Genomic DNA, 72,089 nt, shown 5'->3' with positions numbered 1-72,089 from the left:
AAAATAAATAAAATGGTTACTTTAAGGGTAGAAATTTCAATTTAATATATCATGGGGGAAAACTACCACTTTTAAAATAATTGAGAGGGCTAATGTGCTTACTGTTGGTGATAATGAACCACAATCGATTTAATATCCCAAAAATAATATTTATATACACACACAAGTATATAAAATATTATTGGATATTTATCCGAAGTATATATATACACACAAATATATATAAAACGGACCTAAAGGTTATATATACATGTATATCTACAAAAAAGATATACCAATATATATCAACCACGAATATATCAAAAGATGGAGAACGGATTTTTGCTTACAAGCATAATCCAAACAAGAAAGAAGAAGAAGGAAGAGAGAAATGTACGAGTTAGGCGAGTGTCTTTCTTTCCTTAAAACCTTATTTGCCACCTCCCAAAAGTGCTAGGAGCGTTGTTGCCTAGGTCTCCCAGGATAAAACGTACAACGGTTCGACGTTTGAGCACCCAAACGAACGAACCGGGCGAACAAGAGCACGGGCAAAACACAGCTTCAAGAATGGAGTAGAAGCAGAAGTATTTTGAGGCTTGGAAAAATTATTTTTCTTGTGTGTTGAAAATGCTACTGCTCAACTCCTTCTTATATACGGAGTGAGGAGTGAATAGCCTTTATTATGACATTTAGGGACATCCCTACAACTCCTGTAACATCCACCATTAACATGGGTGTTAATTCAAAAATTAAAATTGCAATTAATCCCATAACAGCTGGAATTAAATCCCAACAGTCACAAACAAAAGCGGTAGGAAAACTGTGCTTGGCCAGCACAATTTCGGCCAAAGCCGAAACTGGTTTTGGCCGAAACTTTGCAATTTACAAAGTTTCGGCCATTTGGCCGAAACCTTTGCAATTGCAAAGTTTGGGCCATTTGGCCCAAACAAAGTTTCGGCCACTTGGCCATTTGCAAGTTTCGGCCAAGTGGTCGAAACTTGCACACTAACCCCCACGAAAACATCACAAAGTTTCGTGTTCTCCAGTGGCTGTGTCGAAAAATGAATACCGAAGTTTTGGCATAAATTATGCCCGCAAGGCCGGACGATATTTCGTCCCCGTAAGCTATTTTTCCAACAATCCCCCACATGAATGAAAATTGATTTTCAGGGTATTTTAAAATTGGAAACAAACTGTGTTTAACGGTCGATCCGTGCATAGGATAGGTAGGGATCACTATACCCTTTGAACCTTCCATTGTGAAGACATGTTTGCTCTACTGGCTGTACGGTAGAACGCGATGTCTTTGAACTGGCTGCCGTTTGTGTAGACGATGACATATCTCACACAGGAACCTCCCAACCATGCTCTGTTCTCATGAGTGTGCCCATTTTGGTCGTGGGTCACCGTCCTGGTTCTGCAAGAGTTTGTGAAGAATTGTGCCCATCAATTCTCCTTTGAAGCGACCCTCACTTCTCTCTCACATAGGTGATTCTTTTCCGAGTATCCCGTATACTCACACATGTCAACCGAAATTCGAATCATTAAAGCATTAACATGCTAACCTTGCGCGGGAGTCACTGTTCTAACGAGGAGTGGTGGGGAGTCCGAGACCCCCACAGTGACACGCTTCGTTCCATAATTTAGTTGTCCCATTGAACCTAGGTACCAGCTAGGTTGGGTGTCCACTATAGAACTTTTAGTCTAAGGGCTTTAGACCCATTCCTCGTTCCAATTTCTCCTCAACCATTTGCTTACCCTCGGGTTAGCGAGTTAGCGGCCGCTACGTTATCTTTTGACATCACGTAGTCAATCGAGATAACCCCCGTTGTGAGAAATTGTTTAATGGTATTATATCTACGACTTATAAGTCTAGACTTACCATTCCATACCTAACTCTGTACTTAACCAATTTTGGCTTGACTATCGCAATGCACACAAATTGGAAGTACGAGTTTACCACGAGAAACATTCTCGAAATAATGGCATAGCCATTCGGCCTACTCGCTCGCGACACGAGTGTAAGGCTCTCAGCTTTGATCCCGTCGGATCTTAGCTATCACAAATTCATTTCGAGAATTTCCGTTTAACCGACTGCACTGGCCTACGTAAGGACGTAGCCTTTGATGGACTTAGCGTCCTTTGATATCCGTGCTATACTATCCAAGTACAGCTAGATATCCCATGTAGTGCAGTCTAAAGTCACGAGCATACCTTAAGTACCTCATAACTTTCACTATTGCCTTCTAGTGCGTAACACTAGGGTTACTCGTATATCTACCGAGTTCTTTAACCGCAAAGGCAATGTTCGGCCTAGTACAACCCATTTGATACAATTAAACTACCAATAATCTGAATGTATTCTCCCTGAGAAGTACAATCTTCGTGATTATTGGCTAGTTGTCCGTTAGTATCTAACTATGTCCAAGCCATTTGATTATCATCCTTCACAAGGATTCAATCAACACAATGAGATTGGCTTACCACGAGACCATACGGTCTTCTCTCAATTTTTAATCCCGATGATTAAATCTGCCAACCCCATATCCTTCATGTCAAACTCAAATTTAACATGTTCTTGGCAGAATTTATCCGGTGATCATTACTACCCACATTAAGTTTATCGTGTATAGACAAATAGTGATAACCTCATCTATTGTACGCATTACGTAGACATTTATCACATTTGTTTATACTAAACTCGTGACACATCATTGTATGATCAAAACCTACATGCCAAATACTAAGGTAATTGTTTCAAACCATACAATGATCTCACCAATTACGCACTTTCTTTCCATAGCGCGGAACCACAAAACCATCGTGTTGTTCCATGTCTATTAAGAAAGCGATACATCCATTTCGATAAACTTCCAAGTCTCGCTAAAACAGCTCTTGGGAAGTATCATCCTAATGGATTTCATTCTCATCACAAGAGAATATATATTGAAGTAATTGTGGCACTTGTGTCGCATGTAATCTAAAATTACAAGCCCGGCCATTTTACTTCAATATAACCAACCGATTTTATATTCCGACTAGTGATCCACTTAGGATCCCGAGGTTTTACAACCTGGAGGAAGAACGACCAGTTCCAAGTATGATTCTCTAAGATAGAATCTACTTCACTCTCAATAGCCTCTCTCGGGTTGGTTCATCTATAGAAGTCACCACTTTTACATATGTTCGAGGCTCGTTTTCTAACAACCTTGTCAGAAAATCCAAGTTATTTTCTAGTAAACAAGTTAGAATATGCGTGTCACATTCTAGCATGTACGTCCGAAAATCTGGACCAAGGGATTTTCCAATCCTAGCTCTCTTGCTACGTCTAGCTTTGAGCCCGGGTTCTCTTTCATACCCTTCAACCATAGCTACGTCGAAAGTTTCTTTCAACGTGATAGGTCCTTTATTGAACTTTCACAGAAATACATCTTCAAAGAACGATGAATTTCTTGATTCAATTTACCGTGTTCTTATGTACGTCCAGAACGTAGGACTCATGTACTAAGAACCAATACACAACTTTGGCAAGACACCCCCACATTTCAAGCATTAGTAGGAAACTTCCTACGTACCCACAATTCGTAAGAATTTCATGCGGGTAACCTTATTTAAAAGGTACTTACTTGTCCAAAGAAATGTCTCGCCCCACATACTATGAGGTAGACCCGAACTTATCAACGCCTTGATATTTATGTTCGGTAACAATGTTCGATTGAGGTGAATACCGTGTGGTACTCTCGAGAACAATACCCACGTTTGCGCCGAATCACCAATAGGTGTTCCATATTCACTACAACGATCGTTCGTAACCACATTAATCCACGATTAATTTGGTTATTCTCTTTTATTCTTATAACGAATAAACATGTGTTACACGTTAACACTTCTCATAGAAGCTAACAGATTAGCCTTTACAAATCCATTCGGTTTTTGACCGAAGGACAAAAACCCGAATCATTGCTTCCAAAATTGAAGCACGAATCAGTGCTTAGTAATGAAGCACAAAACATGCTATACCAAGCACGAATCATTGCTGTCAAACTAATGCACCGGTTCCAAAGCAATCTCTATTGCTTTAAATTATAAACTCACAGTAATATTTGGTTGCTTAATTTATAATTTCAGTGCTACTTAGCACAAGAATTATAAGTTAATTACACAATTAACCAAACATCCTTTCGTGTTAATCACATAGCACTTTTACAATGCTAAATTTAATTAGCCACATACGAAAGGTTTAAACTAAATAGATTAGCATTAAGACCAATCATAATCTAGCACCTTTATTGCTATTACCAAAGCACCAAATGCTTAAGTTTCCAACACCTAAAGGTGCAGCCACCAAGTTGCCGAAAGTGCCTAATTAGGCACTCTACCTAGTGCTTAATAGCACTGTTGTAGTGTTTTAATTTGCACTTGCCAAATTAAATTGCACTATCCATTAGTGCTACAAAATCACTATTCACCAAGACACAATTTGTCTCAAAATAAATATACTAGTATAATTTGGAATTTTTTTGATCAAGTCAATTATAACATAATTAACAAGAACAAATCAATCAAATTTTCCACTAGTTGAATCAAACTCATATAATCGTTCTTAGAATATTATATAAAATATTCAACACTTGAGCTGTGACGCTCACAATTATATAGTTATACCAATTTTTGACAAATTGATCTTTGAAATCCTTATCGTTCTACATGAACCTGAACCGAAGTTCTTTACGGGATTTCAAACATGTAACACACTTGTTACATTTCGTTCCGGCCGTTAAGCCATTTTAGCATTTTCCACATAATGCTCCGTGATGCACCACGCACCCATATTGAACCTTTTATATATTAAAAATATTATACAAGAATATTTCAAAATATACAAAGTTCAATACCCACAAATGGAACAATTCATTTTATTCAACAATAAAATGTATCACAAGGATACTACAACATTTATTCAAAATAAATAAATAGGAAAATTACATTGGAAACACATTTCCTTATTCCTATCTCGTAGTGATCCTTCAACCCGTGTGCCTTGTTCCATTTTCCAATCGTCCACTTCACGAAGGGTGGTCCATAGCGCACATCGGGGGTACCTCGGTTGTGACCTCACTCGTCCAACCATCCACATGTTTTGAACATAGCGAAATTGTCCTCAACCTTTTCACCAGGATGACGATTCCCTTCATAGTGGCATTTCTCCTTCTTCTCGTAATCTTCTTGAAAGCTAAGCTTCCGCTTGAGTTTCCTTCGATTACGGTTGAAGTCATTTGTAACACTACCAAAGTCCTCAGACCATGTAGTCATTACACCATCATAGGATCCTTCATGGCTTTTAGCCGATCCACTAGACAACACAATAGGTACCAATTGTGTGTCACCAGCCACAGGTCTACCAGATCGTGAACCAAAGTTCTCCAGAGCACCATCGTGTGTTTTTGTAACTCCCATGAAAATATTATTTCCAACGTTGTCGCCATCAACCGGCATCACGGAATGTGAAACATCGTTGCCGTTCCTACCATTTGAATGTGCACACCCCGCAGCATTCACGGATCCAACACTTTTGGAATCCATCGACTTGTTCATTATCAAAATAAATAAGGTTTTAAGATTGTTGGTGATAATGAACCACAATCGATTTAATATCCCAAAAATAATATTTATATATACACACACAAGTATATAAAATATTATTGGATATTTATCTGAAGTATATATAATATATATACACAAAAATATATATAAACGGACCTAAAGGTTATATATACATGTATATCTACGAAAAAAGATATACCAATATATATCAACCACGAATATATCAAAAGATGGAGAACGGATTTTTGCTTACAAGCATAATCCAAACAAGAAAGAAGAAGAAGGAAGAGAGAAATGTACGAGTTAGGCGCGTGCCTTTCTTTCCTTTAAACCTTATTTGCCACCTCCCAAAAGTGCTAGGAGCGTTGTGGCCTAGGTCTCCCAGGATAAAACGTACAACGGTTAGACGTTTGAGCACCCAAACGAACGAACTCGGCGAACAAGAGCACGGGCAAAACACAGCTTCAAGAATGGAGTAGAAGCAGAAGTATTTTGAGGCTTGGAAAAATTATTTTTCTTGTGTGTTGAAAATGCTACTGCTCAACTCCTTCTTATATAGGGAGTGAGGAGTGAATAACCTTTATTATGACATTTAGGGGCATCCCTACAACTCCTGTAACATCCACCATTAACATGGGTGTTAATTCAAAAATTAAAATTGCAATTAATCCCATAACAGCTGGAATTAAATCCCAACAGTCACAAACAGAAGCTGTACGAAAACTGTGTTTGGCCAGCACAATTTCAGCCATAGCCGAAACTTTGCAATTTACAAAGTTTCGGCCATTTGGCCAAAACCTTTGCAATTGAAAAGTTTGGGCCATTTGGCCCAAACAAAGTTTCGGCCACTTGGCCATTTGCAAGTTTCGGCCAAGTGGCCGAAACTTGCACACTAACCCCCACGAAAACATCACAAAGTTTCGTGTTCTTCAGGTTTGAATCGGCTTGGATGTTGGAAGTTGGATGCACGCGGGTAATCGATGAGGCATGGCGCATGTCTACCGGATTGCCATTCCAAGATCGGCTTGCTGTGTGCGGTGAACGATTGTGGAAGTGGGGTGGCGAACATCACCGGATGTTTGGGGCCCGAAATAACCAACTCAAACGCACTTTGGATAATTTGAAGGAGGATCGCTCGCCAAATGCTGTGCGAATTTTTTTGGAAGCCGAGAAGGATCTGGATGCGGTCCTACAAGCCTAGGAGATATTTTGGAAACAGCGGTCTAAGCAACTTTGGCTAAGGCACGGGGATGCAAACACTAGATATTTCCACAAAATGGCAACGGCACGTCGCAAACAGAATCATCTATCCCAACTCAGAAATCAAAATGGCGAGTGGGTGGAGGGTACGGCAATGAATCTGGAAATAATCAGGTACTATGAACATATTTTTTGTTCCGGCACTTGCGGTGCCAATTTTTTTGACCGGGTTCGGGGGAGAGTGACGGCTGAGATGGTAAATGTGTTGTCCAGTCCGTTCACTATAGATGTCGTTAAGATGGCACTGTGTGCCATGCAACCCGAAAAAGCACCTGGGCCAGATGGCTTATCCCCGACTTTTTTCCAACATTTTTGGCCAGTGATTGGGTATGATTTATCTGTGTTCATCATAAAATGTGTTGAACATAGACAATTCCCCCCGGGTTTGAACGACTCTAATATCGTTCTTATCCCCAAAAAGTCGGTCCCTGAAAAAGTAGCGGACTTACGGCCAATTGCATTGTGTGAAGTCGTTTATAAAATTCTAGCCAAAATGTTGGCTGATAGGCTGAAAACGTGTCTTGATCACGTTGTATCCATGTCACAAAGTGCTTTCGTTCCCGAACGATTGCTTACTGACAATGTTATTGTGGCCGGCGAAGTTAGACATTTCCTCCGTAGGAAAACGGGGGGGGGGGGGGGGGGGATCAGGGGTGGGCGGCGCTGAAGCTGGATATGGCTAAGGCGTACGAAAGGATGGAATGGCCGTTCTTGAAGGGTATGTTGGAAGCGTTGGGGTTTCCAAGGGATTGGGTGGAGATGTTGATGTTATGCGTTTCTTCGGTGAATTACTCTATATTAGTAAATGGCGAGGTGGCGGGACAGGTTCGACCCACCCGGGGTACCCGGCAAGGGGATCCATTGTCGCCCTATCTCTTTATAATCTGTTCTGAAGGTCTGTCCATTCTTCTACAACAGGCTGAGGCTAGAGGTGACATTCATGGTGTACGGGTGGCCAGGGGTGCGCCGGCTATCACGCACCTGTTTTTTGCTGACGACAGCTTATTATTTTTCAGGGCTGAGAAACGTGAAGCTGCAAAAATTAAGGAGTGTCTGGAGTTGTATAGTCTGGCCTCGGGGCAATTGATCAACTATGAAAAATCAACGGCAGTGTTTAGCAACAATACATCATCAATAGTCTGGGACCGAGTTGCGAGTCTGATTGGAGTCCCAGAAGCAGCTGATTTAGGACGCTATCTGGGTCTTCCGTCGGCCTTGGGACGCAACAAGTCGGAAGTCTTTAAATATATCGAAGGCAATATTCGGGGAAGAATTGGGGCCTGGCAGAACAAGCTTTTATCCCGAGCAGGTAAAGAAGTCCTTCTAAAGAGCATTGCGCAATCAATGCCTATTTTCACTATGTCGGTTTTCTTATTACCCCTGAGAATCTGTGACTCCCTAGAAAAAATGCTCAATCGCTTCTGGTGGGGTGGTGGGGGGGGGGGGGGGAGGTAGCCGAGGGATTCATTGACTTTGTTGGGATCGTATGTGTATGTCAAAGGCAAATGGTGGGCTTGGTTTTAAAAAATTACATGATTTTAATATCGCCCTTTTGGCTAAACAAGGGTGGCGTCTGTTGATCCACCCGAATTCTTTGGTTGGCCAAATTATGAAAGCCAAGTATTATCCCAGGACAGATTTCATGGAAGCGCAGTTGGGAGGGAATCCGAGCTACATCTGGCGGAGTATCCTAGCCGGCTGAGAGGTGTTAAAGCTGGGGCTCGCTAGACGCATTGGGGATGGGAACGATACGACAATATGGAGCTGGAATTAGATTGCTGCTGCTTCCAATGTCCGGTTAGCCACCCCGTGTGTGGAGCATCTCCAGGCAGCGACGGTACGTGGGCTGATGGATGAACACGGTCGGTGGGACGAGGATCTCATCCGTGACATTTTTCTCCCTGAAGATGTGCCGAAAATTCTGGCCACTCCAGTAAATGCACAGTTCCGTGATTGTTGGAGATGGGTAGGTGACATCCGAGGTTGTTATACAGTCAAGCAGGGCTACCATTTGCTCATACAGAATGCATTGTGGAATAGGAACGCAGGTACTTTTCAGGCATGGACAAAGCTTTGGGCGTTACCAATACCCCCGAAGGTGAAGAATTTGTTATGGCGGTGCGCGCGAGAAGTTTTGCCAATCCGTGAGAATCTACACTCTAGAAGGGTTTGGGTCGGAGGAGGCTGTCCGATTTGTGGATATCATGCAGAGACAACTGAGCACTTGTTCTGTGATTGCAGTTTTGCACAAAGCCTTTGGGGACATGCGGATGTGCGCCAAGGACGTGAGTTGCCACGTTTCCTGGCGGATTGGTTCAGTCGGTCGGACGGCGATGATGTGGTCAAGCTAGCTGCCATTTTCTGGATCATTTAGGTTGCCCGTAACGATGCAGTGTGGCGAAATAAATACCCTTCTACCGTGTGAGCGTGTGATCATCTTGGCCGTTTGCAACTGGATTGGAAAGAGGCTTATTCGGGCAGACATCATTCGAATGGAACCGGTTCTACCCCTGTCGAGTGGACTCCACCGCCGAGAGATGTGCTTAAATGTAATGTAGATGTTTCTGTCTCTAGAAGTGGTGCCGGCTTTGGTGCTGTGCTACGTGATCGTGCAGGAACTTTTGTTGCGGCAAGGTGTGGACGTTTGGTAGGCGAGGATGATCCATTCATGGCAGAGATTTTAGGAGTCAAGGAGGCCTTGACTTGGATTAAGACGCAAGGCTACAGCAATATTAGCTTAGAATCAGATTGTTTAAATTTTTGTACTACTTTCAATTCTAGTTTTTCTGATTTTTCTTATGCTGGTTTAATTGTGAAGCAATGTAAGTCGATTGCTAGGGATATCGGGAATATTACTGTATCCCATATCAGGAGGTCAGCGAATCGTGTGGCTCATGAGCTTGCTCGGGCGACCGTTTCTACGGCTGTCTCAGGAGTGTGGACGGGTGTCCCACCTGATTGTATTGCGCATTTATTATGATCAGTAATGGAAGGTTCTTTTTGCGTTCAAAAAAAAAAAAAAATCCGGCCACTTGGCCATTTGCAAGTTTCGGCCACTTGGCCGAAACTTGCACACTAACCCCCACGAAAACATCACAAAGTTTCGTGTTCTACAATGGCTGTGTCGAAAAATGAATACCGAAGTTTTGGCATAACTTAACCCGCAAGGCCTGTCAATTTCCGAACGACATTCGTGCCCGCGCACACGAGATTAGGCTTGATCCAAGCCTTTTCAATCTCATGCGCGAAAGAGAGCCTCTATGCTATACAATTCAATAAGCTTAAAAAGAGTTGTTGTATAAATAGTGGGGCAAATCCTCTTCCCAAATCAATGTGGGACAAAAGCTCACTTTTTCCCTTCATTTTCCAACTCAAATGGGTCTACTTTGAGAATCAATATCTCATTCACCCATTATCCGTTTTGAGCGTACAATATATCAATCTCTTCGTCTCACTACGAAGAACCCGAATCTACTTTGACCCGACCAAAATCGAAAGTGGACCACACTGATAATTGTACCACAAAATAGCCACTTAATATGCCATTTTAAGCTATTTTTTCCAACACTTACATGAATAATTCAGGGAGAAAAAGTGTTATAAGTATATAACTCAGAGGGAAAAAGTGTCATTTTCCTTTATTTTTACTTTAAATATTAACGGCGGTTATAAAACCCCCGCTAAATTATGCTTTAATTTTAAAATTATTTCTTGTTGGTCCCGATATCGAATGAAGAGAGTCTAGAGAGGGGGGGGGGGGGGGGGATAGACTCTATGTGTAACACCCCGTGTTACGGCCTTCAATCCTGGATTAATTATTTAATTAATCCCGCTAATAATAATTAAATATGATTTAATTATGTTAGGGTCCCCTTTAATTAATTAATAGGGTCCACCATGAACCGTGGACCCTTGCCTAAATTAGAGGCTTAAGCCTATTAGGAATAAAGAAAGTAAACCTTTTACTATTCAGATCCTAATTAGGAATCCTAGACCTAGTTATCCATTAGGAATAAAAGAAGTAGGCCTTTTACTATTCAGATTGTGATCCGCTTTAATTATCCCTAAAGCAAGTCCTTAAGTCCTATAAGGAATAGAATTAGTAAACCCATACCATTCAGGCCCTAATTAGAAGTCTTAAATATATAAATAGGGAACTTAGGAGGCACCTAGAATTCCCACCACAATAATCTCTCACCATCCAAAGAGTTCCAAGAATTCCCCTAGGAGAAATCCAGAAAGCAAGAAAGCTTAAAGAAAGATCCTTCATAGCCAAGGAATTAATTAAGGCTAAGAGGTAACCCATGTCTCAACAAAACCTATTTTCATAGCTATATTTTCCCCTTAGGGTTTCCCCCATATAATTGTGAATGGCGATTTATGATGATTATTATTGGTACTGATATAATGATTTCATGAGGAATCTTGATAATCTTGATATTGGGAGTTTCTTGATAAATATGATGTTCTTGATAATTAATTGGAATTCTTGATGATTATGTATTGTTCTTGGTAATTATGGCATTCTTGATGATTGATTGGTATCCTTGGTGATTATGTGTTGTTCTTACTGAATCTTGCAATTAGAAGACGAATCGTATTCTTGTTGATATAAAAGTGATTAGAACCCTAGGTTGTATCGTATGTTATTATTCTTGGATTATCGGGTGGGGAAATCGCATGTTTGGGGGTGGATTATGTTTAGAAAAGCATGATAGGCTATGTGCCGTTCGTTTCTCGTAATTGATCCGTTAATTGTCTACGTGTTGTCGTTAATTGCGTTGTAAAGTGTCTAAGCATGGTTTCGGGTTCCACAACGGTTCCCGAGGCGAAAAGTGATGAAAAGAGTCAGTGGGGGGTAGGTGGGGGTAGGGGACCCGCCACATGCCCGTGGCAACTTCGAGCAGTTCCGGCAGCGGGCAGCCGGCGGGCGGGCAGCTGCCCGCCGGGCACCCGCTGCCCAGAACAGTGTTGGCCGGCGGGCAGCCGGCGGGTGGACCCCCACCCACCGGCTACCCGCTGGAAATTCTCCCCCTCGGGACCCCGGCTTCCCCGTTTGATGTTTCCCCGATCCCCGTGGCGTCCCAACGGACCCCGTTTATCGTGCGTATGTCTAGTTTGATATTTCGGGTACCGTTCGTAGGTTTATGAGTCTATTATATTGCATGCTAGTTGAATTGGTACCCGGTTGGCCTAGGTGGAAGAAGTATGAACCCCTTAGGGCTATTCTTAGCATGTGATGGATCACGCATAGGTTTCGTTATACGTTTATCCCCCTTCCCAACGTGTAATGTGGGTTGCATGTGCTTGCTATGTGTTATGTGTGGGTGTTGCCCCAATTCGGTTGCGATCGGATTGGCTATCCTGAGCTGCGGTTCAGAAGCCGGCTACAGTCAGATGGGAATTCCTGGCTGCAGTCGGATGACGGTATCCTGGGCTGCGGTCCAGAAGCTGGTTGTAGTCAGATAGGAATTCCTGGCTGCAATCAGATGACATTTTCCCGAGCTGCGGTTCGGAGGCTGGCTGTAGTCAGATGGGAATTCCTGGCTACAGTCGGATAACACACTCTCTTGGGCTGCGGTCCACTGTTTGGTTGCGATCAAATATTATTATGAGCTGCGGTTCATCGGTCGGTTGCGATCGACCCCTCCGTGTTGCGATACGGGGCAGGGTGCTGCGGGGCCGTGTCAGAGCTATATGCGCTGACCCTCATGTATGGGCATGCGATTGGTCCTATGGCGCCAACAAAGTGTGCTATGTGTTGTGCTATGGATAAGTTGTGGTTATGAGTATCGTGGTGATTGTGACTATGGGTTTTATGTTGGGGACTGCTTATGTTGGGTTATGATTATTGTTTATGCTTACCGTATCTGCCTTATCTGTGTGAACTGCATATGCTCGTTATAACTGTTGCTTGTGTCTGGCTTTATCTGTCGAGTCATTCCCGGTTTTAAAGCTAGAGTTCGTAGGATATACTCTCATGCTCAAAATGGTTTTCGTATATCTATATATATTGCTATATGTATTGTATTGCAACGCGTTGGAGTGGGTTACCAGCATCTCTCGCTGAACAGATATATTTGGCTTTCAGGCACAGAGGATTAAGTCACTGGAGCGCACTAGAACTTGGAGTGTAGAAGTAGATAGTTTCCTTTGGCCTGCGAGCCACGTTTATGTAATTACGTTTTGAGGATATTAGTTAGTTAGCCTGTGCACTTGGGTTCTCTAGCCCAGGTGTGGCATAGCACCCCGTACGCTTGTATTTATATCTTGGGATTTAATAAGATTCTGTCTTTATTATAAGTTTTAAAAGTCTTGAAAATCTGGGGTGTTACAGTTGGTATCAGAGCCTAAGTTTTACCCTAGGATAAGACTCTTAAGACCGGACTTTAGGACATTAGGCTTGAACTCTAGGTAACTAGGAACATAGGACTTAGGAATCTTAGGACGCGCAGTGAGATCGTGAAACCTACACATAACCTCCCCTCACTTATCCCTCCATGAATTAAAGAACCTCCCTACGCTTACCACACCAAGGTAAGGGTGCAGCACACTGACCCGTCACTACAATAAATATTGGCCCTAAAGACCAGCAGCACGGCGCCAACAAGAAGACAGTCGAGGACCCCACACTCCTCGCAGAATGAATCCGAACCTTCATCAAAATCCTTGGGTTAATGGAATGCCCAGGGGAGCACCGCGTAGAGATAGCCTCGGTCGAAGACACGAGGCTGATCTTTGATAAATCCAAAAAGGACCCACTTGTGGGTAACAACCGGGGGTCCAGCTAGGAGTGCCTAGGGGCACGACTACAAGGACGATTCCACCCCGCACCCACAAGGGCAACCACGTACAAGAAATCCCCCACCACCTTCGTCGAACGCAAACGCAGTCTTCGCCCAACAAGTCTCTAACCATCGACCACCCACATCCTCGGGAGAAGAGGATCCCGTAATCCTAGGAGAATGGATCCGAACCCTCGACAAAATCCTCGAGTTAGCAGGACGCCTAGAGGAACGCCGCGTGGAGGTAGCCTCGTTCTACTTCGGACACGAGGCCGACCCCTGGTAGATCCATGAGGGTCCCACTTACCAACAAGAACTGGGGTTCAACTGGGAACACCTCAAGGCGCGACTTCGAGAGCGGTTTTATCCAACACACGTAAAAGCATCCATGTACGAAGAGTTTCTCCATCTAAGACAAGGGACAACTACCGTCATGGAATACCAACAAACGATTCCTTGAACTAGTACGCTTCACAATAGAACTAGTCCCACCGAGGTAACCGGAGTAGAGAGATTCGTATCGGGCCTCAACTTTGAAGCCCGAAAAGCACTAGTGATAAGCAGACCTCGGACTCTCAACGAGGCTTACTCCAGTGCCACTAATCTCTACCGAATCCAACTACTCCAAACGCGGAATCCAGGAATAAACCCGAAAGAAGAAGTAACGGAAGTGGGAGGCCGCTCCCTCCAGCATGAGCGAACCCTTTCGGAACTGGTCACAAATGGGCGCAACTATCCCAGCCCGGAGACTGGGAACGCCAATTCGAATGCAAGGAGGTAAGGTAGTACGTCAACGACACCCTTTCCTAATCATTGGCACGAATCACCGAAAGGGGCTCGATATGACAAGAAGATGCAACGAACACATGGAAAGTATCATACAACTAGAACCTCACAGCAATAAGGATCTTACCTTGGAACAAGGACCTTGATGGTTTTAAGGCACCGTGAGAAGTACGTGAGACACGCAAAGTCGCCGATACACCATACGACGTCAAGGGCAGTCAATCAAATGCATCCCAAGGAAGGGAAATGCATCACCGAGCACTCAGTCACCAAAGGATTGAACAAAGAGCGGGCGACAAGCCGAACTCCAAGAAGAACCAAGAGGGCTTACCCTTAATCAAGCAAGGAAGAGACGAAGTTGGTCTATAACCAAACTACCCGGTGAAGATGACGAGGTTGCTGATTGGAAACCGGACCCAACCTACTAAGCGGAACGAACATACAAGAGTCTTGACCCATCTAGAACTCGTGCTTAAGGATCAATAAACGTTGTACGATGGGTCATCCTATGTATTCAGACCCCTTTTAGTGCACAAGGGCATGGGACTTGTCAGAACATGAATCGGTGCCTTTTTGGGGTCTTTCCCAAGGGAATTGACTCTTCCTAGTCATTTTCCCGCGGGTCCCCAACGGGTCCTTGACGGGACCTTGGCAGGAGCTTGGCAGGCGGACGACCACCCACCTCACGCCCACTGGTACAATGTGCTGATTTCTTAACCCCTCATTTTATTGATTTGCGACGCACTTGTGTACCTCGATTGCTGAATGTGAGTCTCGGATAAGAAACCATGGACCACCCAAACATAGTACCCCACGTAAAAGACCTTGACGCACGAGGCACCATCGGGAAATCATAATCAATTACTTTGCACGAGTAATTGAAGTTGGATCCTACGATACAACCGACTAGGGATGTTTGGCATAAAGGATTGCGCAAACCAAGGAGGCGAGTTGGGAACTCGTGCTAAGAACCCACGAAGACCTTAAAAGTCAAAATGCTAAACCGGGACTCCTCCAAACCATGGACATCATTCGAGCAAATCAGAGGACTCCTTACAAGTTGTATGGAATCAAGAACTACGTAGTCCATGGTGCTAAGCAAAAGGGGAAAGAGCACATTCACGCCAAGACTTCAAGGGTCATTAAGGACACACAAGGAAATGAGATGACTCGTAAGGTCGCCGAGTCATCCCACAACGAGATTTGGTAACCGACTGCGCTTTAAAAAGAAAAAGGGGCACGCAAGGACACCTTCATCATTAAAAATAACACAAAAGAGCACAACAAGCCGAACCCCGGGTAAGACATGAAGTCTTACTAAGAATTTCATCCACTAAAGAGGAGATGAAATTCAATAAGAAGAGAAATTCAACCCAAAGTCCATCGACTCCCAAGAGACTTTGGGAAGAATTTGGGAAGTGCGCCCTAAGAAATTGGCTTGGTTGACCCAACTTGGTCAAGACCTTGGGCGCATTAAAGAAGTAAGTGTTAAATCACCATGGGAAACTCCCTCAAGATAGAAGAGAAGGATGAAACCTTAGCCTGGGAAGCAAGGTCTAACAAGGATCTTAAAGTCAAGCAAGCGCCAACACCAAGGAAGGAGGATCAACGGCTCGTCGACGCATCGTGATCAAAACATCAAACCAGATTATTCACTTGAGATCAAGAACCCTTAACCCACCGTAGCCGTATTCCTTTCCCCTCCTCGGAAAATCGCCCCCCTCCTTTTTCCAAAACCCTTTCTACCCTTCAAACCCCATTCTTGATTCCATGTTTAACGACTCCACACAAGGCGACAACCTCACAACCCAAGTTGCGACCTTGAAAACCTTGATCCTAATTATTGAATTCAATTTGTCCTCAAGTTGAAACTCACTCTCTTAGTCTTGTAAACCTAATCGTTCCCAAAAACCCAACACACATAGACATACAACTATACAGTTTCCCCGTAGAATACCTTCCCTATAGGACCACCGTGCTACTCTTGACTCGTTAACCCTACAAGGATTTCTAAGCTTCGGGGACGAAGCTTCTCGTAAGGGGGGGGGGAGAGTGTAACACCCCGTGTTACGGCCTTCAATCCTGGATTAATTATTTAATTAATCCCGCTAATAATAATTAAATATGATTTAATTATGTTAGGGTCCCCTTTAATTAATTAATAGGGTCCACCATGAACCGTGGACCCTTGCCTAAATTAGAGGCTTAAGCCTATTAGGAATAAAGAAAGTAAACCTTTTACTATTCAGATCCTAATTAGGAATCCTAGACCTAGTTATCCATTAGGAATAAAAGAAGTAGGCCTTTTACTATTCAGATTGTGATCCGCTTTAATTATCCCTAAAGCAAGTCCCTTAGTCCTATAAGGAATAGAATTAGTAAACCCATACCATTCAGGCCCTAATTAGGAGTCTTAAATATATAAATAGGGAACTTAGAAGGCACCTAGAATTCCCACCACAATAATCTCTCACCATCCAAAGAGTTCCAAGAATTCCCCTAGGAGAAATCAATAAAGCAAGAAAGCTTAAAGAAAGATCCTTCATAGCCAAGGAATTAATTAAGGCTAAGAGGTAACCCATGTCTCAACAAAACCTATTTTCATAGCTATATTTTCCCCTTAGGGTTTCCCCCATATAATTGTGAATGGCGATTTATGATGATTATTATTGGTACTGATATAATGATTTCATGAGGAATCTTGATAATCTTGATATTGGGAGTTTCTTGATAAATATGATGTTCTTGATAATTAATTGGAATTCTTGATGATTATGTATTGTTCTTGGTAATTATGGCATTCTTGATGATTGATTGGTATCCTTGGTGATTATGTGTTGTTCTTACTGAATCTTGCAATTAGAAGACGAATCGTATTCTTGTTGATATAAAAGTGATTAGAACCCTAGGTTGTATCGTATGTTATTATTCTTGGATTATCGGGTGGGGAAATCGCATGTTTGGGGGTGGATTATGTTTAGAAAAGCATGATAGGCTATGTGCCGTTCGTTTCTCGTAATTGATCCGTTAATTGTCTACGTGTTGTCGTTAATTGCGTTGTAAAGCGTCTAAGCATGGTTTCGGGTTCCACAACGGTTCCCGAGGCGAAAAGTGATGAAAAGAGTCAGTGGGGGGTAGGTGGGGGTAGGGGACCTGCCACCTACCCGTGGCAACTTCGGGCAGTTACGGCAGCGGGCAGCCGGCGGGCGGGCAGCTGCCCGCCGGGCACCCGCTGCCCGGAACAGTGTTGGCCGGCGGGCAGCCGGCGGGTGGACCCCCACCCACCGGCTACCCGCTGGAAATTCTCCCCCTCGGGACCCCGGCTTCCCCGTTTGATGTTTCCCCGATCCCCATGGCGTCCCAACGGACCCCGTTTATCGTGCGTATGTCTAGTTTGATGTTTCGGGTACCGTTCGTAGGTTTATGAGTCTATTATATTGCATGCTAGTTGAATTGGTACCCGGTTGGCCTAGGTGGAAGAAGTATGAACCCCTTAGGGCTATTCTTAGCATGTGATGGATCACGCATAGGTTTCGTTATACGTTTATCCCCCTTCCCAACGTGTAATGTGGGTTGCATGTGCTTGCTATGTGTTATGTGTGGGTGTTGCCCCAATTCGGTTGCGATCGGATTGGCTATCCTGAGCTGCGGTTCAGAAGCTGGCTATAGTCAGATGGGAATTCCTGGCTGTAGTCGGATGACGGTATCCTGGGCTGCGGTCCAGAAGCTGGTTGTAGTCAGATAGGAATTCCTGGCTGCAATCAGATGACATTTTCCCGAGCTGCGGTTCGGAGGCTGGCTGTAGTCAGATGGGAATTCCTGGCTACAGTCGGATAACACACTCTCTTGGGCTGCGGTCCACTGTTTGGTTGCGATCAAACATTATTATGAGCTGCGGTTCATCGGTCGGTTGCGATCGACCCCTCCGTGTTGCGATACGGGGCAGGGTGCTGCGGGGCCCTGTCAGAGCTATATGCGCTGACCCTCATGTATGGGCATGCGATTGGTCCTGTGGCGCCAACAAAGTGTGCTATGTGTTGTGCTATGGATAAGTTGCGGTTATGAGTATCGTGGTGATTGTGACTATGGGTTTTATGTTGGGGACTGCTTATGTTGGGTTATGATTATTGTTTATGCTTACCGTATCTGCCTTATCTGTGTGAACTGCATATGCTCGTTATAACTGTTGCTTGTGTCTGGCTTTATCTGTCGAGTCATTCCCGGTTTTAAAGCTAGAGTTCGTAGGATATACTCTCATGCTCAAAATGGTTTTCGTATATCTATATATATTGCTATATGTATTGTATTGCAACGCGTTGGAGTGGGTTACCAGCATCTCTCGCTGAACAGATATATTTGGCTTTCAGGCACAGAGGATTAAGTCACTGGAGCGCACTAGAACTTGGAGTGTAGAAGTAGATAGTTTCCTTTGGCCTGCGAGCCACGTTTATGTAATTACGTTTTGAGGATATTAGTTAGTTAGCCTGTGCACTTGGGTTCTCTAGCCCAGGTGTGGCATAGCACCCCGTACGCTTGTATTTATATCTTGGGATTTAATAAGATTCTGTCTTTATTATAAGTTTTAAAAGTCTTGAAAATCTGGGGTGTTACACTATGCGATTTTTAAAACTTAGCTTCAAAGACTAATGCACATCGGAAAAATATGTATCCTTTTTAATTGTTTCTTTGCACGCTTTTGTTAGAAATCGTTATGCTAAGGTGATTATGGATGCAATGCAATGCGATTAAGTAAAAAGTAAATAATGAGAAGGAGAGAGAGATGTTTATAGTGGTTAGTTCGGCTGTTAACTAAGCCTACTCCACTCTTCTTTCACAACTCGTGAAAGGGTTTGCACTATCACTCCTAGTACAAACTAAGCCAAGCTTGCTTCCTTGATCACTAAGCCGAACAACAACTTGCTAGGTTTTTCAACTCCTCCAAATTTACTCCGCCTCTATCAACCTCTACAGAATTGAGTGTTAGAAAAGATTGATGGTATCTCCAACTTGAAATCTTGACTTGATGTTGGCTTGATCTTCGTATAGACTGCAAGTTTTCTTGATGTTGAGAAGTCTTAGAAAACTAGATGATATTTTAGAAAAGTCTTCACAAACATACACTGGTTTTTGAAATGCTCTTGTAGCTTGAGAGCTTTTAAGAGCTTTTCTGATAGTAATGGAGTGATAAAAACCAGCACCTTCTTCAAGTGATGAAGATGGGTATTTATAAGGGTGAAAAATCCATCCGCTGGAGGGAAGATAAAAGAGAAACGAGAGCAACAAGTTGTCTTGGTAAACAAGTAGAAAGCTAGGGAGATTTGGGAGAATCACTTAGTTTATTCTTGTACTCTCTTTGATTGCTTGTAAAACTCTTTATTATATTTGCTATGTATAATTGATCCATACTTGGCTAAATTCCATTATGGATTCTTGGGTAAAAAGTATTTATCAACCTATGTGTCTGTGATTATATTGTTGTTGTTATTAGTTTAGGGCCCGAATTACTTGTTTCATAGCTTTATTTATGTCATAACGGGAGTTAGGCTTAATTAAAAGTACACACAATTGCACTTGACTATTGAGCCTTGGGAGATGGCATATATGTTAGGGAGTTTAATTCTTGATTATTGCACATCAGGAGATGATAGTAGTTAGAAATTTATTATGAATGCTTGTTCTTATATTATTGGGTGTTTATATCACGGGAGTGAATATTCACTAGGGTTACGTTAGAGATTACGGGAGTACTCTATACCAGTTTTGCATTCTCACACTCGTTTGAACCTAATTTTAATATTGTTCATAAGTTTAGCACTAGGTGATTAAACACTTGAATTTCAGGAATCTCATCCTCTTTCTATTGTCTTCATAAACCTGAACTTTTCTTTGTTTTAATTATTTTTATGCAATCACTCATGATGAATTGTAGGATTAGCTTCACAATAATAGGTTAGTAGCTAGTGCTTAATACGCCACACTTCCGTGTAGATCGATAACCTGATACTTCGTAAATCCTTTTAATGAAGAGATTGATAATAATTTCATCTTTGATTTCACCCCATTGATACTACTCCAACCCCAACAACCTTTCCTTCATCTTCTATGTATTGCCCCAATCAGCCACATAATTTACCCTAGGATCAAGGAGAAGCCATAATAAATTTTCTAGCTTATTCAATGCCCTTACTGTTCAATCGGATCTTCATCACCATGAGGGAAGAAAATTTTGCGATGAAATCTCTTTCTTTCTTGTTCGTTGGTTCCAGCTGCTATTAACCGGTAGAATGGAAAATAATTAAAATGGGTAAATGAATTATGTTTTAATTTCATTTTTTGTCCTAGATTTATAGATCACAATTCACTTTTAGTCTTTTTTTATTATTATTATTAGAACATCCACATATGATCCTAGTATTAACTACAAATGTCATTTTTAGTCCTCCATCAACAAAATCGTTGAAATATTATTAAACAAAGACATTTCAATCGTTGACACATTTATACTTGTTCAATCTAAAGGCGCTGACAGCAAAGTAGTGTGTGTGATGATGGGACACATGGATGGTGAAGATGGAAGTAAAACCAAGACTATACACTTGTTACGCATAAGGGTTTTTGCACTATATAAGAGACCTCATGTCTCGCTTTAGACATCGCCCTTTGGTTCAATATAATCATCCTAATCTAGTGACTTATGATCTTAACATTCAATAGGAGGACCATGATTCAATTTCTAACAACAACATTATTATTTCTAGTCCAGTACTTAAATTATGAACCCATACCTGATATAATCATCAAATACACACACATATATAAAATAACACAAGTGTTGCACTGTTGCCACATCATTTCCCAATTCATTTTATATACAAATATATTATATTATACGATATTCACTTAAAATGCTTATGCATATTTTGGCATGTGTATACTAAACAATTTCAACAAATAATTTCTAATAGGAAGACGTACACTTATTATATACAACGATTTTTTTTTTATTAATGCCACAAATTCATAATAACGTAATCTCCTATTTTATATACATCACATGAATAAAATGTTGGTTATATCACAAGATTACAATGTTTTTAAAACCAATGTTATTTAATAAAATATTTAAATTTAATTAATTGAGATATTAAATAATGTAGTATTTTGAAAATATATAGACCTATGTTTGGTAACATAGTTAGCTTATCAACTAATTTTGACTTTTTTAATCACTATTAGCTATTTGACTTGGTTAAATAATCAATATAATTATTTGATTAATTAGTTTTTTTGTAATAATTTATTACTTCAAAATACTAAAATTCAAAAAGTTGCTCACAGTAGATTTTTAAATCTAGTTTTTTGAAAAAGTAATCATTTTACATGCATATAATAAGATATATCAACTAATAGTTAATGAGAAAATTACCAATTTGGTCTCTCGACTATGAGAATTTCACCAATTTGGTCCTCGACTACCAAAATTACTCAATTTGGTTCTCGACTATGACATTTTTACCTGATTTGGTCCTAAGTGTTATTTGCAGGTCAAACCTAAAAGGCAATTTTGGGATTTTAAAAAAAAAATATTTTCCTTCTTCTTCCCTAAATCTAAGTCGTTTGTTTTATATAGATAGGTTATTTGTTTTCGATAGCAGTCGCAACTTCAATATGCAACCAAAGTGTAGTGAATCATCTTCATCCAGCTATAAGAATCGAATGATGTTCGAAAATGGAGATGCTTATAGCTGGATGAAAATGATGTTGGCACAAGGCAGCAAATTTTTGAACATCAGTCGATTATTATAGCTGGATGAAGATGATTCACGGCACTTTGGTTGCATATTAAAGCTGCGACTGCTATTGAAAACAAATAACCTATCGTCCTATATATATATATATATATATATATATATATATATATATATATAAGAGCGCTCATATGCGGCGGGGTCTTACTGTGCGGCGGTGTGGTCAAATTTCAGAATACACCAACAGTGTTAACAATATGCACCAACAGTGTAATAAAAACACACCCCAATGAAATGTAATAAAACATCACAAAATACACCACAGACTCACAAAATACACCACAGACTCAAAAAAATACACCATATATCTCACCACCCCCAATGGTGTATTTCCGAACAGTGTATGGTGTTTTTACTCACACCTAATGGTGTGTGTTAGGTTTGGTGATGCAGGGCTCTGTTTACTCTGTTTTGTGTGGTGTATTTCCTAACGTTGATGGTGCATATTTGGTGAACTATTTATTGGTGTTGCCGCACCGTAAGAAATAACCGCACCGTAAGACACTGCCGCACCTGAACCCGCCTCTATATATATATATATATATATATATATATATATATATATATATATATATATATATATATATATATATATATATATATATATATATATATATATATATATAAAACGACTTAGATTTAGGGAATAAGAAAGAATATACTTTTTTAAATCTCAAAATTGTCCTTTAGATTTGACTTGCAAATAACACTTAGGACCAAATCAAGTAAAAATATCATAGTCGAGGATCAAATTGAGTAATTTTAATAGTCGAAGACTAAATTAGTGAAATCCTCATAGTCGAAGGATCAAATCAATAATTTTCTCAATAGTTAATTTACCAAATATTTTTTTTATAATTAGCTAATACTATCCATTAACCAAACCATTAATTCAATCAGCTAGCAACAGCTTACCAAACACCTCATAAATTTCATAATCCTATTTCTTTAAAGACGAGTTCGCTTGATTCGTAATTGTTTGAGAAGTCAATGCATTCATGGTGGAAAATTGGAAATCCGTTATATCCTTATTCCTATTTCCTAGACTAGAAGGCAGAAGCCTATCTACTATCCATACAACCTTAATTAAAACAGTGTCGGTAGCATGAGTTGGGTGTCTGGGTCCCGCTCCACACGTAAACGTGTCAACTTTGGTTGCTTCACCGTCCACAATCATCATTTTTTTTAACCTTACGCGATAATACTCTCACCACCCTAACATGACCATTGGTCCATTTCATGATATGTGTTTTTTTAGGTATTATTTTTTCCTTTTAATAATGGCAAGAAAAACATACCACTATTTTTTGATGAAATACATTGAATAGGTTCCATTTTTGTTCTTGTGTAATGTGGGTGATTTACAAACTACTCATAAAAAATAATTATACTAAAAAAATTTATGAAATTAGCTCCATTAAAATGATGTCAGTAATAATTGAATACATTGAATAGGTTCCATTTTTGTTCTTGTGTAATGTGTGGTGATTCACAAACTACGCATAAGAAATAATTATACTAGAAAGATTTATGGAATTAGCTCCATTAAAATGATGTCAGTAATAATTGTACTTGTGATCTTTAAGTATATAAATAAGAGTAAATATCCAAAATAGTCCCTCGACTATAGCTAAATTCACAAATTGGTTCTCGACTTTCAATTTTAACTAATTAATTCCTTAACTTTGTAATTTTAACACGATTTGGTCCTTCGAACACTTCTGCATTAACGTCCGTCCCGCGCCGTCATCGACGATCTCTAGAAGAACCTGTAGCTCTCATCGGAGCACATAGAAGACTCCAGGATGACGCTGCACCGGTTCGAAAACACGTTGTCTTCTTCACTCTGGTACGAACTCAACTACATTGAATCCAAAGGGAGGAAGAAGAAAGGCGACAGGATTTGGCAGATTGCTTTCGGCGGTGGATCCAAATGTAACAGTGCGGTCTGAAAATGCAACCGAAACCTTAAAAAATCGACAATGGACCATGAAATTACATATATATCCTCAAAAATCACAGTCAACAAATGGTCAAATAGACGGAGGACCAAATCGTGTTAAAATTATAAAGTTAAAGACTTAATTGGTTAAAATTGAAAGTCAATGACCAATTTATGAATTTAGCTATAGTCGAGGGACCATTTTGGATATTTACTCTATAAATAATGCTGGCCACCAATCTGATCTATCAATCTTTTCGAGAATTCTTTTTAATGTTATCTCTTTTAATGTAAAATAATAATAATAATAATAATAAATTTCCACTTTTACAATTTATTCAAAAGTTGAAACCATCCAATCCATTCTAAAACAATTGAATATTCGCCATTAAATTGAAAAGAAAATTTTTTAAAAAGCATTCAACATGGTTGCAGTAGGCGCTAGGCGCTAGTTGGGCACTTTAACAGCGCCTAGGCGGAATCTAGGCGGCGCTAGACAGGCGCAAAAAAAAAAAAAAAACAGTGGTAGACTTGCAGTTTGACAATTTTAATGAGGTTGTTTTCAACATTTAATCAAATAACACATCCAACTAAATGAATTAATGATAATTCATAAGTCATAACATCAAAACAATAGTTTAAAAAAAAAACATTAAAACAATATTAAAAATTAAAAATACTCAAATACTTCAATCATTCAATGATTCAAAGTATCAAACTAGTCTACGAGTGTATATATGTCATATTATATATATGTATGCGCGCGCGCACACACACACATATATAATAAAAAAAAAATAGGCCGAGCCGATCAAGTTAACTCGACCGAAATGGATGAGTTAACTCAACTAACTTAGACGCTAGGCGGCCAAATCGGCCGAGTTAGGCACTAGGCGGACGCCTAGGCGGCCGGAAACCTAGGCGGGCGCCTAGTGGGGAAATCGCCACGATCTAGAAGCGCCTAACGCCTAGGGCCCGCCTAGACCGATTTTTACACCCCTGGCATTCAATATGTTAAACCGATAAATAACATGCCTTGATTTGAAATTTTGTGTTTTATTTATAATAATAGTGATTTTTTTTTTTGAAAACCAAATAACTTTCATTAACGTAAATGTTCAATACAAGTAAGAAACGAAATCAACCAACAAGAAGAATCAATCTAAGAACGAGTAGCTCTTGTCAAAGAATGAGCAACGATAGATCCTGAAATTGATTACAAGTCATATGACAATTAAAAAATACAATCTTGAAAACTGTCTAATTCGATCTATTAACATTGTCATTAGTATATTTATTAATATCATATTGATTAATTGATACAATCTTAACTGGACTTGCAGCTAGCCATTATGGTTTCTTGAAAATTACGTATCATGTTTCGTTTTAATACAAAAATATTTAATTAGTAATATATTATTAATAGAAAGAAAAAAAGTATGTGGCTCGCTGATCGAGATTCGAGGATTTGCTTGTTTTATTTTATTTTTTGTATCGGCCTTGAATTATATTTTAAATTTTTGTTTCGAATGTTACTGGCTCTATTACATTATATATAATAACCAATAACACCTCCATTGAGATCCAAACTCATAATTTTCTAAATGGAAGTCCAACCCGGGTACCATTAGACCACATAGTCCGGACCTTGAATTATATTTTAAATTTAAATTGTACTGTTAACATATACTTTTTGAAGGAGGATTAATTGAAATTTGGTTCAAATAAGATTAATAAAAGATAAACTATATCCGTGTATTAATTGTATTTTATTTTACTTTTCATTTTGGGTTTAGCTTTTCCAATTGATGTTGAGTACATCTATTAGGACGGAGGCTTAGATGGAGCGTCAAATCCAATATTCTCTCATCAAATAATGATGTTTACAATTATAGTGCTATGCCGGTATAAGACAATAAAGTTGCATATTTGTTTCTAGTATAACTTTTGATATAGTGATAAACGTTTGATTCTATTAACATATTACTCTCAGTTTCATGTGGTAGACTTAGGGGTGTGGTAAATAGTTGATAGCATTATCTGATTGTAGAAAGATGTTTGGTAAATTACATGTTAGCTGATAACATGCAAAATGACTTTCTCAAAAAACTACTTAGCTTTGAGCATCTTTATGAATTTTAGTGTTATGGAGCAATAGTGTATTACAAAAAACTAATTAATCAAACACTCATATTGACTGTTTAACAACCAACTTAGTTGGTGTGACTGGTTGTGCACTCTCATCACTTAAGAGAGGTCGAGAGTTCAAATCTCCATTCATCATATGAAAAAATCAATTTGGCCAGCACTTTGCCCATTAGTTTGAGTATAGTAAGGGCACAACCAATAAAAAAATATTGGTTATTAATAGTGCTCAAACAAACCAAAATATTACCAACAACCAAAAAAAATATAATTTATTAAGTCTTAAATTACTTTTACAATTATATTATTATTATTATTATTATTATTATTATTATTATTATTATTATTATTATTATTATTATTATTATTATTATTTCTTGAAAATAAAAAGCTAATTCATTAATCATAAGTTGAAACAGTTACAATAAAGATCCATAGAATGATAAAGCATTCTTTACAGTCAGACATAGAAACAATTTTCCTAGCAATGCTAAAAGAAACTTGAATCGCAAACTGTGTTACAAGATTGAAGCTGAATTCATTGGAGGAACCTGAAGCTTGGCTATCCAAGACTGACTCTGTTTGAGAAGTCTTGCATACCACATGAGTAACTATTGCAGCTCTTATGTCCGTAGACAATATCTTCATTAATCTGAACTGCATAACATGGTTCAGATCTTCTTCGTTGCTCAGGATGAGATAAACATACGTCATGATCAATTAAATCGTTTCCCGACCCCTTAATGAAAAAAGAATTCGCCAAAGAAATGAGAGGGAATAACTCGCCAAAGAAGCGAGAGGAAATAACTTTCCAAAATAACTTATGAAAAAAGTGAAAAACACAGATCTTTAGATAAAAAAAAAAAAAAAAAAAAAAACTCCACGCCTTCTTCTGTCAAGAAAACACCACGCCTTCTTGTCCTTATCAAAGCACAAAACTTGTTGTCTTTTTTTCCAGAACTCAAAGCATTCCTTACCTAGATTCAAGAAAAGAACACTGACACAACCTTCTTTTCCCTTTTTGTTGAAAAATAAGCCTTGACAATGGCGAGGGGCTTCTTAATTAGATTTGGTGGTGGAAGTTGTGAAACTAAAAAATAAAACACAAAGGAACAACAATAACAAAGATATAAATGTTACGAACAAGAAGGATAAAATGATCATTTCATAATTAAGGTCATTTAGCTAATCAAAACTCTACTCTCCCTAACTTTTAAACACTTAAAATAACTTATTAAACAATCAAACCAGCCTAATTTGATTTATCAATTATGTTACCAAACATGCCTTAAGTTGAATCGGTATCAAAATTTGATTATTTTCATTAAATTAGTAATATTTTGATTTTGAATCCTATCAATGCGAAAATAATTGTTTTGTTGAATGGATAGAGAAGAAGGTACTATATATGTGACTTAACATCATGCATATGACAACGATGGTAAGTGATAAAAGAGAGAGTCGGTCCTTTCATCAACAAAAGTCTCTGCGTGAAAGTGTACATGCTTGTCCTTTTTGCTTGTCGGTTTTACACCTCAAAACCCATGAAACACAATTAGGTCTAAAACTATGTTAACAAAATTATATTTACTTTCATTTTGATACACTTGCTTAACAATCAAATCTATAATATAATATTCTAACCTAATTAAAGTTACAAATTGGTGTTACTTGACCGTAACATCTTTTGAGATAATATTTTTATGTGAAAGAGCAAATTGAGATTACGTATTTAACTAGTTAAATAGAAACAATATCAACTTCACACTGTTGGTTCGAATTAAAATAATTATTACGTATTGAGTTTTAGTCTATTAACTAGAGAGAACGCCTGATATTGTTTTTAGTCAAAGGTTCATGTTATTTTATGATGATTTACATTCATTAATTTAAAAAATTGTTATAATTATTTATATATATAGAATTATAATTGGAATTAAAAATAAAAAATTGGATGTATCTAGAGTTTTTACTATCAAACTCCGTGACTAATCTCCTCAGAGCATTCTCAATAGAGTTTTTAGAATGTTTTTGAGACTTCGAATCATATGTAAGAGTGAGAGAATGTTGGGTTCTTGAAGGAGGGATCGATTTTTGTTTCTTAATGTGGGCCCTACCAAATAATTAAAATAATATGTGAGACAGTGTTGGTTTAGATACATTAGTAGTGTCACTCTGTTAACATTAACAACGCGCTGTTTTGATGCACGGTGCATAATCGATTATGCACCGCGGTCCACGATATAACAACTGCTTGCAGGAGGGATATATTTTTGTCTCTTAATGTGGGCCCCACCAAATAATTAAAATAATACGTGAGGCAGTGTTGGTTTAGAAACACTGTAGTGTCACTCCGTTAACACTAACAACGCGCCGTTTCTTTACTTAAAGAAATGACGCCGTTTTGATGTACGGTGCATAATCGATTATGCAACGCGGTCCACGATATAACGATTGCTTGTGGGAGGGATAGATTTTTGTCTGCTAATATGGGCTCCACCAAATAATTAAAAAGAAAAAAAATGACAGTTGGTGCGCGCGTTGAGCACACCTGCACCGCCCTTGAGGAATTGGCGACCACCCTCATTTATTTATTTATTTATTTTCTTTTCTCAACTTTCTTACTTGACTTTTAAAAATTTGTGTAAAAACTAAATTATTGAGGATACTCTCAGTGACTTTGTAGACATCCGATTAGACAACTGACTGAGAGATTTACGCACAATTAAAAATTATGGTTGCATATACAATTGGACAAGTGCATAATAAAGCCAAGGTAGGCGCATAAGGACGGAAGGGTCCCAAAATAGAGAGAGCGCTGTATAGATAGATAACTATCCCCAGGCCATATCATATCCTTTCCCATTCTCCCACATACCTTTACCTCCCAAGGCCACCGGAAAACCAAAACCCGCCGGAAAAATAAAAAAAATGTCCGGGAAGGAGTGCAGCATCCACAAAGACCGGAAGCAGAAGGCCGTCCGGCAACTCTGCGGCTGCATCCTTATCCTCCTCTTCCTCATCCTCCTCACCATCCTCATCGTCTGGGCGGTTCTCCAGCCCAAGAAGCCTCGCTTCATCCTCCAGGACGCCACCATCTACAACTTCAACGTCTCCGCCCCCAACATCTTCTCCACCACCATCCAAGTCACCGTCTCCTCCCACAACCCCAACCGCCGCATCGGCGTCTACTACGACCGCCTCGACGCCTTCGCCACCTACCACAACCAGCAAATCACCTATTACACCGTTATCCCGCCGGTATACCAGGGCCACAAGGACACCAACCTCTGGTCCCCCTTCATCTACGGCAACAACGTCCCCATTGCGCCGTTCAACGGCCCCGACCTCCGCCAGGACCAGGACGCCGGCGCCGTTTGGATCACCGTCAAACTTAACGGCCGCGTCAAGTGGAGAGTCGGCTCCTTCACCTCCGGCCGTTACCACCTCCACGTCACCTGCCCCGCTTACATACCCTTCGGTAACGTCCCTAAGAACGGCGGAATCGTCGTCGGAAACGCCGTTAAGTATCAGCTCTCCCGCAGCTGTGACGTCAGTGTCTAGTAATAACGTACGTCAGCCGCCGTTAAGTATCTTCTTTCCCATTTTGTCCTTTCGCTGAATTTTACTTTGTAAATTTTGCTCAAGGGAAGGACTGGATGGATACAAAATTTTCAATCAAGGATTGTATTTCCGAATAATTATAGTTTGACACTTCAAATGTGTAATAATAATACTACATATTACTACAATTATATGTTTCATAACTATAGTTAGTGGAGTGCAAAGTTGTCACTTTCTACCTCAATTTCTAATAATTAAAGTTGTATCATTTGTTGTCAAAATAGGTGGGGAGGGGGGGGGGGGTTATAGTTTAAGTAAAGGCAAATTATTCTAATTCAAGACTTGTTATATTATCACTCACCAAATTAAAGTCAAGATATATTATCGTGAAATATATAATAAAATTATTATTTATAAAATATTCGTGAAGTGCTCACACGGACAACTCAATTGATTCTTAGGTGGTAAATTATGAACAAAATATTTATGAAATTTATAAATTATTAATTATGAAATGTGAGTGGAAGTCATTTTTTAGTGAAATAAATAGTTTATAATAAATAGATTTTGTTGATGGTAAGTAAGATGTTGGCTTTTGTAACGTTATTGATGTTTTCTTGATGTTTACTCTTTGTTAGATCCAAGGTTTTAATGTTTATTAGTTAAAATATGGGTTTAATGGATTTTGGGGGTTTTATTTTATGTTATATTTGAAATTAATTTGATGGTTTGGTCAATGGGATAGTGATGAGCTTAGGAAATATAAATATAGAAGGGACATCCCATGTGACACAATGCAATCACACATGGATGGATTCATATTGAGAGTGGAGCAAACCAAACCATATTATGGTTTCTCTACTTTCCTTCTCTCTTCTTATTTTGTGATAGCTTTTTTCCTTTTATTTTCTTTCCTTTTTCTTTTTATTTTCTTTTTTCACTCCACCTTCAATATCAATATATTATATTATTGAAAACCTAAAATCTAAAAAAGTCTCTCGCAAATGGAAAGTCATGGGTTCGAGCCCTAGTGAGTGCGCTATTGACTCTTTGTGCTTCAGTAGGTTGAGAAAGAAGTTATTATGAACAAATACTATATTGTAACAGAAGAGTCAGTAGTACTAAAAAAAAGTCTCTCGATATTACCGAGTACCGACCACCTAAAATAATTATCAAAAAAGTTTGGACAGTTAGTCATTGAATAGCATATGTAATTTTCAGCCAACAATATTTGATAATTTTTAAAATTTTATACTCCAAGGTTGCCAAAACTTAGATTTGATACACATTACCATGTTTGTTAGTGATTGGTGATTAGTGATTAGTGTTCAGGGTGACGGCACATGGTCCTTAAATATTTTAGGTCCAATTTTTTTTTTTAAATATTACGTATTTATATTACACTTATATAATTAGTTTTAATTGCAATAGAAAATAAAATTTTAGAAAAAAGTAAACACAAAATTTTTTGTAAATAATAGAATCCAGCACGAATAATGTGACTTTTAAGTTGAATTTAATCCTATAATTATGTCGTTTTCACGCACATGAAATGAGGAGGCCGGGACTTAGATGTTTCATGTTTGCTTAAAAAGCAAAATTATGTGAACAGTTAGATCAGTCGGAATACATGTATGTATATGTATATTGGAAGCACGAAAATAATTCTATAAGTGTGTCAATACCACACAATTTCTATCATAATCAATCAGATAAAATTAAACTTGGGGTTATATGTGTGCAATTGTGAGTATATACATGGAGATTTAATTTAGAAATCTTTTATTCAATAAGGATCTGGCCGGTGGGCTGATTGTGTGACTTGCGATTTACCTCCACAGAGGCTCTAAGGACGCGTCTTGTGGGCTAAGGATTAGTCCGGCGAAACTGAGATCACCTAAGTTAAAAAAAAAATTATAACAATCTCGGGGTAATTCCGGTCAAGATTGCTAAGGATACAAACTTGTAATCAGAAGATCACGAGTTCGAATCTCAGCTCCATTTCACACCTAAGCCCTCAGGTAGTGGCTCACTGTAGGATTCTCTCATCACCCAAAATTATAACAATCTCTATGATCTATAACACTGCAAAAAGAGGTCTAAACCTTTGACCAAGGTTACGTTTTGGTCTTAAAATTCTTTAAAATGTTGCATGACAAGTAATATGAATTAATGTAAATTATAACAATCTCTATGATCTATAACACTGCAAAAAGAGGTCTAAACCTTTGACCAAGGTTACGTTTTGGTCTTAAAATTCTTTAAAATGTTGCATGACAAGTAATATGAATTAATGTTACAATACAACATCTGTATGGGGTCTTTAGGGCGAGGAATTTCACCTTTTGTTGACAAGTATTAAAAACTTGGTGATGAAGACTGCATTGATGATATTAGTTAATGGATTTGCATTCAAATTTCAATGGATGTTAAATGCATAATTAACTACCAACAATAGTTATGTTGTGCAATCGTGTGCACCATGTATGGTGCACACGGTTGCAAAACGACGTCGTTTTGACTAAAAACGTGCGTCCTATTATATAAAAAAAAATCAGTTTTGATTCCCCTTAATAACATTATGTTGTTCATTCATTCTGGATTTTTAGTTCATTCATTGTGGATATTTAGTTCATTAATTTTGGATTTTTAGTTATTCATTCACGGTGGATATTTAGTTCATTTATTATGGATATTTAGTTCATTCATTGTGGATATATAGTTCAAATTATGCACACAAAAATGCTATTACCGAGAATCGAACCTGAATTTTTTTTTTTTAAGTGGGATACGTGTTTTTAGTCAAAACGACGTCGTTTTTGCAACCGTGTGCACCATGTGCACAACATAATTTGCGAACTACCAAGAATTAAGCATTTGAGGTGCATATTCAGTTGGGTCAATTGGTAAAATTAATTTGGGCTAATTAGTTTAAATTATTGTGTTACTTAATTAACCTGATTGGTTAAGCATGCATATGTTAACTAGCCCATTGATTACATATGCCAATCAAGATAAGTATATTGGCCCAAAAGTTGCATGTGGGCAAGCTTGGAATTTTCCAATCATTATTGACTTATTGTGTGGACCATGGTTCACACAAGTTGTGTGAATCATATTTTATATATTGTAAAATAATGTAAATTCAATACAAAAATAATGTACATTCAGTACAAAAAGTATATTTTAATATACTAAATGTACATTAGTTTTGTACTGAATATACATTATACAATATAATGTACACTCAATACAAAAATAATGTACATTCAGTACAAAATAATGTACATTGTATTAAGGAGATGTACATTATTTTTGTATTGAGTGTACATTATATTATATAATGTATATTCAGTACAAAAATAATGTAGTATATTAAAATATACTTTTTGTTAAGGTCCACATAACATTGTGTGGGCCATGGTCCACACAATAATTTGTCGGAATTTTCCGAAACAACACATTACAAAAAATAAAAAAATCAAGGCAACTGGAAACCGCAAATTATTGTGTGGACCATGGTCCTCACAGTGTTGCGTGGACCATAATAAAAAGTACATTTCTAATATACTAATAGTACATTATTCGTGTACTGAATGTACATTATATAAAATAATGTACTTTCAGTATTCAAATAATGTACTTTTTCTGAATATAATGTACAATTTTAATATATTAAAAAAACATTATTTATGTACTGAATGTACATTATTTGATAGTATGGTCTACACAAATGTGTGGACCATGGTCCAAACAGTAATGATTGACGGGTAACGCGATACTAACACAATTCATCAACGTAACAAGAAAGGACCAATCCTTATACCATGGACTAGGGTTCACAGTGCATTGTGGACCCTTGTGTATGTTTATATGTTTTATGTTGTGAATTTTTATATCTTATGTTATGAAATTCTGTATCTTATAAGTATGAATTCAATCTGTAATTGAAACAAATTAGTAATTGTGTCTTATCTTATGAATTTCTGTCTTGTGTTGTGAAATTCTATGCCTAAGAACACAAATTATGTACCTAAATAAAATTTGAAAAATAAGTAAATATATGACATGTGTATGTGTATGTGTCTTGTGTTGTGATTTTTGTGTGCCTTGTGTTATGAAATTTTATACCTTGTGTTGTAAGTAATTTTTTTGTGCCTTGTGTGATGAAATTCTATACCTTACAAATATGAATTATGTATTTCGTCGTTTCGATCCAAGATCTATAATATTGTGTGGACACTGGTCCATGATATAAATTGCCGGAAACGACGGACACCATCCGAAAATGATATAGGCTGAATTTTTATGGATTAAAATTTTCATCAAAGTGGTAATTATTTTATTGATAGAAAAGAAAAACAATAATAAAAATTGTTGATCGCTCTTTTTTGAATGTATCAAAACACGACTTGTAAACAAAGAATAAAAATAGTGTAGAATTTGAGAGTATGCTTATTATTACTCGATTTGTAAAATACTATTAAGACATTTAAAACCTACTCATACATTTTACTACCTTATAAATTTTTGATCTATACATCTTTTTCGAGACTACAAAAAGAAGATAACTCATCATTGCTTGTCATGTGAGGAGTAGAGATCGAGACTTCTAAGTAGAATACAAGTTGTATGTTCCACTTTCAATTATTGTCTTTGTTGGCTTGGTCTGCAAAGAAACAAACCACGGTCTGTCGTACGTTTTAATGCAGAAGCTGGGTATCACACATTTGTTTCTGCTTCCACTGCTAAGTAGTAAGTCCTGTCACATGTGTGGCCATGCATGGTATTTTTATTTATTTATTTATTTTTTGCAAACTGCATGGTATTTTTCTTAGGTGTCTTTATTTAGAAGAATGCTGATCTTGTGACCTTAGCCGATATTGCTAACGCAATTCTCTTAATTAGTTGAATTTAAAATTTATTAGGTCAAGTTCACCTAGGTAATTAGCTAACCTATTGCTTTTTGCTGTAATGCATGCCAAATGTATGTTTGTATTGCGACCTAACATTATCTAGGTTGCACATGCCCACCAAGCATGTTGACAACGATCCACAATCATTTTGTCCAGACAATTGTTGTTTTCTTTGATCAACACAGCTGCATATATGTTTCCCCGTTGCTAATGAATTACTTCACCATGCTGTTAGTTTACTCAATACGGGTAAATATATATAGGAATTTCAATCATATCCTAGCTCAAACTGATGGGGTGCCCGGATAAAATCGAAAAATTTTAAAATTAGAATATTTTAGCCTGATAAAAATCAGTTCAAAAAATCCGGTGATGTGGAACCAAATAAGTAAACTCATCTTTAGTAATTTTTTAATTAAATTTTAAAATAAAATTTTAATAAATTTATTACAAAATAAAATAATTTTTTAAATAAATAATAAAAAACTAAAAAACTTACAATTGTCCGATCCTTAGCTTGTTCTCTGGTCCTTCATGTGTAGGGCTGTTGACAAACCGAACATAAACGAACGGAGCTTGTTCGTGTTCATTTGTTAAGGATTTTGGAGTGTTCGTGTTCGTGTTCGTGTTCGTTTGTTAAGGTTTTTGAAAATTTTATTCGTGTTCGTTTGTTAAGCGTTCATTAGTGTTTGTTAACGTTCGCGAACACGTTCACGAACGTGTTCGTTAACATTAATGAACGCGTTCACGAACATGTTCGTTAACATTAACGAACACGTTTACGGACATGTTTGTTAACAAGCACGTTCACGAACATGTTCATTAATATTTGCGAATACGTTCATTAATATTTGCGAACATGTTCGTTCACGTTAATAAACATGTTCGTGAATGCTTAACAACCAAACATATGAACATGTCTATGATCACAATTCGTTCGTGAACAAGAAATAATCAATGTTCACGAAAAATAACCAAACAAGTAACACAACTACATAAAGAATACAAATAAATATTAAACGAACACAAACAAGCTTATTCGCGAACATTATTAAACAAAAACTAAACGAGCTTGTTCACGAACATTATTAAATAAACACAAACGAGCTTGTTCGCGATTTCTTAGCAAACGAGCATACAACTGTTCAAACTCTGTTCGTTTATAAACCGAGCTCTAAATTTTGTTTGTTAATGTTCGTTTACCTTAATAAACGAACGCTTACCGAACGCGAATAGTTTATCGAAAGCTTTGTTCACTAACACCCCTATTCATGCGTCGTTGGGTCCTTTACATCTCTACAGGGCGGGCCCCGCACTTCGGACTTTCTCCTCGACCCCACACACTTGGGCGACCCAAGAAGAGTCAGACTCAATATTTCCATCACCGGGCACCCCCCCACCACCCCCCCCCCCCTGACTCCTCCATCGCCGCCATCGGTCCTCGTCTCCAGCCCAGCCTCTGCCCACGCCGTTGTCACCGCTGCACTGCAGCTGGTTGGTTTTTTTTTTTTTTTTTTTTTTTTAAAATTATTTGTTATATATATTATTTGATATAATTATTATTTGTTATTATTAATATGTTTTTAATTTATTAAATTATATATATATATATATATATATATATATATATATATATATATATATATATATTATGTGTATTCCATTGTTATAAAATTTTAATTATACTGGTAGTGTATTCCTTAAGATAACAATTCCAGCAACGTTTTGTTAAGCCCATTGTCTTACCACTATTCCGTGCAATATATATATATATATATATATATATATAGAATTACATTCCAGTGAAAACAGGGTTTAAAATACAAACGTGTGGACAATATGAGGCCGTTGGATATTGTATTTGGATGGTCCAGATTCGTTTTTCATGTTTTCCGCGTGTGTGCTGTTTTCACGTTAAGTGATGGGTTTTATTTGGCCTAGAAGGGTATATATGGTTTTTTTGGTTGTGGTACTTACCTAGTCAGATTAGTCTTCCTCTTTTTTATCCCACGCGCAGGGATTCTCGGCTTCACCATTGCCTATCTCTCGCTTGTTCCGTGCGGCTTCACGAATCGGGCATCGCGTGTTTTCATCTCTTGTTTTTTCCTTCCACGTATCAATGGTAGAAGGTGGGGACCTGGGCATATCGAAGAGGAGGGGACCACCGGTTGCAGGTGTCGGCCGAGGTACGTGCTATCGCCGTTCTTTTTTTTTTTTTTTTTTTTTTTTTTTTTGTAGTTTTCCGTGTGTTTTTGTTGTATTTGGGTGGGGGGGTTTCTTCTTTCTACGCGATTTGTGTGTTGTTTGGTTGTGTTGTGGGGTTTTGCAATGTTTATGTGGGATTTAGGATTTCATATTTTGGGGGTTTTCTAATCATGTTTTTGATCATTTAATTGGTTGCTATTTTTGGTTATTACTCACTTATTACGAATGGGAATGGGGTTTGGGTTGTGTTGTTTGGCTGCATTTCTGCCCGATTTTTTTTTTTTTTTTTTGGGTTTTTTACGGCGTTCTGCCGTGGTTGTGGGGTGCTGGAGTTTGGGTGGCTTTAGCAGGTGTGTGTTGGGTGGTGGCTGTGTAGACGGTGGACTTTGGTAGAGGGGTTAGTTGTGTTCATCTATTCTTTGGTTGTTCTGCATTTTTTTTTTTTATGTTTGTTTTCTGCCGTATGGGTATGAGGTTGGGTGTAAGAGGTTTAGGTATATGGTATGGCATTCTTATGATTGCAGTATTTTTTTTTTTTTTTTTTTTTTTTTGTTTAAATTCAGATTTGTATTTAAAATTTAGGTGATTTATTTCTGCTTTATTCATGTGCTTAAGTTTGAGTTACATATATGCTATATGCAACTGTTCAAAATTAGTTTAACTTGGCTTTTCCTTTCAAAGTGTTGAATAAATGATTATGAAAATTTAAGTTTTAGTTGGTAGGTAATTGTTATGGTTGGTCTGATTCTGGATAGGTGATATGTGGGTGGGGGGGGGGGGGGGGGGGGGGAGGGGGTGCTGTTATTCTGTGTCACTTCCATTACATGTTATGCAAACAAATTTAATTTTCCCTATATATCTTATGAACATTACTTCTCGTGGTTGTATATATGCATCAGATCAGTTTCTAATTAAGATGGAACTTTAAAACTAAATTGGTGCATTCTCTCTAAACATCACTAAAACATTAGTATCCCAATGAGACTTTAAATATGCATATTATCTCAAAATGCTCCAGCTGAAGAAGTATTGTTGAAATAACAAGGTATTTGGACATCCAACAAGGAAACAATTTATTATGGAATATAATATGCAACAATATACTCCATAGTAAGCAGTTAACTTGTACATACAACTATATATTTAGTTTTTTCCTACAGCAATATACTTCATAGTGAACAGTTGATTTCTCATTCAATATCAAAATCATTCACATCCATACATGCTAAATATATTAACATTCATAAGTAAATGTAAAACCTTGCAGAATGCCCTGCTTGTTACTAATTGAGGGTACCTTAGCTTTATCATTTCCAGCTTGTGGTTAACAATGGAAAGGTTCACAACTGTCTATAGTAGATGGTTGTGGCAGAAGCAGAACGAGAATAAATTGATAATATGATTTCTAAGTTCCAACACTGTAATAATAGTTGGTTATCTTAATCCCTTGTATTATTCTATATATATCCCCTATTAATCATATTCAATTTGTCCATGTTTCTACTCTGCTAAGGTATATTGCCATTAGAATATAATAAAGTTGTGTTAAGGAATATATATGATTAAATATCTTTAGAGTTTGATATTTTCAAATTATGTGATTCTGAGTACTGCCGCAGGTTCAAGGCTCAATCAGTATACTACCGAGTGACTGGCGAGCATACTTCTGATGCAACTTTTGAGCGTATTGATAAAGCTGTTTTAGGTGGAGGGGAGGTTATAACAACAGAATTACGACTTTGTAGAGTAGAAACATGGACAAATGCGGGAAGAGAATTGAACAAAATGTTTTGTGAAGAGAAGGAATAAGTGGGGGTGCACCAACGTACTCACACGAGGTCCCAACTCCCAAGAGATCTCATCTTGTTCACTGTGTAATTTTGTTATTTCTCATTTCTGTAGAAATAAAAGGTTGTTGACAGTAATGTAATTTTCCATTTTTATATAGGTTTATTACGCTGTGAAATCTTAGTTTAATAGCCGTGTGCATTTCTTGCTATGTCTGTGTGCTCGCCGGGGTAGAAATTTATGTGTTATCTGGTTATAAATATTTTAGAAGGTGTGTGCTCGCAATTAACTAAACATGTGCACGGCAGATTTAAAAACAATTACTTATTATATTTGATAGGGTGTGTGCTTACATTTGTCTGTAAAGGTGCACGTTAGTTTTAATGCCCGGTTTCATGTATTTTTTTTAGCTCATGTTTTTGTTCCATGGTTCCTTCACTTTTTGTTTAAAAACATGTTCTAATTATTTGTTACAGGGTGTGTGTTCGCAGTTAACTAAACAAGTGCACGGCATGTTTTAATATAGTTACTTATTATTTTTGATACGGTGTGTGCTAGCATTTGTCTGTAAATGTGCACGGCAATTTTGATGCCCGGTTTTGATGCACATTGTTTTAATAGCAAATGGTTTATTCAAAACCACACTAATCTGCGAGTAACAGAAATTACGAATAAAGTGCACACATTAATTGATTACGAAGTTTTTTTTTTTTTTTTTTTTTTTTTTTGGTGTCTGAAGCTGCGTATGATAGGCGTGTGAGGTGTGTGCAATGTTTATATTTTCCTGTGTGCGTATGTTACTCCACGCGGCTATTTTTGTTAAAATCAAGTGCTAGTAATAATAAGTCTGATAAATATAAATATTCATGTACGAGTCCTTCGTATGCGTCTTCTCATTTTGTGTTGCAGGTTTCCAGTATTTCGCTCCATCATCACCTATTTTCATAACACACTCTTGTACATCGTGTTCACGTTGTTCTTCCCCTGTTGACCATAAAAAAATAAAGATTAAATTTTTATTAAAATTTAAATGATGTGCATGGGCATTCCAAAACCATCATTCTAAATAAGATAATAAATTGTGTTCCATTTGGTAGTTCATTCACTGTCTTAATCTGTATGTGAATTATATTTGTTTAATCCTAAAAATTGTGTCTATATTGATTTTGTATTCCATTTGCGTCTGTATTGATTTTATTTAATCCTATTGTAATTACTCCCCTTTAATTTAGGTATTAAAAATCAGAATCACAGTTTCACCATATTTAGGCTACCATGGAATTATCTTAAATGCCCTTATTATTATTATTTACGTTCCAAACATGTGTTTTTCTCATTAAATCTAATCCATTAATCCAATCTAATCTTATGGCCCATATTTGTCCATTAATCCAATCTAATCTTATGGCCCATATTTGTCGACAGGTTTATATTTTAAGAGGGTTTGCATGTGAATGCAACCCTATATATATATATATATATATATATATATATATATATATATATATATATATATATATATATATATATATATATATATATATATATATATATATATGTATGTATATATATATATACATATATATATATATATATATATATAGATTTTGAATCCGGTGCACCCCCTTAGTTAGATGTGTTTGTGAGCCTTAATCCTAGTCGTTTGATTTCATCTTTTAACGGTGCAGATTTTATCCTTTGTATAGTCAAGTGCCTGATTTTTTTATTAAGTTTGGGGTTAGTTTTGTCTTTTGGGACAGTATTAATTATGTTAAGTCATTAATGCGCGTGGTTTTGGGTCTTGTCCAGAGTTAAATTAGGACTCTTGCTTGTTCTTTCTCTTTGCAACGTTTCATTAGGTCTTGTGTGTGTGTCCTCTGTCTGAACGTCGTCTCTGCTTCTTCGATTGCCTTCATATTCATTCGCGTGATTTTGGGCTTCCAGGCTCTGTGGTCGATTTTGCGGTGCTTGGATCGTTGTTGTTCATGGCTGGGTCGAGCTCGAGGAGATCTAAGCGGCTTAGGGGGTGTGCGCCCGATCCCATTCCAGGTTTTAAAATTTTGTGTCCTCTTTTTTGGTTTGATCGTATGGTTTTTAATCTTTTTGCAGTTATCTTTTGTGTTTCTGGGTTGTATAGTAGTTTCGTGTCTGGTGTGGGCTTGTGGGTTATTGACTTGGGTTTTGTATGGGATTCTTGTTTGGGGGTTTTTCTACCAGTATGGGAGGGTTTGGGGCAGTTGTGATCAGTGGCGGGTGTTCTCTAGGGGGAATGGCGGCGGTGGGTATGTAAATTTTTGGGGTTTTTGCGGTGGCTTTTGGTGGCCGGAGTTTTGATGTTCATGGCTGGGGGTGGGGGTTGCGGTGTTGTTAATTTCTGGCCGGAGTTAGGGTTGCTCGTTTTTTTTTTTTTTTTTTTTTTTGTTAATTTCTGGCAGTGCGGTGGTGCTATACTGCTTGTTTTTGCAGGTTCATTGTGTGGTGGATTGAAAAGTGTTTTTTTGTCCATGTGTGTTTTTGTCTTGCTGTTTGTTGCTGCTCCTGAAAAGGTAATTTGTTCTTTTATTAAACAATATACTGGGAGGTGGCTTTATTTTGTTTGTATGTGTATACACTGTATTTGGGTGGTGCGTAGTGCAATTTGTTTCTGTTTGTGAGCTGGTTTGTGCATACAGAGCCTGTAATTAGTGCATACTGCTAATTTGTGGAAGGGGGGGGGGGGGGGGGGTGGTCATGCTAGTGCTGTTTTAACGGGTCCGGGTTTGTTTTTGATTCATAATGGAGTTTTTATTTTTATTTTTTTTTTCCAATGAGGTTGGATTTTTGCCAGTGATGTGGTTTAATTATTTTTTACAAGTATGCTATGTGCATAGGGGTTAGGAGGTGAATGCAGTATAGTATAAACATGTTGTAGCTTTAACTACTATGGGTTTGGTGGCAGTGCATGTAGGGTTGCCTCGTGTTCTATTGTGTTTTTTTTTTTTGGTTCGTCTGTTGGTTGTTTTTGTTATATGCTTGGTTTTTTTCCTGTTGGGGTTTTTTTTGGGGGGGGGGGGGTGGGGGGTGGGTGGCACCTTTGCACTGTTTTTTTGGGTGGTTTGTGCGTATATGTTTGCAGATTTGTGCAAGTTAGGGATAGTTGTTACCCTGTGCAAGTTAGGGTAAATTGTAGATGCTAATTGGCACTGTTTTTTTTGGGTGGTTTGTGCGTTTATGTTTGCAGGTTTGTGCAATTTAGGGATAATTGTGGAAGGTTTGTGCATAGTACTACATCACCTTGTGCAAGTTAGGGTGAATTGTAGATGCTAATTGGCACTAGTTTTTTTTGGGTGGTTTGTGCGTATATGTTTGCAGGTTTGTGCAAGTTAGAGATAAAGTGTTGTTGGAAATTGCTTCTGCTTATTTTTTTTTTTCTTTTTTGGTTGGTGCGCACTGTTAGTGTGTTGGTGCGCCACTATTATTGTGTTGCTGCTAATGGGCACTACAGGTTTTTGGATTGCTTGTGTTGTTTTTGTTCCTTAGTTTTATGCATTATAATGTTTTTTTTTTTTTTTTGGTAAAAAGTCAGACATATCCACAGTATGGGGATGCAGTTTTGGGTTTGAGTATGTGTTTTTTATTTTTCGTTTTTTTTATTACTCTAAATACTTCTTGTCATTCCCAATTGATGTTCCGTTTGAGCCGGTTGTTGTTGTAGCCGTTGAGCCAGTGTGTGCTGGCAATGTTGTTGAATCTATGCCACAGGCTGATGCTGCCGAAGTTGGACGGAGATGTGGAGGGACCCCGAGATTTTGAATGCCGTTGATGCATGTGTCGTTGCTGCACAACAGAAAAACGTTGGTGAAGTTATTCCTCCGTCCAGCTCAGTTCAGGATCAGCAGCAGTCGACTTTAGGAGGGGCAGATGCGGGAGTTGAGATGGGACATGCTGATGGGGTGGCTGCGGATGCACCGCAGGATGAGCAGACTGTTGTGGATAGCCCCGTTGCAGTAAGTAAGGTTGTACGCCGGCGCAGAAAAGACAGGCGTATTTAGGATTTTTGTGGTGTTTATCTATGTACTTTTTTTTTTTTTGATGTCTTTTGCCACTAACCCGTTTTTATAATTTTTGGTCGATGTGTTGTTATGGCATGCACGGGGGTGGTTGAATATTTACCTAGTTGGTAATCTGTATATTTTTGGTATGTATATTTTGTATGCACAGTCGTTGAAGCAGGTGAAAGATGGCCATGATTAGTATTTCCCAGTTTGCACATGCTTAAAAGCCCCCCATGCATTCACCATTACGTCCTTACTACAACCATTCAGAGTACCATCAACTGCAAAAAAATAATGAAACATGCCTACTGGATTTGTAAAATTAAACTATTAATTTAAACTAATTAATTGAAAACTAAACAAAATAGACACCCAGAATGCACAGACATAGTCTGTGATTAGTGCATTTTTTTTTTTTGTGGGGGGTAGGGTGTTGGTGGTCATGCTAATGGTGTTGTAACTGGTCTATGTGTGTTTTGTTTCGTATTGAGGTTTTTTTATTATGCTGAGGTTAGATTTTTGCCGATAAAATAGTTCAAGTTGTTTTTTCAAGTATGCTATGTGCGTAGGGGTTAGGCGGTGAATGCAGTACAGTGTAAACATGGTGTAGCTTTAATTAGTATAGGTTTGTGCGTAATGGGGTTCGATTTGTGTTTGTTTCGTAATGGCTTTTTTTTTGTTGCAATGAGGTTGGATTCTTGCTGGTAATGTAGCTTGCTGTTTTTTTTTTTTTTTTTTTTTTTTTTTTTTTTTTTTTACAAGTATGCTATGTGCGTATGGGGTAGGAGGTTAATGCATTATAGTATAAACAGGGGGATGTAAAGGGGTGAATGCATTGTAATATGAACACAATTTTTTAATGTTGTAGACTGTGGCTGCGATATATGCCGAGAAGTCCGATGCGTTAGCTGGAGCTTTGGAGGATATGGTCCACTTTATGGAGCTCCACAATGACCTCCCGGGCCTGACTTTGGAGTCCGATGCGTTAGCTGGGGTTTCTGACTTTGGTTCCGCTTTCCAAGTAGTTGGTGTTAGTTTTTGAATTTCGACCTTAACATTTTCGTAATAAAGATGTGTCCTCCAGTTCCACTTAATATTATCGTGTGTTTGAAAATCCCAGCACCTACGCACATGCATACGCTACTATCATGCACACGCCTTTTTTCTTTTTCTTTTTCTTTTTTTTTTTTTTGTGTTTTTTGGCTTGTATTATACAAATACTAATCCAACATCCATTTATTCATCGATAACCCACCGCACTCTGACGCTTAACTCCTTTATGATTTAAATTCTATCTATTCCATATCTTGTATATAGTAATGGGTAATTGCGTACAGTTCCGCGACATATGTGTCTACACGCACAGGACCTGCCGACGGTTCACTCTCAGGCCACGGTATTTTTTGTCGAATTGTTTTTGGAATTCCATGTTAACATTTTCGTTTTACAGATGTGTCACTCAATTTTGTCCATGGTTTGAAATTATTACTGTCTACGCACATGCGTAATCTACATTTACGCACAGGCCTTCTTTTTCCTTTTTTTTTTTTTTAATGGTGCCATTGCACAAATAGTAACCACATCTCCATTTATTCATCAATTAACTACCGCAATATGGTGTTTAACTTTTTTTCTCAATAACATTTTATCTATTTCAGACTCTATAAATGTTAATGGGTATTTGGATACAGTAGGTCTACACATGCGTCCGTACGCACACGCCTGGCGGCCGTTCATGCACAGGCCACGTTATTTTTTGTCTTTTTATTCCAGAAAGTACGTGCAGTAGGTATCGCAGTTATATTGGATGGAAATGTTTATTAATTCTTTATTCAATAATACCATATAAAAAAAAAACAAACAAACAAAAATAGCACGCACAAGCCGTAACGCGCTAATGCAAATACCTGTGCTCATAAAAGCCATCCCAATTTTGCGCTAGTTGATTGTTTGTGCATCCCAACCCCTTCGTCTTCAAAATTGAGATGTCTGACGCCATATTTATCTCCAGGGCCGTGCGAATAAAATCACAAAACCAAATTGCTGTAATAATATCCCTCATTTAATGCTTAACATCCCAATATAAATGTATCCATAATTAGCCAAACAAGTACAATTACTATTCAGTCCCTTTCTGAATAATGAATCTTTAGTTTATTTTAAGATGTCTCATGATCTCAACCATTGATGGGTAATCAATCTATGGATATCAGGAGATCTCACGGGCTCATCTAATTAGGGGGGTGCACCGGATTCGAAGCCTATATATATATATATATATATATATATATATATATATATATATATATATATATAGAAGAAAGTTCAAATGCGGCGGGGTCTTTCCTTGCAGCGGTGCGGCGGAATTTCAGAATACACCAAAAGTGTTAACAACATGCACCAACAGTGTAAAGGAAACACACCACAATGAAATGCAAAAAAACACCAAAAAATACACAACAGACCCAGAAAAATACATTATATAACTCACCACCCCCAATGATATATTTTCGAACACTGTATGATGTTTTTAATCACACCTAATGGTGTGTTTTTGGTGATGCGTACCTAATTTGTGTGTGTTTTTGTTGGGTATTTTCCTAACGTTGATGGTGTGTGTGTGTGTATAGTTGTTATTGTGTTATAGAAATGTTAAATAATACATTGTAGATTTTTTTTTTTGTTTATTTTAGTTTAGATAATTGTGTGTTATTGTGTATGTACATAAAAAAATGTGTATTCTGTATAATTAATTTAGATTAATTAGTTTTAGATAATATTTTAAATTTTAAATTATTTAGTTAAATCTCGAACTATATATATTGTTGTTATGTTATTGTGATAAAGAGAAAATTTCAGTTTTAGTCATATGACTATAGGGGCTTTGTTAATTTCAGCACCTGACTTTTAAAAGTGTCAATTTAGTACCTTGACTATGCAATTTTTATCAATTTTGGTCACTCCAGTCAAATTGCTGGCCAAATTTCGCCGAAAAATTTTGACAGTTAAAATAAAGAGGGTATTTTAGTCATTTCACATCTCTTCCTTTTTCTCCGACGAATTCATCTTTTCCAGCGAATCCGTCGCAGCAACACACCTTTCAGTTTGACTCATGCATCTTTTTGATTGGCAATCCGTGTCATCTTCGGCCCCTTCCTTTTTATTATCATGATAATGATGGCGAAAATGAACACTGTTGCGCTTTTGATCAGGGAAAAAGAGTTCCGGTAAAGCTCTATAAAGGAGGAAAATATGTCTCCTTGACGTCGAATCTTGATTGTGGTACTAGCATTTGTCAATGGGCGAGAAAGCAAAACAACGAATGAAAGAGAGTGTATGCTCTCTTCTTTATCCACAGGCTTCGTGTACTGTGTTTTGAGCAAGATTTTTTTTTCTTTTTTCTTTTCTGTATTTAAGTTTGTTATGGGCTGAGTTTTGGGCAGAAAATGCGTATGAATCAGGGGGAAGGTGAGGCGCAAGGTGCGGCGCAAGTTTTGGATCTGGAAACTGCGTTCAAAGATGAGATTTTGGGCGGCGGTGGTGGAGTGGTTGCCACCGGGAAGAAGCTTAGTCTGGGGAAAATGATTGAAGAGATGTGGAATGACTAAAATACCCTCATTATTTTAACTGTTAAAATTTTTTGGCAAAATTTGGCCGACAATTTGACCTGAGTGACCAAAATTGATAAAAATTGCATAGTCAAGGTACTAAATTGACACTTTTGAAAGTCAGGTGCTGAAATTAACAAAGGCCCTATAGTCATATGACCAAAATTGAAAATTTCTCTTGTGATTAAAATGTTGAACAATACATTTTAGAATTTTTTAGTTAAAGTTTGAATTTGAGTCTTTAAGTTATAACTCAAGTAAACTAACTCATTTATCATATTTAAATGTTGTGTGACAATATATAGGAGATATGGATCGGAGTTGGATGTATAAAAAACGCAATACACTTGAATATGTTCATGGGGTTCAAGACTTTATAAAAATTTTTGAGGAATATGCAAGTCAAATTGGTGAAAATTATATAATGTGCCCTTGTTATGATTGTAGAAATTTAAAAAAGTTTTGTAGTTCTGAACAAATTAAGAGTCATTTGATACGTCGTGGTTTTAAACCAGGATATGACCGGTGGATATGGCATGGTGAAACTTTACCTACTAGTGAAAGTGCAAATCAAAGAAAATGTAGAAAAAATATAGAGAAAGATCAAAGTAACGAAGATAATGTTGGAAATGATGGAGACAATGACCGGCTAGATAAATTGATGCGTGATATGCAAGGGGATTTGAATGAAATGCCTCAAGAGTTTGAAAGTTTTTTTGAGAGTTCTGGAAAACCTTTGTTTTCTGGATGTAGTAAATTTACTAAGTTATCAGTAGTGCTTAAATTGTATAACGTAAAAGCAAAAAATAGGTGGAGTGATAAGAGTTTCACGGAGTCATTAGAGCTTTTAAAGGGCATGCTTCCTAATGAGAATGAACTTCCTTGTTAAACTTATGAGGCAAAGAAAATGTTATGTCCGTTGAGTATGGAGATGGAAAGGATCCATGCATGTCCAAACGGTTGTATTTTGTATTGGAAACAATACAAAGACTTGCATGTGTGTCCGAAGTGTGGAGCATTATTACGTTATAAACGGAAAGGGCTCGATGATGCATGTGAGTAGAAGAAAGGTCCTCTAGCTAAGTTGTTGTGGTATATACCGGCGATTCCAAGATTCAAACGTTTGTTTGCAAATGCAAAGGATACGAAGAATTTGCAATGGCATCCATGTAAGTAATACAAATACTTTAAATATATATATATATATATATATATATATATATATATATATATATATATATATATATATATATATTATTGACGAAAATGCTAGCTAACATGTAAATTTTAAATCTTGTTCGTGTTGAAATAGGTCGGGAAGTGTGAAGAGATATGTCAAGGCTCATTCCAATCAAAAAGAAAAAATGATATATTTGACAGTAGCTCTTGGCACCAATGAGTACGGTGGGTATGTGATAGGTGTTGGAGTGCACGCCAAAATCCGGGATGTGTTTGGTAAACCGGATATGCATAAGTCGTGGAAATTAGCTGGGGTTGGTTCAGTTAGTGATCTTGAGGAGATGATGGAGAAGAAGGTTTATGAGAAAGTGGCTGAAAAGATTAGAAAATGGAAGAGATGCACAAGCAAGTCCAAAGGTTGGCACACCAATTCGGAGTCGTTGTCATTCTATTGATCCATTAAACAACCTTCATGTAATATTGAATATCATTAATATTTTGTTCAATTTGAATATCTTTAATATTTTGTTCAATTTGAATATCTTCTACTTGTTATTAAGCCTTTTAATTTTTGATTCATAGGAAAATCCAAAACAAACAAAAATGATGAATTTTGAAAGTGGTGATCAATCTGCTTTAGAATTACGACCGCTTCTTGTTGATGATGATACACTGCAGCAATTGGGAGATGAATCCAAAAAATTGGTCAGACATCTTAAAAACTTGCCTTCCAATTTAGATTACATTGACGTGGACCTAGAGGAGGCAACCATCATTCAGATGTGTAGTTCATTCACGTGTTGTTTCAAGATAATAAAAGACATGTTCACGATGCAATGGCTTGATGTGACCATAATACAAATATTTATAATGTAAGTATTTTTATAATGTTTTTATATTTAAAAACTTTTCTTTATTCTTTCATTTTTATTAATTATCTATCTATGTTGTAGATGTCTTGATCGGATGTGCAACAAAATTGGAGTGACTACAATTAGATTTCTCTGCCCAAGGACTATTTCTAGGGACCGTGTAGTTCAGAATTCTGATAGGGTCACACAATATCTTGTGGGTGTCCTGGATCAAATGAGGGATCGAAAATTCATTTTAGTTCCATACCATCAAGAGTAAGAAAACTAAATTTATATTTTTAATTATTTATATAACTTAATTGAATTATTTGTGAATAATGTTTAACATATTTATTTAAATGCCGTAGAAATCATTGGATGCTTCTAGTGATTTGTGTTCAATCAAGAAAAGTCTATGTATTAGACCCTCGTGCATGTAAGCGCGAGTTGGAGATTAAGCCCACATTAAATGTGTAAGTACTATATATATATATATATATATATATATATATATATATATATATATATATATATATATATATATATATATATATATATATATATATATATATTGAGAATTATTATCCATTATTGTTTATAAATTATTTATGAATGTATATTATAGGGCCTTTTGATCGGTTGTAAATTTAGGAGGGAGAAGACCTAAAATCAACGTTGCTTGGAGTGAAATTGAGGTATATACCAAAATAAGAGTATTAATATTTTTTACAATTTTATTAGTAATGTTTTTATTGTTTAACTTAATAATATATATACATAAAAACTCATATTTTGTAGTCTCCTCAACAACCGGATGGTGTGGAGTGCGGGTATTATGTGATGAGATACATGTATGAAATATGCACTCTATATTGTGATTTTGAAGATTTAGACACGGTATGTCAAATTTATTAAAACTAAATAGTTTTAAATTGTACTTTATTAATGTGAAAATTAATTATTTGATTATTTTAAATTTTTGTAGGCATTTCATCGAAAGCCTTACTCACAAGAGCAAGTTGATGAGATTTGTGAGGTTTGGTCTAAATATTTTAGTGAAGAATGCATATAAATTTTGGTAGGCCGGTAGACGTGTTGATTTGGATATTACATGTATGTTGAACTCTTATTTAGTTAATTTTAATAATGTGTTGGTACTTAGCTAGTTTATTACATGTATGTGTTGATAACTTTGAAGTGTTGAGAACTTTGAAGCTAAGTGTTGTGAATGTATGCATTAAAAGTGCTAAAGTGTTGAAGTTTAGTTTACAGATACGTGTTGAAAACTTTGAAGTGTTGATGTATGTTGTGAATTGAATATATTGAAGTTTAGTGGTAAAGTGTTGGTAATAATGTATTGAAGTTTAATGCTAAATTGTTGGTAATAATGTATTGAACTTTAATTAACATATATGTTGTGAATGTATTAAAGTTTAGTTGAAAGCTTTGAAGTGGTTGTGGCTGTGGCTGTGGCTGCATGTACAAGATTTGAATAGTATTTTTTGTATAGGATAAAAAGTGAAATTTTAATCATATGACCTCTGTGGCCGATCGGGGTGGAGGTAACGACAACATCGAGCCGATCGGTTCCCTTAGCTCGGGGAGGGCGGCTCGTGATGAAATTTTTGGATTTATTACGATTTTCTTTATCGTACACCCCTCAGGCCATTTTGTTTGGATTATGTATGTCCTCTGGTATATTTGGCTTGCTCAGATTATGTACGCTGTCGGGCTCTTTTTACTTGGACAATGTGTGTCGCCCCCCCAAGGTTCTTTAATCGCACCACATATGCAATCATTATTGTGTGGACCATGCTCCACACAAGTTGTGTGGACCATATTTTGTATACTATAAAATAATGTACATTCAGTACAAAAATAATGTACATTATATTCAAGGTATTTACATTATTTTTGTACTGATGTGTACATTACATTGTATAATGTACATTCAGTACAAAAATAATGTATATTCAGTATATTAAAAATCTACTTTTTGTTATGGTTCATATAACATTGTGTGGATCATGGTGCATACAATAATTTGCCCCACACATAGGGGTGACCGCGGTTCCGGTTCCGCAAATGGACAAACCGGAACCGGAACCTTATAGTAAGGTTCCGGTTGGAACTGCCGGTTCTAACTGGATTTATTTTAAAAATAAATAAATAAAATAAGCTATAATTTTTAAATTTTTCCGGTTTGGAACCGGAACCGCTGGTTCCGGTTCCTTTTCGCCTCGAACCTTAACCGGAACCAATACGGTTAGGAACCGGAACCGGAACCGTACAAACGGTTCGGTTCCAGTTCCGGTTCAACAGTGCACGATTCGGTTAGAATTGTCCGGTTCGAACCGAACCGTGGTCATGCCTACCCACACATGCCCTCGGGCTCTTTTAGTTGAACTATGTATGCTACCTGGGCCCTTTTGCTCAAACCACATATGTCACCTGGTCTTTTTGTAATTGAGCTAAGTTCGCCAACTAGGACCTTCCACTCGAACCATGTACATCGTCCGTTTTTTATTTTTAATTGAACTAAGTATGCCCCTAGGCCCTTTTGCTAGAACTATGTACTCCGCTCATGTCCTAGCGCTCAAACCACATACATTGTCCATATATTTTTTAATTGAACGAAACACGTCGTCTAGGCACTTTTGCTTGAAATTTATATCCATCCATAATAAAAATTCTTGATTTGAATGGTAGAAGCTCTTCCTTTTAAATCGTGAGTGAATGCACGAAGTAAGGATCCTCCAACCAAAACCCAAACAAGGTAAGACAATTAGCACTTGAGCACTTAAAGGTAAAGAAAAAGAAAATAAAAACTTATTCTCCTAAAAATTTCCTAACAACGAACGAATGCTAGTTAGACAAGCAATCACGTAAAACAACCAAATTGCTAATCTCCAGCAACGATGTCATTTTTTTTTAAAATTGTAGCAAGGATATAATGTGAGTGTACAAGTGTACAATGTCGTTCTCAGGTGATTGGGAGTTATGGCACGTAATATGCAATAACAAGTAACTAGGCACTAGCCTTAAGAAATTAACAAGCTAAACAACCATAAATAAGATAGAAAAATACATATAAACAAGAGATAATCATGAAATAAAGGAAATAGGACTAAGGTAGGTACTCAGTACAATCTAATAGATGCAAACAAACCTATAATTAAGATTAGTGGAGAAGACATAATCGAGGAACTGAGGGGATGCACATAAGAATTCTAGTCTAAAAACCACTCTCGTGATCATCTAAACAGGAATTAGAACCAGGAATTGCCATAATCTCGCGACATATCAATTTCAAGTCTTTCAAGCACAACAAGCATCTAAATCGCCATATTTCGTCTAATTTCATAGTGGGGAATATGGATTATGCCTTGGAATCTTGACACAACTTTTATTGAGGCCAAGAATCCTCCAAAACATGGTAAGAATGTGGTCAATCAAACATTATATTAACAATAATCTAGCACAATTCCTTCATAATCTCAAAGAACCCTAAGTTAGACATTTCTAACTTTTATGCAATAATCACAAATGAAAAATGAAATATCTAAATAGATAATACAACTCTAACCCAAACCGTTAAACTAATTATATACTCATACATATTAAGCATAAACAATACAAAAGGATAAGTAATAAACATAAATATTGAAAAGGAAAGAGATAAAAGAAAGGAGAACTTATCTATTGAAAATGGATATGAAATCCTTGAAATCCAAGTGTAAATGCTTCAATACAAGCTTCTAAAATGTTTAGGAACCTAAATTTAAGCCTAATATAACCTAAAAATCTGGAAAAAATGAAGAAAATCAACTAGTGTTCGAATACGGTCAAAATTGAGTAGAAATGACAAAAAATGACGTTAAGTGGTGAACATGGGCCTGCCAAACTGGCGTGTAGGCGCCCATGTAGCCTCATGTGTATTCTAGTATAATGAATTGCTTGCTATTTTTGACCATTTTAACGTTAAAATTAGGCTTGATGGTTTGCACGAAAGTTGTAGCCCTTTGAGTTTTCTTTCCAACGGAGCAAGAATCACTTGATTTGAACATTCCTATGCTGAGATATGGTTGAAATACTAAGCAATGGTCATGTTGTGTGAGAACTTCAACTCTTTGATATTTTGCTCCACTTTTGCCTTTGTTTTCCCATGTGATCAAAGCCATTTAAAATACCACTCTTTGGCTCCCTTGGAAGTATTTTATCTATGTTCCTAGCTTCACCTTAGCTCTCAATGACTCCAAGTACATCTAGAATGCCCCCCCAAAGAACACACTTGTCTTCAACTCAACAATTTAAGAACCTAAATATATAAACAAAGGAATTCTGACAGTTTTTGCATAACGCCAAAGTATTTATCACTCAAAATAAGTCTATATATGGGATAAAAACTTAGACATTAATTTACCACCTCAAGCTCTAAGTGTTTTTTTTTTTTTTTTTTTTTTTTTTTTTTTTTTTTTTTGGAAGTAGAGGCTTGGTGCCATATTAGCATTCTTGGTCAAGGTTCGGGGTCGCCAAGAATATGCTATTCCATCCCATGGTGAGTGGGGGCGAGCCCCATTCCACCCTAAGGAATATTTAGCATTTTCTTGGCCAAGGTCTGGGCTCGGTACAAAATAGACTCTTCCTTTTTGTGGTGAGTGGGCAGAGCCACATACCACACCTAAGGAATGTTTAGCTTTTTCTTATCCAAAGTTTGGGCTCGGCCCAGAATAGGCTCTTCAGGTCGGTGGTGAGCAAGGTCATGCCTCATACCACCCCTAGGGAAAGTTTAGATTTTTCTTGGTCAAGGTTCGAGCTCAGCTAAGAATGTACTCTTTCGTTTGGTGGTAAGAGGGGCTAGGCCTCATACCACCCCTAGGGAAATTGTTGCGATCACAGGAAGCAACAATTTACCGTTGGATTATTTTATAATTAAATTAATTAGGATAACTATTTTAGATTTAGTTTGTTATGTTTATTTTATTATTTGTATTTATCTTAAGATTAATTTTGTATTTATCTATTTGTAGTTTGTTGGAATTTTAGTTATTTTAGGGTTTATAGTCCTAAATTACTAAAACTCTACAACTATAAATAGGGAGAAAAATTATGAATAAAATAGACTGATACGGATCCCTCGGGGACGAATTCGAGATTCAATACTCTAAAGAATTCGAAATTGGCCCGATCTTTTCCTCACAAAACAGCAACAACAAGAACTAAGGTTTGGGGTGTAGGAGATGATATTTGGCTAATGTAGGGGCTGGATAAGGGATTATTTTTGGTGTTTTTAATAAGGATATTTCAGCCACACCTTGGTCTTAGGTGATAAGGAATAGACGGCACCACAAAATTGGTATTATCTTGATAAGCCTAAAAGAACACCTCTCAAATCACATGAGAGACAACAAAGAATGCTTTAGCATTTCTTTCATTCATTTAACTTCATAATATATCTTCCTACAAGTTCCTACAATAGGCTGTTTATAAGCTAGCTACAAATCTGAAAATACATGAAAAGAATGAGGTGTGGAGGACATGGTTACCCCACTTCCTTATATTTAGCCAAAAAAGAGGATTAACACTAACTATTAGGCTATAAACATTTACCAAACAAATCTTGATGAATTTTCAGCCACTAGAAAATGTGCTCTATTTTGTCTCCATGACATGGAATCAACTTGTTATATCTTCCCCTCTTGGCAGCCACGAATTTTGACCACTTCAAAGGGTATTTCCATTTGCTTTTAGGCCAACATGTTATTCCAATTCAGCATGGTAAATTCTTTTGGCATTTATTTGTTGTTGGTGTTTTATTGGCAGTGTTTAAGGCCTCCAAATGCAATTGTAAGCAATTTATCAAGAACATGCCTTAATTCCTAACAATTAGGGAAAAAAGTTATGAATAAAATAAATTAGTGATGAATTTTTGAGAATGAAAACTGAGATGGTTTTCTAGAACTCGATCGGGATGAGATCGGTGATGAGTGATTCATGGCATTCCTGACTTATCAAGTGGAGTCAAGTGTGAAACCCCACTTGTGGCGTCAAATCATTCTCATATCGCTCTATAACCGGGCGTGGGGCGAGAATCAATTCAAAAACCACAAAAACAACCCTTACCCAACCTAAATTAAACCTTCAAGTTAGATTTCACCTAGCCTAATAAACTTTTCTAAAATATTATTTTTAATTGAAATGTGAAAAGAAGACCGGGCCAACCAGATTCGTATCATTTGGTATCAGAGCACACGGTTGTCTCATCAAAAAGACTCATGAAGCTTCGACGATGCTTGGAACATGGATTCGAGAACGAATCACTCTAAAGAGGGAGGGAATGTTGCGACCACAGGAAGCAACAATTTACCGTTGGACTATTTTATAATTAGTTTTATTATTTAATTAGAATAATTAAATTAATTAGGATAACTATTTTAGATTGAGTTTGTTATGTTTATTTTATTATTTTTATTTATCTTACGATTAATTTTGTATTTATCTATTTGTAGTTTGTTGGAATTTTAGTTATTTCGGGGATTATAGTCCTAAATTATTAAAACTCTACAACTATAAATAGGGAGACAAGTTATGAATAAAATAGATTTGTGATGAATTTTTGAGAATGAAAACTGAGATGGTTTTCTAGAACTCGGATGAGTGATTCATGGCATTCCTGACTTATCAAGTGTGAAACCCCGCTTGTGGCGTCAAATCATTCTCATATCGCTCTATAACCGGGCGTGGGGCGAGAATCAATTCAAAACCCACAAAAACAACCCTTACCCCCTCCCTCACCCACCCCTGGAAGGATCACAAAATTTGACACCTACAAGAATTTTGTCCAATGAAAAGAAATTTTATTACAATGAAAAAAGATGGACTCAGGAATTGGCTTAGCTTGGGACTGGGCCTCATTTTCCTGCAATGCCTTCTTTGCTATTGTGTGATTTGGAGATCTCATTTTCCAATATGCATACTCGCCTTTAGGTAGCAGCTCCAACATATCTTCTGGTTCACCCGGGCCACGTCGACTCCATTTTTGGTAAAGAACTTCATACATAAGTTCTCCATTGGGATTATGCCCCTGATGTCTTCCAATGTAGGTTGCCCCGGGATGATGTTATGGGCATAACTACTCTTAACAACCACAAACTCCATGTACATTTTCTTGGTGTGTGGCGGGGCACCAACTCCACGGTTAATACAATAGCCCCCTTTGTTTTGATGGAATCCCTTGTGAAGCAAAACAACAAGGTTTTTACCTTTCCAAGCTATTTCCACGATAAGCTGAGTTGGACGAAAGTGTTGTAGTACATGATGTTGGCAGATCTGTCCTGTCCATGAGCACCTCGTGTACGATGACATCATTTATCTCCATCTTGACCACCAACGCATCCCTAGTAGTGGCTCGTCGATGAAGTTATCGTTTGTAAAGGTGATAGGTTCCCCTTATATGATTTCCCCTACATAGAACCTCCTGACCCATTTCTTTCTCTCTGTCGGAGTGTCTCCTCCTTCCGATCCATCGAAGATGATATGAGTTGCTTGTTTCTTGTGGTGGTGGGCCTAATCCAATTCCGTTTCTTCCTCCTCCATCAACTAACCAATCTCTATCTTCTTAGTGCTAGAGGTAGATAAACCAGAACCATCCCCCTTCTTCCACACCTTGCTCGAGAAATGTGCTTGTCCTAGGGGTCTCACGAATTGACCCAAGTATCCATGTTGAATGGGCTCTTCAATTTCTATTTCAGTAGCATACACTCGTTGGTGTCATGCCTAGGCTAACTGTGGAATTGACAATACATTTTCGAGTATACTTTGGAGGAGGTTTTCAAGCAGTCACATGGGTACTGTACGATTCCCATATTCTCTGCGTGGTCAAAGATAGTACCCCATGGGTTACGTAAAAAAAAGGTCTGGTAGCGAGGGGGGGTTAGCTTAGTCCCTTGGTTCACTCCTTCTAGGGTGGCCATGGTCCTTACTGGATTGATGCTAACGTGGTGATCAAATTGCCCTTCGGAGCAATTTCCCTTATTAATATATCACTTAATCAATGCCAATTAGTAGATTAGAATGATTTGATCACAATCGTGAATTGTCTAATTTCAATGGCCCATATTAGACCACATTTCTCACCTGAGACATAGTTCTAGTGGAGATGGATCCCCCCACCACCACCACACACACACACACATTTCTCACCTGAGACATAGTTCTAGTGGAGATGGATCCCCCCACCACCACCACACACACACACATTATATATATATATATATATATATATATATATATATATATATATATATATATATATATATATATATATATAGGCAGCCCCAGGTGCGGTTGTGCGGTTAAATATGAGCCAATGATCTTGCTTAAATCAACGTCCAAGATTACCAAAAAAAAAAATGCGGTAGCAATTTGGTAATTTTTGCATCTAGGTAAATTTAAGGTGCTTGGGTTTGGGTTTAATGTGCGTGAGCTTTGTGCTTAATGTGCGTGTAGTTTGTGCTTAAGGTGCGTGTGGTTTGTGCTTAAGGTGTGTGGGGGTTGTGCTTAAGGTGCGTGTGGTTAGTGCTTAATGTGAGTAGTTGTGTGAAACTTAATGTGTGTGAGTTTTGTACTTAAGGTGCGTGAGGTTTGCGCTTAAGGTGCGTGCGTTGTGTGCTTAATGTCCGTGACCATATAATTAATAAACACTTTATTCCTTATTAGTATGTATTGCATTTTTCAATATAATTACTAAATTTTCATATTGACCCACTCGTCTCACGGACAAAGATTCGTGAGACGGTTTCACACGGGTTTTTGTCCACTATATATTATTATAATACTTTTGTAATTATTATTGTATTTTAGAAATAGATTTGGTATTTTGTTTTTAAACACTCATGATATATTCTTTACACGGTAGTATTTATTCTAAACTTTTTCAATCTTTTCACCCTAAAGAATCAATGACCTCACCATCGGGGTTCGATCTTCTGAGCACCCATTCAGAATAGATTGCTTTTAGATAAAAGGGAAATCAACAAAACTAAAAGCAACTATATAAAATGAGATCTCCTCATGCACACACAATCCACACTAAGGAGGGCAAATTATACCATGGACCATGGTCTATCTTGCATTGTAGACCCTAGTCCAAAAAATAACATTCAAATTCTGTATCTATAGTTGACACATTCTATACCTGCAATTGATAGTTTCATATTATGTGTCAGCAATTATCAAGTTAGATTCTGTATCTATAGTTGACACATTCTGTACCTACAGTTGATAGTTTCTGTATCTGTAGCTATCATATTATGTGTTTATTAGGCAGTTAGTTTCTCCTGCATGTTAGCCATATTCCTTAGGTTATTTCCTAATAATGTGCTAGACTATGTGTATATAAGCACTGTGTATGTTCTTCAGTAAATACAATAAAAATTTTATGCAAGTTTATTTCCTCAATCTGGTATCCGTCTAGCTTCTCTGATCCTATGGCCAACAATCAGAACAACCCCTCCCCACCCGCCGTTACTGACTCACCGACGACTTCCTCTCAATATGCTTCATCAAGCTCACCATTATGTGTCCATAAAGTTGACCGCCACAAACTATTTGTTTTGGAGAGCGCAACTGGTTCCTTTTCTACGTGGCTAAAACCTGTATGGTTTGTTGCTGCGTCCACCTCCGATGCGCCTCCGGCAGCCAATCCTTTTCATGCTCAATGGATTTAGCAGGATCAATCCATCCTGAGCATGTTGATCTCTTCCCCTGCTGAGGAGACTCTCTACCTTGCGATTGGTCATACTACCTCGCGTTCGGTATGGGTGGCGTAAGAAACTGGGCTCGGGCCTTCTTCGCAAGCAAGGTCACTGAGCCTCCTGTCACAGCTTCATAATCTCCGCCAGGGTGATTTCACTCTATCTGAATACTTTGGTCACGCACAAGTTCTCATTGAACAGCTTACACAGGCCGTCCGTCCGATTCGTTTTGACGAGCGAAATCTACATGTGTTTAGAGATCTGCGACCAAATTACCGTGCTCTTGTCGCTTCACTGACCACGAAGACCGATCCCTTAATAATACCGGAGGTCGCCGATCTTCTTTTTACTCACCATTACTTATTTCCAGACGAGGCAGTGTCTTCGATGCCCCTCACGCCGATTGCTCTAGTGGCTCAGTAGCCACCGGCGTACCGCCCTCCTAATGGCGCTCAAGGTCAGGGACGGAATCACAGAGGGCAGCGGGCAGAGGGCAACAGGGTCGTGGAGGAGTCAGGTGTCAAATTTGTGACATTGCCGGCCACACGACATTAACATGCTACAACACTATGTGGATGTTTCCGGTCAGCGTACATCGTCGCAGCCGGCAAATTGTGTTCCCGCGCCCCATGCTAATGTCGCATATCACTAGCCACAGGACGATTTCAACACCGCACCATTTTCCAATGTTTGGCTCCAGACACGGGGACCAACGCCCATGCTACGCCGAATGCCTCAGTCTTACATGACACCGAGCCTTATACGGGCAACGAAAGTGTGAGAGTCGGGGATGGCTCAAGTTTGTCTATCCTTCATACAGGTTCCGTGTCAATTTCTACCCCGTTTCAGTCGCTATTACTTACTAAAATACTATACATTCCTAGATTACAAGCTAACTTATTGTTTGTGCATAAGTTTACACAAGGCAATAACGTTTATTTCGAATTTCATTCGTCTCATTTTCTTGTGAATGATTGTGTCAACAACCAAACACTTCTTAAAGGTCCCAACATAGGAGGGATGTATTCGCTCAGTACCCCCAGCTCTGGTTGCCCTACTATATGATAAATCATCCCCGCAAGTCTGGCATAAACGCCTCGGTCACCCACACTCCGGGTTCTCAGTCAGGTTTTGTCTAGGTGTCCAGTCAGTGGTTCGTTGCGTTCAATTAATAATATATGTACTTCGTGTCAAATGGGCAAGTCTGCGCGCTTCCCATTGTCACAAATAAATCATTCTAGCCAATATGTCCTTGATTTAATTTATACCAACATCTGGGGACCTTCCTCGGTCACCTCTGTTGACGGCTTTAAATATTTCGTCCTATTTGTTGACGATTACTCGAGGTAAATTTGGTATTATCCAATGAAAAACAAAACAGATATTTATTCCATTTTTACTCAGTTTCGTGCATTTGTTGAAAATTATTTCTCCACTTCTATTAAAAGCGTTCAGTCAGACCTGGGCGGTGAATATAAAAAATTACATTCTGTATCCACTACCGCAGGCATTTTACACAGACAGTCATGCCCGCACACATATAAACAAAATGGCCTAGTTGAACGAAGGCATCGCCATGTTGTGGAAACGGGCTTGACTTTGTTAGCTCATAGTCATGCTCCAAAAAAATATTAGTCTTTTGCCTTCGAGGCGGCAGTTTATCTAATCAATCGAATGCCGACCGCAATCTTACAAAATAACAGTCCATATTCCCGTCTTTTTCATAAGTTACCAAATTACAAAATGTTACGTGTATTTGGGTGAGAGTGTTTCTCATATCTAAGGCCTTATAACAACCATAAGATGGATTATAGGTCGGTTTCTTGTGTATTCTTGGGTTACCCCGAATCTTTTAGTGGTTACAGGTGCTTGGACAGCGCTACTGGAAGAATATACATCGCCAGGCATGTCAAATTCAACGAGGATGTTTTCCTGTTTCAAGATGCTGGTGATTTTTCCGTAAGCTATTCCGCCGGTGCTAACGCATTACTTTGGGCGAGCGCCCAAATCCATCAACTCGCCATCTCCGGTGCTCCCGCCCACCGCCAGTGGCGCCTCAATGACCACCGATTATGCCAATGGGGAGTGGTGGTACAACCATGCACCCCATGCAATCTTCGTCAACTGCTGGAAATGAGTCCTCCTCGTTTCAGCCGTCCACCTCTTCGACCGCAACAACGAGAACACCGAGGAAATGCTCCCCAGTACGGACCCATGGCATGCATTACGCATGACTACTCATCAGCAACGACGCCCACCTCGTGCCTTGGTCGCTTCCGTCGACGACGATGAGCCAACGTGCCATTCTCAGGTCGTGAAGTGTCCGCAATGGCGAAATGCTATGGACGCTGAGTTCATTGCCCTCCTGCAAAACAATACTTGGTCATTAGTTCCATTTGTGTATACAATGAATGTAATAGGTAGCAAATGGGTATATTGTATTAAGCGAAAGTCCGATGGCTCCATCGACGGCACAAAGCCCGTCTGGTTGCCAAAGGGTTCAACCAGATTCCAGGCATTGACTACCTTGAGACATATAGCCCTATGGTTAAACCGGCTACAATCCGTCTCTTATTAGCCTATGCCGTCTCTAACAAGTGGAGCATGAGGCAATTGGATGTCCATAATGCGTTCCTAAATGGACACATTTCGGAAGACATCTACATGCGGCAACCCCCGGGCTATGTCAATCCTGCCTACCCCAACCATGTCTACAAGCTTCAGCGATCGTTATATGGCCTCAAACAGGCCCCTCGCGCTTGGTTCACGAGACTTTAGAATTTTTTGGTTCAAATTGGGTTTCATCCGTAAAAAATGGACGTCTCCCTGTTTATTTACAATTCTGGGCAGGTCGGCGTCTATATTCTCGTGTATTTCGATGACATACTTATACTGGGAATGATGCCACACAGGTGGAGTCTATGCTGACTCAACTTGTTCAACGTTCAAAATCTGTGATCTAGGAAAGCCCCGCTTCTTTCTCGGCGTTAAGCTGTCTACACCGCCGATGTCGTTGTTTTAACTCAACAGCGTTACATGACTGAACTACACCGCAAAGCAGGAATGGACTCCTGCAAACTGCTTGCCACGCCGATGACGTCTACAACGGCAAACACTTCTGAAGACTCACCGCCTTTGGATAATCCCACGGGTTATCGTCAACTGGTTGGCTCGCTTATGACTCGTCCAGACTTGTCATTTGCTGTCAACCAGCTGTGCCAATTCATGTATAACCCGACGCAAAACAATTGGGCTACATTTAAACGTGTATTGCGATTTGTCAAGGGCACTCTTCACCCAGGCCTTCGCCTAACAACTTCGTCATCACCAGTTGTCCCTGCCTTCTCCGGCTCCAATTGGGTCGATTGCTCTTTTGACCGTAAGTTTACTGCTGGCTATGCAGTGTTTTTTGGTCCCAATCTGATCTCATGGTCCTCTAGGAAGCAACAAACTCTGGCCCGTTCCTCAACCGAAGCTGAGTATAAAGCACTTGTTCGATGTTTCTGTAGAGGTCGTATGGGTTCAATCTCTTCTCCTTGACCTTGGCTTACATTGTACCACCACGCCGGTCCTCTGGTGCGACAACCTTGGGACAACCTATCTCTGTTCGAACCCAGTGTTTCATGCAAGGACTAAGCATGTCGAAGTCGATTACCACTTCGCCCGTGACAAGGTCTACACTGGGTCCCTTAAAGTTAGCTTTGTGACCATGCGAGATATCTTCACCAAATCTCTATCTGCCTCTCGGTTCGATGACCTTCATTTCAAGCTTGGCGTTGTTCCATGTCCACCGTCCGCTTGAGGGGGGTGTATTAGGCAATTAGTTTCTCCTGCATGGCTGCATGTTGGCCCTATTCCTTAGGTTATTTGCTAATAATGTGCTAGCCTATGTGTATATAAGCATTGTGTATGTTCTTCAGTAAATACAATAAACATTTTATGCAAGTTTATTTCCTCAATCGTATCAGCAATTACCAAGTTATTTGTTTACATGTACAGAAACTGTTAACTGTAGCCTATAGGTATATAATATGTTAACTGAAGGTACATAATTTTTGTATCAGGATTCACAATGCAATATGAACCATGGTCTATGGTATAACTGTAGCACCCCTAATTTTTAAAACATTTAGAGCTTACGAAACAAAGACGAATCTAACATTAATTCCCAAACAGAGCATAAGCTAAGCATAAGAGTCGGGATGCTATGCCAAATCTAAGGTGGAGAACTTAGATGCACAGGCTAAATTAACTAAACAAAGCATAAATCCATAAATCCATAATCGAGTACAAACCAGGGCACGCAGACCAACTAACGAATACTAAACTATCAAAGCTAGGTCCGTGTGTCCATCTAGCGCACTCCGAAGTTACTGATCTGTACCTGAAAAGCATACGGTGTAACAACCGTCAGCGAATAATGCTGGTAACCCACTCCCACGCGTTAAGTACAATATAGGTAAATATAAGAAAACCATTTTGAGATCGGAATACATATATAATCCTAAACAAACTCTAGCTTTAAAACCAAAATCAAGACTCAAGATGCAACGACAGGTTTAATATTACGAATCATCATGAAAGTACTAGCATGCGTCCTAACTCGCATGATAAGATAATCACAAAGCTCAGCAATAACAAACAATAACAATAATAAGGCACAATGACAAGCAAGGGCAGCAACAACAATCGTATCACAGTCCAGCCTTATACCAAGTTCCAACCTTTACTCCTCTCCATCCTTATATCAGTTCCAACATGTACCTCAAGGCCACCCTTATAACGCCCCCCCCCCCCCCCCCTATCCCTTCGGAGCACTTCATGGCTCCCCTCCAACATAACCACCGATCTGATAGCACCGCAGTACCATTAACACATGATCCGTGCCTATAGCACTATAATAAAGGGGTCTTGCCTATAGCACGAAGACATGACACCGCAACGCTTATAATTTTATTTATGGCTTTAGCAAACTAATCAAGGTGGTTCGTGCCTTCAACATGATAACCGAATGGTTTGTGCCTTTAGCACAATAACCGGGCACTCGTTGTGTCAACCTCCAACAATATTTTCCACCAATCACATCTCTTCCTCATCATGTACAATCATCCACAACAATCAACACACACAACAACAACAGTGGCCACCGTTCAATAACAACAACAATCAATACACACCAACACATAGTAAAGGGGTAGTCAAAGGGAAGGGCACAATAAACCACATAGAATTCCATGAACAAATGACAGCAACATAAACACGCAACCCACAAGACACAGCCTAAACTCTACTTCCCAAGATAATGGGACAACCACAAGGCACACACGGGATCATACAAATCTCATCCTAGGCCAACGGGATACCAATTTAACCACATGCAATAATCACATCTCATAACTCTTAAAACGGTACCCGAAATATCAAACGAGACTCGTAAACATTAAACGGGACACAACGGGGTACGGGGAAACAACAAACGGGGAAAACGTCACAACGCGCCGCCGCGTTCCAGCGGGTGTATGGCGGGTGGTCAACCACCCGGCGGTGGGCGACTATGTACCAACGGGTAACGGCGGGTGATCAACCACCCGCCGATCGCCCGCTGGTACAAGAACGTGTACTGGCGGGTGGTCAGGTGGGGGTTCGTCCCCCACCGACCACCCACTGGTACGATGGTAACTTGGCATTTTCCCCAACTCGGGAATTCCTCAATTACACCCAAAACCAAATCCAAATACATCCCAATACACAACAACAACAATATGGACTTGAACCACAAGAATTAAGCCAAGAAACTAACACAAACAAATCCTAAATCCATGCTCCTAACATATCAAGATTCAAGAATCAATTCCTAAACATGCAAGAACAACAAGGATCACAAGGACATCAAGATCTCATCAAATAAGCCCTAATAACAAGCTCTAGACATGCCTAAACGCAAGATCACACATATAATCAATCACCAACATCAAGATCGTCGAGCTTACCAAATAAGCACAACATAAACCCTAGGTAAAGCTCTATCAGGACTCAATTGCAGAAACACACACACAATTATCAAAAGAGCCAATAATCAAGATATAGCAAGGAAAATAGGTTTTGTAAGACATGGGTTACCTTTTAGCCTTAATCAATTTTCCTTGGCTACTAAGGTCCTTCTCTAAGATTCTCCTTCAATTGATCTTCCTAGGCTCGGTGGCGGGGATCCCTTTTGCTTAGTTTCTAGGGCAATTCGTGTATAGGAGTTGTGGGAGGTGAGAGGGTTCTAATTGCGTTCTAATCCCCTATTTATAGAGTCAATAAATCGTAGTTAGAATCTGAATGGTAGAAGGTGTACATTCCTTGTTCTTATCCAACTTAAAATCTTTAATACAACGAGGGTCCACGATCCATGGTGGACCGCACTAATTAATTGGGGGAATCCTAACCAAATTAAATCCCTTTATTTACGGGACTGATTCTATAATTAATCCGGATTTGAAGGGCGTAACACGGGGTATTACAATAACAATTGGCCAAGGAGGGGATGAGTATGTACCATCAATCTCATAAAATAAACCGATTTGTAAAGATTGAAAATTTAAAATTCATTTGATACACAAATTAACTTCTCTATAAATTGAATGTGCTCTAATCTCTATTCAATAAACATCTAAACTAATAACTTCATAATCTAAAAATATGGGTCTATTGTGGCCCTCTATTCGTTATTTTTTGATAGCAATTAACTTCCATTGCTGTGAATCTTCTATTTCAATTCAATTGGAGGCCATAGAAAATGGTCCAAAGCTCAGCGGTAGGCTAATCACAGCATCATACCTTTACAATCTTAGATAACTCTCTTCGACACTGCCTTCCCTGATGGCTACTCTTTGCATTGTGATCATTTATCGGTAAAGGATCCCAAAGTAGTAAATTGGCTATATCTAACTCAAATAAAAAAACCAATACACAGCTCAGACGAAAAGTCGAGCTTTGTTCAGAAGTTAGAACATTGTAATTACCAAGCCATTAGAACTATATAATAGCATCTGATGTAGTTGCTAAGGCATGAAACAAAACAAATTAATTCTTAAGGTACACATGAATTTTCAGATACACAATAATAAATTTGATAATTTTAACACTTTTTGTTCAGATACAAATATACAATTATATATGTTATTTGGTAGAATCAGCTACTATCAACCCTTTTTCTTCTTATAGTATCAATATAATGAATTATATCTTGTAAAAAAAAAAAAAAAAGTGTCTATCACACCTTAGGAGACCATATATTATATCATTCTTCTTTTATTAGGAATTTCTAGAATATAATATATCTCAAGTTATTATCAAAATATGAATTCATGCACATGCGTGTAGTCAAAAGAAAACCAATTGCGGCCACGCGCTTACAGAGTCCAAACCATATCAAAATCCTGTAAACCCTACCATACCAGACCATGTTATACAGATCAGAAATCCAGAATAGTACAGTATAGTTTCAAAAGTGCTTTTTTTTTTTTTTTTTTTTTGATAATCAAAAGTGTTTCTATTCCTACTAAATTAAAGTTTTGCCAAAGTGCATTAATTAATAACTAATTAACTAACGTTTTGATAAGAATGCAAATGAAATCATTAAGGGTGTTTTTGGTTACAACATGAGAATTGAAATTGGAATGGAAATTAAATACTTGGTAATTGAAATGCGTATTGGCGAATGTATTATACATGTTTGGTAGTAGGATGGAATTGGAATGATTACTGATATTGATGTTTGATTATGTATGTGTTGGGAAGAAAGCTCACAATAATATATATAATTAGCTCAATAAAAATAAATAAACAACCTAACACCAAAAACACACCAAAAACACCAAGATTTTTAACGTGGAAAAACCTCCTCAAGGCAAAGAGTAAAAAACCACGGGCACAAGCTAGTAAAACTTCCACTATATAGATAATGGGTACAACAGATGAGACTTCTCTAATTCAACGATTAGAGGCAACACAATAACAAGAGAAAATAACATACCCGAGGCACAAAAATTTCTACGAAATTCACCAACTTTTACTCGGCTAATTTTCTCACATATGTATATCTCATACAATTTTTCTCTCATCTCCTTTTTTCTACTTCTTGAACTCTCTCAGGTCTCTCTCTAGATAACCAAATCCATGGCCTTTATATAGGCTTTACAAAGCCAACTATTTGTCTTTTCATTTGCCCTCTTGAATCTCCCACTAAGTGACCATCAATGGAGCCATTAATCATAATTTATTATTGACTATTCACATCCTCTACCAAGCTTAATTGTTAAGCTTTTGGTCACCACCCAATTCACATTGGTTGGACCTTCTAGCAACAGTATGACCCTATAATCAGAACAAAGGCTTTAAATATACAACGAAGAAGATTGCAAAATAATCAAATAATTGATTTTAAGGTTTTCTTAGTCCATTCTACCGGGATTGTTGTATAATAACGTGTTGATTGTACCTATGAAGAAGATTGCAAAATGAAGTGGAAGAGTAGAGAGAAAAGTAGAACAAGATATAGAACTCAAGAATTCAAACTCATCCCTTCATTAAGCCTTCAATATGAATATATATACATCAATACAACTCTTCATATCCTTCAACATAAATAATGGAATAAATATAAGGCAAATGAAAGGTCTTGTGATAATGGCTCTAATAATAATATTTATAATACTCCCCTTGGCCATTATCAAACTATACTCATGCTTTGTTAAAAACCTTGCTAAAAAAATCCAGTGGGAAAAATCTAGACGAGGAAAAGAGTACACGAAGTATGTCCAACCATTGTGTTGCACCAGTTGCCTCATTACAAATCTTACCCTAAGAAAATCCAATGGGAAAAAGTTAGCTAAGGGAAAAAGAGTGCAACCATATCCCTTAAGAGCATAATCTTCAAGATTTCAAGGGTATTCAGGACTATCCACTCAAGTGCACCTACATCGGTTGCCTCTTTAAAAACCTTAACCTAAGAAACCCTATGAGAAAAAACTTAGGTAAGGGAAAAAGAGTATAATCATAAGTTTTCGGAACATAATTTTTAGGATTTCAAAAGTCTTCTAGATTGTCAATTCTCGTGCAACTGGGGGTTGCTGCTCCCTTTGAAGATACCAATCTTTCAAGTCTATTCGTCCCCCTGAAGACAACAATATTCTAAGCCTATGCATCCCAATTTTATGAACATATTACTCAAAAGTGGATGTAGGCCGAGACTTGGTGAACATATCTGCCAAATTGTTCACTGGGACGAACTTTCTCAACAAGAATTTACCACTCTTCTAGAGTTCATGTGGGTAGAAGACCTTAGGTGCAATATATTCTGTAAGGTTCCCTTTAACAAACTTACTACTTGCTTGTGGAACACAATCTTTATTTGTCCTCATATGGAACATTGGGGGGTAAAACATAGCATAACCAGTTTGGGATTTGGCATCATGGGGATCAAATAAAAGAGCCAGTACTCAAGTAGCCCATCAAAACGACATATTGGTTTCTCACAAAAACGTCAAAATCTTTGTACCTCTAAAATGCTGGAGTATATGTTAAACACCATTCTAATATAATATTTCATTGTAGGGAGTGCAATAAACGTTGCTAGCAACTTAATCGCAAATTCAATATCAGGCCTGATGCGATTGTGGAACTTCTAGTTCTATAATAGTGCTCTAGTAGCAACGAAGTAATGAACTTCCAGTCCTAAAATATCCTCATTATCATCTTCGAGTCTAAATGGTCACTTATCTACTTCAAGAGATTATTGGACAACCGTTAGTGTGATATGTAAATGATACTTATCCATATAAAACATCTTCAACACATTTTTGAAGTAGGCTAATTGGTGTATAAAACTTCTTCAAGGAAAAGCTCGATCTTTAGGTCGAGACAATACTTGGGTTTCCCAAGTCTTTTATTTCAAAATTCCGTCTTTCGGCATGAGCTAATATGACCAAGCTCTCTATGTATTTCAATAACATTTAAACCATCAATATCGACGGAGATGATAAATAAATAACTCCATTAGCAATTCTTTAATGAACACATAATGATACATATTATTTGCATATTCCTTCTTCGAGAAGAAAACGCTCGGTCAATAATATTCAAGTCATACGAAGACTTTTGTAATTTAATTATACACGTTGCGATTTTCACTTTCCTCATTTTAAAAGTGTTGAATCCATCAGACTCTCATATATATAAAATTCATTGCAATTTCTAATTCAACAAGACTCTAGCCATTCCCCAAAAATATTTTTATCTGGTTGTTCCGCATCCCAGTATTATGAATTTAGGTGCACCTATAAATTTACTGGAGTTTTTCGCCTTCTGGACGAATGTGTTCAGGACATAATTCTTTAAGTGATTTCAAGAGTGACAAAATTTTCTAATAGATTTAGCTTTCCGCGAATTCTTGTCACTATTTTCTAGTAGATACATACGGTCCAAGTTGGGGATGATATATGGGACCTAGTCACTATTTTTATCAGTATATATATTGGCATATTAGCTATCTTCTGAACTTCTAGTTCAGTTTACCTCTTCTGAACTTCCAGTTCAGTTTACCTAATACGTGGGTTTAAATACTGAAGATCTTTTTCATCAACAATTCCATGAAATTTCTCGACATTCTATTAAATTTTGGGTTTTTATCTCCCCCTAATGCCGTGAAACGATCTTCATCAAGTGTGTAGTTAGCGTACCTAATTATATATTGATTCTCTATCATGGGCTCTAGGTATTTAAACAATAAACGGAGGTTTTGATAGCCCTTGGAAGTACAAAATGGTGGTAATATAGTAAAATAGATTGCACATTGTGAACAAAACGCAGACAGGAAAATGTTTAATCTTATACCACGTACTAGGTGCTAGGGGGAATAATTATGATATGCAGTAGGTTAGATTGTGATAACAACAATAGCATATAAATCTGATGTCCCCAATAAGAAAATACATAGTTTAAGAATTTTCTTCTACAAAATATGCTTTATATAATATCCATTTGAAGAAATCTGACTCACCAAAAAAAATATTTGTCCAAGACAGCCCACTAGCTCATCCCATACTATAATGTCAGTTGGGTCTTTAAAGCCTTTAAAAATGTATCGCAACATATGAAGTACCCAAAACATATATGCAATCATCTAAGAGTATGTAACATATATAATCAAATATGGAAGCATACATATCAAATGATATTATAAGGGTACACAACAATCATAAGGAAGTTGGGAAGCTTGTCAAATAAAATAGATCTTCAAGATCTCCCAAAGATCCGTATCCTCATCTTTCCAAAGAGTAAAACCATTAGCTCCGTGCAAATTGACATGATATAATTCACTCCCTTGTTTGCTTCGGACAAACTGATATGATATTATTTTCTTCTGTCTTTCAAACCAATAACATCTAAATCATATCAATCATATCGTCTATGGCATAACTCGAGGATCATTCTTATAAAGGAGTATACTACTCCTTAAATAACACAGAATTGCATTAAGCCATATTCGGAGTTGACATCTTAAATTTAGTCAAAAGAGGATTATCATAATTTGTTGATAATAACAATCCTTCCAGAATTGATATAGGATTTATGGAACAAATAATAATTCAACTTTGAATTAGCAACCAGTCACTATGATTGCATGTGTGAGCAAAATTTTTGTAAATAAGCATGCAAACTAAGAGAAGTAACTCTGAGAAGTAAACCTCCACCGAAAGTAAACATCATCCAAAAAATAAAATTTCAAGAAATAAGATTAGAAAGTTAAGCTTAGAGGGGTAAGCTTAGAGAAGTAAACTTTCCAAATAGTCAATTCGAGTAGTAAAATCTAGGGCTGGGCATTTCGGTTCGGTCTCAAGCCGAAGTACCGATCGGTACTGGGCTTGAGGAAACTGATCGGTTTTCTCTCTCTTTATATATAATAATAATAATAATAATAATAATAATAATAATAATAATAATAATAATAATAATAATAATAATAATAATAATAATAATAATAATAATAGTTTTATTATATTAGTGTATTAAATATTCATAATGAGGTTTGAACTCTTAACCACTAATTTAAAAAGTAAGAATTTTATCCACTAAGCTATAAGCACATTTATGTTAATACTTACATTCATTTTATATTGAACTAAATCTTCAATATGAATGAATATATACAAATTCATCTCCTCTTCCTTTCTTGAACTCCATTCTTTATTCATACTATTTATTATTATTATTTATTATTATTAAAATCATTATATAATTACTTTAATTGTTGATTATATTTTAATTAAATTTCTATAAATAGTAAATCATATATATATATATATATATATATATATATATATATATATATATATATATATATATATATATATATATATATATATATATATTTGCACGCACACGCACAAATATAATATATGTGACCGAGTACTAGATTAGTATTATAGATATTTTATTTATTTATTGTAAAAATAAAGTCTAAATTATATTAAAATTATTTACATTATTTATAAACAAAATATAAATTTAGTTCATCTATATAGTTTTCAAATACGATGATTAAAATTTACTACTTTCACGAATCGTGAAATATAATTTGAAGTATAACTTGTAATTATTTGCATTTATCATTTTTTTATGTTGGGCATAAATTTTCACGAATCGCGTACAAAATGCTTGTATTATATATAAATAATATAATAATTAATAATCTCAACTCCTCAAGTCCTGAGACTTCAACTCTAATTCGTAAGTCTCAACATTTGGTGTTTTAATACGGAGTAATTTTTTTTTCAAATGTTAACTATGCAAATGGATGATTCTTCATCTTGTCATCAATAAAACACTTTAAGTGAAACTCCAAGTGAGCCAACTGAACAATCAGTTAGGCAAAAAAAGAAACATTAAAATAGTGGAATGCCACCAAAACCGAACCGAACTTTTTCAAAATGAACCGAAACCAAATCGAACTCTAATGTTAAACCGAATGGTTTGGTTTTTTTGAAACCAAAAAACCGAAACCGAAATCGAAAAAGACCGAACCAAACCCGAAACGCCAAGCCCTAGTAAAATTAACAAGGAAAATCAGCAAAGTAAAATCACTTTCTACTCATAATAATTTGCGTCCAAAAATAACTTTGAGCTCAAAAACACTTTTGGAGTATATACTTCTCGACCATGCAATAAATATTGCGTCCATGAATTAACTTTTCGGGTGCTTCAGGCATAAACTAACTTCTCAAATGCTTCAAGCATGAGCTACCTTCTCGGATGCTTCATGTTTTCAGGCATGAGCTAACTTTTTCGGCCATGAATATATTTTCATGCATTACTCAAAACCATGGTTGCAATAGGCGTTAGGCGCTAGTCGGGCGGTAGAGTAGCGCCTAGCGCCTAGACGGCCTAGGCGGCTAACTGAAAAAATTGAAAAACAGTGCACGTGCGTAGGTGCATATATGTCATATCATACATACATACATACATACATACATACATACATACATACATACATACATACATACATATATATATATATATATATATATATATATATATATATATATATATATATATATATATATATATATATATATATATATATATGAAAAAAATTAGCATGGTCGAGTTGGCCGGGTTAACTCGGCTAACTCGACGGAAATTGACGAGTTAACTCGGCGTAATCGACCGAATTAGGCGCTAGGCGGGCGCCTAGGCGGTCGGTCTCCTAGGCGGGAGCCTAGGGGGGAAATCGCCACGGCCTAGGGGCGCCTAGCGCCTAGGCGCCGATTCCTCGGTGCCTAGGCGGGATTTTTGCAACCCTGCTCAAAACATTATCATGATATCAATCATTTTTC

The 72,089-nt window shown here is 37.6% G+C and overlaps 2 protein-coding genes across 2 annotated transcripts; both read left to right on the top strand.

Moving 5' to 3' along the window:
• The first annotated feature begins 29,078 nt into the window (after window positions 1-29,078).
• On the top strand, window positions 29,079-30,057 carry LOC109172981 (NDR1/HIN1-like protein 12). Its single transcript, XM_019322228.1, has one exon. The coding sequence runs from the start codon at window positions 29,241-29,243 to the stop codon at window positions 29,871-29,873; it is 633 nt and encodes a 210-aa protein (XP_019177773.1). The 5' UTR covers window positions 29,079-29,240; the 3' UTR covers window positions 29,874-30,057.
• A 31,188-nt stretch (window positions 30,058-61,245) lies between these two features.
• Window positions 61,246-61,749, top strand: LOC109172945 (uncharacterized mitochondrial protein AtMg00810-like). The gene has a single exon (XM_019322195.1). It carries the CDS (start codon window positions 61,246-61,248, stop codon window positions 61,747-61,749), a length of 504 nt encoding a protein of 167 aa, XP_019177740.1.
• The last annotated feature ends 10,340 nt before the right edge of the window (window positions 61,750-72,089 follow it).

Source organism: Ipomoea nil, unplaced genomic scaffold (genome assembly GCF_001879475.1).
Source record: "Ipomoea nil cultivar Tokyo-kokei standard unplaced genomic scaffold, Asagao_1.1 scaffold0457, whole genome shotgun sequence".
NCBI classification, from domain to species: domain Eukaryota; kingdom Viridiplantae; phylum Streptophyta; class Magnoliopsida; order Solanales; family Convolvulaceae; genus Ipomoea; species Ipomoea nil.
Note: the sequence above shows the minus strand (reverse complement) of the source record. Positions and strands in the feature narration are given on the sequence as shown.

Bases quoted from the DNA above. Each gene is read 5' to 3' on its own strand.
- LOC109172981 (XM_019322228.1), top strand. From the start codon at position 29,241: ATGTCCGGGAAGGAGTGCAGCATCCACAAAGACCGGAAGCAGAAGGCC.
- LOC109172945 (XM_019322195.1), top strand. From the start codon at position 61,246: ATGACTGAACTACACCGCAAAGCAGGAATGGACTCCTGCAAACTGCTT.